This window comes from Pyrus communis, chromosome 13, assembly GCF_963583255.1.
Source record: "Pyrus communis chromosome 13, drPyrComm1.1, whole genome shotgun sequence".
Lineage (NCBI taxonomy): Eukaryota > Viridiplantae > Streptophyta > Magnoliopsida > Rosales > Rosaceae > Pyrus > Pyrus communis.
This window is the reverse complement of record NC_084815.1, coordinates 14,614,737-14,686,825: the sequence shown is the minus strand read 5'-3', so window position 1 is coordinate 14,686,825 and position 72,089 is coordinate 14,614,737. Positions and strand designations below refer to the sequence as shown.

The 72,089-nt window shown below is 37.7% G+C and overlaps 3 protein-coding genes and 1 pseudogene across 4 annotated transcripts; 1 reads left to right on the top strand and 3 right to left on the bottom strand.

Moving 5' to 3' along the window:
- Nucleotides 1-13,837: 13,837 nt before the first annotated feature.
- Nucleotides 13,838-19,428, bottom strand: LOC137712798 (signal peptide peptidase-like 2). Its single transcript, XM_068451960.1, has 14 exons — nucleotides 19,260-19,428; nucleotides 18,199-18,357; nucleotides 17,976-18,087; nucleotides 17,382-17,501; nucleotides 17,000-17,151; nucleotides 16,697-16,879; nucleotides 16,437-16,471; nucleotides 15,810-15,966; nucleotides 15,618-15,671; nucleotides 14,984-15,076; nucleotides 14,721-14,863; nucleotides 14,539-14,609; nucleotides 14,342-14,425; nucleotides 13,838-14,133 (listed from the first exon to the last, which is right to left on the bottom strand). Exons 1-14 carry the CDS (start codon nucleotides 19,407-19,409, stop codon nucleotides 14,009-14,011), a joined length of 1,638 nt encoding a protein of 545 aa, XP_068308061.1. The 5' UTR covers nucleotides 19,410-19,428; the 3' UTR covers nucleotides 13,838-14,008.
- Nucleotides 19,429-20,492: 1,064 nt separating this feature from the next.
- LOC137712228 (UDP-N-acetylmuramoyl-L-alanyl-D-glutamate--2,6-diaminopimelate ligase MurE homolog, chloroplastic-like) lies at nucleotides 20,493-51,085 on the bottom strand (annotated as a pseudogene).
- LOC137712227 (uncharacterized) lies at nucleotides 51,085-52,593 on the bottom strand. Its single transcript, XM_068451341.1, has 2 exons — nucleotides 51,662-52,593; nucleotides 51,085-51,502 (listed from the first exon to the last, which is right to left on the bottom strand). The coding sequence occupies exons 1-2, from the start codon at nucleotides 52,591-52,593 to the stop codon at nucleotides 51,085-51,087; spliced, it is 1,350 nt and encodes a 449-aa protein (XP_068307442.1).
- A 13,329-nt stretch (nucleotides 52,594-65,922) lies between these two features.
- On the top strand, nucleotides 65,923-71,451 carry LOC137713499 (uncharacterized). 2 transcript variants are annotated; one of them, XM_068452797.1, is made up of 6 exons: nucleotides 65,923-66,201; nucleotides 67,445-67,656; nucleotides 67,728-67,795; nucleotides 68,388-69,996; nucleotides 70,154-70,429; nucleotides 70,524-71,451. In XM_068452797.1, the coding sequence occupies exons 2-6, from the start codon at nucleotides 67,473-67,475 to the stop codon at nucleotides 71,063-71,065; spliced, it is 2,679 nt and encodes an 892-aa protein (XP_068308898.1). In that variant the 5' UTR covers nucleotides 65,923-66,201; nucleotides 67,445-67,472; the 3' UTR covers nucleotides 71,066-71,451. The 2 variants fall into 2 exon arrangements, with proteins under 2 accessions (XP_068308898.1, XP_068308899.1); XM_068452798.1 differs by having other exon boundaries at nucleotides 66,019-66,201; nucleotides 70,073-70,429; nucleotides 70,524-71,450.
- The last annotated feature ends 638 nt before the right edge of the window (nucleotides 71,452-72,089 follow it).

Sequence of the window (72,089 nt, the reverse complement as noted above, 5' to 3'; positions counted from 1 at the left end):
ATAAAGCAAGCTCCAAGGAGAATGCCAAAAGAAATAGAAGAAAAGGTTAAAGAAGAGATCGAGAGGCTGGTGAAGGCAGGATTTATTAAGCCTGCCAAATATGTCGAGTGGTTGGCCAACATTGTACCTGTATTAAAAGCTGTAACTAACACCATTAGATGTTGTGTTGACTATCGAAACATTAATGAAGCCATGCCTAAAGATTAATACCCCATGCATATGGATGTCCATAGATGCAGTTGCAAAACATAAAGTTCTATCCTTTATGAATGGTAATGCTAGGTATAACCAAATAAAAATGGCTAAAGAGGATACACATATGACAACATTTAGGAACCTGAGACATGTGGGAGCATATGAATATGTTGTCATGCCATTCAGGCTCAAAAATGCTGGTGTCACCTATTAGAGGGCAATGAACGCCATTTTTCTTGATTTAATTAGGTATAACATGGAGGTGTACATTGATGATATTATGGTCAAGTCTATAACTGAAAAGCAAAACATAGAAGACCTCAGACAAGCTTTAACCAGAATGAGGACCCATAAGTTGAAAATAAATCCTAAAAAAATGTGCTTTTGGAGTTAAATTGGGTAACGTTTTGGGATTCCTTGTTTATCAGAGAGGAGTAAAGGTAGACAAAAACAAGGCTCGAGCTATAATGGAGTCACCTTCTTCAATCAACAAAGTGCAGTTGCAAAGGCTACTCTTAAGATTGAAAAATCAAGAAGAGTTCGAGTGGGACCCACCACACCAGGAGGTTTCTGACAAAGTAAAGGCTTACCTAGCCTCTCCACCAGTGCTCATGCCCCTTCAAAAAGGGAAACCTTTAAAGCTCTATATTGCTACCTCTGAAAAGTCAATAGGAAGCTTACTGGCTCAAAACAATGAAGGAGGGAAAGGGCAAGCAATATATTACCTCAGTAGGATTCTTACTGAGGTAGAAATGAGATATTCCCAAATCAAGAATCTATGTTTGGCTCTGTACTTCACTGCCTGCAAGTTAAGGCATTACATGTTGCCTTGCCATATCCATATCATTGCCAAGATCGATGTGATCAAGTATATGTTGTCAAAACCAATGTTAACTGGAAGAATTGGGAAATGGATCCTAACACTTTTAGAGTTCAGTCTTCAATATGTGCCTCAAAGAGTAATAAAGGGGCAAGCCACTGTAGACTTCTTGGCCGAGCACCAAGAATTACAGGATGAACTTGTGAATGTCCCAGGAACTCTGGAAGTAGCCAATCTTTGGATCCCACCAAGTAAAGATCATTTGGGCAAGGAAGAATGGATTTAGCAAGAATAACCAGCTTATGGATCACTCATTGGAGGTTATATTTTGATGGATCTTGCACTCAACATCCTGCTGGAGTTGGGATTGTCATTATTAATCCCAAAGGAGTTCACCATTGCTACTCATTCCTTATAGATTATTAAGATACTACCAACAATCGGGTACAGTACGAGGCATTAATCATTGGCTTGGAAATCTTGATAGAGTTGGGGGCAACTAAAGTTGAGCTATTTGGTGATTCAGAGTTGGTGATTAATCAGTTAAATGGAGATAACAGGTGCAGACACATCACTATGGCTGGTTATTACTTGGCAGCTACTCAACTATTAAGTTATTGTGGTACTGAGATTTCAGTCAATCACATTCCTAAAGAAGAAAATTTAATTGCTAATGAGATGGCACAATTGGCTTCTGAAGTACAGATCCAAGAAAGAAGGTCCAAAGTGGATGTGGAAATACAAAGTTGAAATCTCTCTTCTATCTTTGAAAGAGGATTCAGTTTAGATGTAATGACTAAGGTGGCTGACATAGAATACTGGAGAACACCCATCATCCAGTACTTGGAAGACCTTTCTTTCCCCACAAGTAAGAAGATTAGGCAGCAAGCAACTAAGTTTGTCATGTGGGATAAAACTCTACTAAGAAAGACTCTATATGGACTTCTATTGAAGTGCTTAGGCCTAAAAGAATCAATGAGAGTGATGGCTGAAGTGCATGAAGGATTTTATGGAGCACATTAAGCCAGAACCAAGATGAGGTGCTTATTAAGAAGGTATAGCTACTTTTGTCCTGATATGGAGAATGATTGTAAGGCCTATGCCTAAGGTTATGAAGAATGTTGAAGGCATGGACCCCTCCAACACATACCCTCAGTACCCTTGAATCCAGTAGTGAAGCCTTGGCAGTACCCTTGAATCCAGTAGTGAAGCCTTGGCCTTTCAGAGGGTGGGCAATGGACTTCATTAGGAAAATTTACCCAGCTTCTAGTAAGAGGCATACCTTCATAATTGTGGCAACATACTATTTTACGAAGTGGGTAAAAGCTTCGGCTGTGAAGACTATCACTTCAGCTGCTATCAAGAAGTTCATTGAAACCAAATTCTACATAGATATGAGGTGCTCGAGACAATTGTTACAGACCAAGGGCCATCTTTTATCTCAAAAGAAGTGGAGGAATTTACAAACAAGTTCAACATAAAAATGATCCAATATAATCCTTATGAACCCTAATCAAATGGTTAAGCAGAAGCTAACAATAAGATCTTGGTCAATATTATTAAGAGAATGGTGTCCTATAGTCCAGAGATGTGGCATGAGAAGTTGGGAGAAACTCTGTGGGGTTACAGAACCTCAAAGAAGGTAGGAACTGGGACCACCCCTTATGCCTTAACCTTGGAACAAGATGTTGTACTCCCTATGGAAATCAATGTAAGTTCTGTGAGGCTCCAAAACCAGTTTGGTCTACATAGTGAATAATATATTCAGGTCATGTGTCAATGAATTGAAGATTTGGATGTAGCTCGAATTAAAGCCTTAAACAAAATTCAAGAAGGGAGAGAGTTGTTGCCCGAGCATACAACAAGAAAGTGAAATTGAAAACCTTCAAGGAAGGAGAGTTGGTATGGAAGGCAGTTCTACCCTTGGGAGCCCAACTTAGAGGTTTTGGAAAATGGAGTCCTACTTAGGAAGAACCTTTCAGCATCAATAGAGTGTTAGAAAAATGAGGATATTACTTAGCAGATTTAGAAGGAAATTTGCAAAGATATCCAATCAATGCCAAGTTTTTAAAGAGATATCACCCAACTTTGTGAGATATCAGAGATTGTTATATTGATGAACTTTGAACAATGGCAAAAATGTTGGATGCTTGTTATTTGAAACATGTAAAAGTGAATAGACAGGTCAAAGTGCAAAAAAATAATCTTTTATTTCATAATGGGAAAAGTTACAAAACTCCAGCTCAACAAATTCATATCCCTAGCTAATGCAGCTATCCTTGAATGATAAGTCTACATAATGGTAAAAATCCGGCCAGGCTCAAGGACTATGTTGTTGTTGGCTAAATGGGTCTCAAAATCCTCCACTTCTCGGTTGACCCTCTTCACCTCTTCGATCTTCTAATATAGTTTGCTCGAGAGGGTCATGTGCTTAGCTTTCAAAGTTGAGAGTTGCTCATTCAGTTTCTGAATCTTGGCAGCAACTACCATGATCCTATCTTCCATGTCCGAGCCCTCATCAACCAGTTGTTGTAGGGAAGTTGAAGTTTGAGCATGCTTCTCCTTATAGCACTTGATTCTATTTGATCCCCTCTCTGCCCGCTGGTGTTGATCCCTTAAAGCCCTTAGATTTTGAAAGAAGTTGAGGAAAGACTCGAATTGAACCATTGACAATTGCTGAGTATTATACAACTCAGTTAAGGCTTTCTTAACATCTTGAAGTCCCTTGAGACTGAAGGAAGCGTTGAAATCTTTTGCTACCCACACACTAAACACCTGACGTTGGTCTCAAAGTTATTGAGGCTTGGAGGAACGCCTTGGGGACCTTAGCTTGGTCTTGATTTACCCGAACTCTCTAACAAGTTCGGACAAGGAGGCTGTGGCTGAATGGATGCAAGAGGTTGGGGCATCACTCTGACTTCTCCAGAGGCAATAGCAGATAAGGCAGCTTCAGTTGAAAGTAGGGGAAGAGTACCAGAGGTGAAGGAAGCACCAACAATTATCTTCTTAGGCCGAAAGATGGGAATCATTGTGACCCCAAAAGCCTTGGGAAGCTTGGGAATAACCACTTTGTGTGCTACAAGCTGAGGTGACTTACCCGAACCCTCACCAAAAGCCTGTTTTATAAAGGAAAGAAGGAGTTAGAATTTTCGTTCATGCTTAAGCTAGAGAACTGACGAGAATGAAAATACTTGTATACCTGGGCTGAACCTGAAGCTTGTGGTGGAAGAACTTCTATTGCCACAACTGCCTTAGGAGAAGCGGGTAAGCTAGCTCGAGAAGTAGCCTGAGAAGCCCTCGGGCAAGTCACTTCGAAGACCACGGGATATCAGGGACTATTGGCTCCTCAAAGATTGTGGATGGATGCTTGGCGACCTTATGCACTAGAGAAGACTGAAAAGGACAAAACGAAGTATAAGTACTACTTAAGGAGGACTTCAAAAGGAATTTAAAATGACTAAGAAAGGGAGGAACTTGCTGAAGTACTATCATCTTCAGCAAATACAACATCTCCCTAGTCCTTAGGTTGAACTGGGAGGTAGGAATCACCACCATTGCTAGAGGAAGAGTTGAAGGAGTAGGAGCAGAGCTTTGCCCGACTGAAGACGCAAATTCCCCAACCTTTGCCTAGAAATGAATAAAGATGGTCATTAGCTTCAAAATTTGGAAAATCACAAACTTAACTAGGAGTGAAATGAAAGTATACCTTTGAAGGCTTGGCCTAAGAAGGAGAAAGTTGTGCCGCTCGGGGTGGAGGAGATGAAGGCTTGGGCTGGGTGGTCCACTCACCTCTGGTATTCTATTGCAAGCAAACAAGCAAAAAGTTAGCATAAAGATCAAAGAAATAGAACTTAGAAAGAAACTCAATATTCAAAAAGTGAAAGCTATACCTTCAACTCCTCGAGGATTGTGTTGAGGATTGCCTTATCCTCTGGCTGGACTTCTCATTCCGAATCCCCCTCCTTGGGAGTAGAGGCAAGTTTCTTAGTTACTGGAGGCCCCAGTTACAAGAAAGAAGAGGGTGTTAGTTCATGCCCTAAGATAAATTGAAAACTACAACTAAGAAAAGAAGTCTAAAGCTAAAATCACTTACTAGAAGACTTATGCTTCTTTTTGCCTGCTTCAACTGGGTGGTAGATGAGGATTTGGAGGCATTTGAGGTTTGAACTCCAGTTCTCTTCCTAGTAGGGGTTGCCCATGGGCCAGACAAAGTAAGACGAGGTTGAGACTGCTCCTCGGGCTCGAACTTTGATGACTCTACCATAGTTGCCCTTGCCCGCCGAGGTGCTTAGGTCTCCACTTCAGGCCCAGCTTCATCTTCTAAGTCATCGAAGAGCTTGAAGATGTCTCCAGTATCTCCAGCAGCTTGGCTGGACCTAACTTCTTGCCTCACTGCCTCAGTCATAGCCTCTTGAAGGACCAGTGCATCTGCAACTTCCTCTTCTGGCCTAACATCTACCTCTTCAGTGTTGCCTTGGGCTACAAGATCAAAATAACCAAAATGAGAGTTAATGGAGGAAAGATTATGAAAGCACACCAAAGCATTACAAAGAGAATGGTAATGAGATAAACCTATTAGAAGAAGCTGGTTCTTCTAGTTGATTGCTTTCTTCCAGTTCTCAAGCTTCTTTTTCTTCGGGTAAGACTTGAAAAAAAGTTGCCCAAAGAGGCGATTATGGTTCTATCTGATGTTTTCATCATATTTCTTCGACCACTTGGCCTCCTACCAAGTTGCAAAGGACGGAGTACATTCAAAGTTGACGGCCACGTGCTTATGGGCAATGCGGCTCATCACTTCCAAGCTACGCTGAGCTGCTTGGAAAGTCATGTCAGGGGGAGAATGGAGGCAATATAAGGTTCTGCAGTGCATAGAATCGAAGAAAAGCACTGGGATCGTCTGCTTGAAGCCTAGCTGCCTATCATAGAAATTTAGGTGGTAGACCTCTAGCCTGCGTTCATAGCCACGATCGTTCCAAACTCCCCAGGTCAAGTCTCACTGTTAGATGCAACTTACAAATTTCTCCTTGTAGCTCCTTGCACAAGCTGCTGGCATTTTCCCCAAATGTGTCTTGGAAGATTTGGTTTAAGAACCAGAGATACCTTCTCAACACAAAGGCACCTTACTCCAAGTCTGCCTCAGTTCGAAAAACTCTGAAGAAATATAGGCAGGCAAATGTTGAATGGTTAGTGGGAGACGCCTTGACCAAAATACGTGCTGGAGCCACTCCTTCTGGGAACTTCAGTTTGGGCGCTCGGAATTCAGGGAAATACCCCTGGAGCCATAATTGGACCATCCAGGTTGGCCCATTGAGATTGGTCATGAAGGGCTCACATCTGGTCATCTCGTACAACAAGTTGTATAGGTGTGTGAGAAGGAAAAGACCCATGGCCACGTCATTGAATGAGTGTAAGGCCTCCACCAATGGGATCCACTCTAGGTTCACTCATTTGGATTTGTTGAGGAACGCATGTTTGTTCAGCTAGTATAGGAGGAAATATATGTATTATTGATCCATATTTACAGTGGAGGAGGGCGGGCTGAAGGTCTTCTTGGTAAAGGGGATAAAACCTGTGAAGGACATCCTATAACTTTTGAAGGTTTAAGGGGTCTACTCCAACCGAGTAATAGAATCAAAAGCGCCTGAGCTTTCAGCAATTAGGTAAGAGGGGGAAGAGCAATCGTGGATCACGTTCATGTACCTGTTCGAGGGCCTTAGCCCGAAGACTTGAGCTGTGTCGAGGATAGTGGGAGATATGGGACCCATTCTAAAGTTGAATGTGTTGGTCCCAATGTTCCAAAAGAAGAGAGCTGTGGTCAAAAGCTTGGGCTTGGTAATGACAGTAACCTTGGAGAACATGATGAACTTGTAGATGCCATTGTACATTTACTTATTCTTCCAGATTGGCTCGAGCTAATTCACCCACTGCGGCCATGCTTCATCCTTCATTAGTGGGAAGCCTCTTCGATGATTGGACCATTTGGAGGCCGAGATGCCAGCCTTAGCGGAATAGGGCTTTTGGGTGAACCAGGTCGTAGAAGGCATGTTACTTTCCACTACAATTAGGACTTGGGCAGTCCAGGCCGATCCCAAAGAATGAACATCTGCTTCCTCAGAGAATATTAAGGAGTTTAAGCTAGCTTGAGGATCATGAAGGTCGTTGAGTCAGCGACGCATAGTGTTGATACCCTCACCAGACTCGCATGCAGGATGAGTTTTGGGTGCCATTGATTGATTGAGTTTGGAGAAGAAAAAAAGGAAGACTGAAGACAGAAAGCAAGAATGAACTACGAAGGCAAGAGAATTCTGGGAAATCTGGGAAGTTTGGAAGCTCAGAAAATAGGATTGCTAAAGGTATTTGGCCGAGAAATTTAAATGGAGATTATATAATGGGCAGTTAGTTAACGTTGGAAATCGTGGGTTAGTACAAGTGGTGTAAGTCCCAAGGTAAAGTGGGTGGCTGATGTTTAATCATTATTAATGTCTTAGTTGGCAGACTGAACAATGATTAAAGGGGGTACTAATTGGGTTGATATTTAAACATTGGGCTTTGCATTAAGGAAAGCCCAAAGGCGCCAAAATAAGTTGAACTTGCTTGAAGCCTAACATTGCAGCCTAAAGCAAACTAAAGCCTTTCCAACCAAGGCATAAGCCATGTGCCTTTGATTGAAGTGACAACTAACAGGGACCAACTCACTATCAGCCAAAAAGCACTTTCTAGTGGCATTACAAGTAAATAGATGATGACTCACTGCCCTCCGAGAGCCATCGGCTAAGAATAAAGCCAAGGTAGTCTGGCCAAACTTCCTATAAAAGGGGAAAGAGACAACAAAGATAAGGGAACTCAAACAACCAATCAATCAACATACAAACTCTGCTCTCAAGCCAATTTATACCCAGAAAAAGCTGAAACTCGCCCAGATATAGTCATTTTAGCATTAGTTCCTTTAGAAAAGCTATTTTTTGTCTAGTGTAAAAGCTTTACTACCTTCCCTTAGTGTTGTAGTATCGATTCTCTCATGTAAAGCCTATTTACCATCCATCATTTTTAGCATACAACCTCCGTAAACCCAAAGTGAAGTGGTTGCAAGAAGTTTAACCTTGCCCGACAAGGTTAAATCTTGCACGAGTCTCTTTATTTGTACTTTCATTTGGTAGATCTGTCACTTCATGTACTTTTTAGTATTGATTCAAGTCATTTCCAACTGTTTTCTATTTGAGAATCCCATTTGCATTCGAATATGGTTAAGTTAATCAATCTGCTTTCATTAAAATAAACTATGACCAAGGGAATGGTTTAAAGGGCCCTGAACTCTCTTTATTCTGGACGTACAAGATTATGAACTAAAATTCCTTGTTTACAAGGCAACAAAAAGAACTTAATGCAGACTAACCCATTTGTGGCAATCCTTTAATAACAAGAAATCTGAGTAATTTAGGGCACAAGTAATCAACTTAAACCACATCTGTTCAACATCTGTTATACTGAGATAACAGTGGCATGCCTAGCACTTTGTTAGTATTGATTGTGAGCCTCAAGGCCTACACCTAACGCCCCACAAAGGCACCTTTCTAACTAACTCTAAGCTTATATTGCAGCACACCAAGCAGCAAGTGCAAGCCCGACAACCAAGTGCCAATACCCCTGGGGAGCTATGCGAAGGGACAATCCATCTTTGCCTCGAATAGTTATATATTCCATGGTGGCGTAAATGAAAAAAAAAATTGTCACCTTCTTAAGTACAAATGATTGACAGAAGATATCTAATTGTGAGACTTTATTATATTGATGAGGCTTGATTGGATTGTTAGTCTCCGTGGTGATAGGGTAGTTCGAAGATAGCCCCTGTGATAAAATAAAATTACGATTTAAGCTCTTGTGGTGAAGTCTATTAGGATTTAGGCCCAAAATTGAAAATTTCGTTAACTCTCCGTTAATTGTTAGCACATAAAGCTCACATATGAGTCTAAAAAAATAAAGTTAGCCTCACTTGTAGCCTCGCATGCTAACAATTAATGAGGAGTTCCGTTTTAGTCTAATATGTGTGGCTCACTTGCTAATAATTAACAGAGAGTTGACGAAATTTTCGATTTTGGGTTTAAATCCTACAGACTTCACCATATGGACTTAAATCCTTTTTTTTTTTTTCCTACCACAAGAGCTATCTTCCAATTATCCTATCACCACGAAGACTAATAATCCAGTTAGGCCTATTGACGAAAATAATAGCACAAAAGGAATGGATATGATAAGACTTCGATTCATGCCTTTTGGTTTGAATGATCTGATTCAAACAAGGAGGTGTACCAAAAGCCTTTTTCGATGTCCTTGAAAATTTGACATTTCATGCCATAAGAGATACGTGCAGATTTGTCCATTAATTGTTAATTGACTTAGCATGCATATACACATGCCGCGAGGATCAGGCATTTTCCTATATAATTTGGCATTAAAAAGTTATAAATTATGCATTAATCTATATCAATGAAGTCTGCTTCTAGGATACATGCATGTTTCCATGAAATACATGTCGATCAATAAGGTCCTGGTTTGATGTTCCAAACTGATGAGTTTGCTTGATTGTGGTCACAAATAGGGTGAAATTTTCCTTAGCCTCTCCAAGCCCAAAAGGGGTGAATAATCGTGAATTGTCACCAGTTGTCCCCCTTTCTAAAAAAGAAACAAAAAGAAAATTATACATATATCCAATTACCATGACTATTGAATTAAATAAATAGAAGAGACTAGGGTCCAAAGAAGTGTTTCAAGGCCTAAGAAGATAAATTATATTCATAGGTTTTGATAACGTCAAAGCAACCACAATTATGAGAGATTTGTTGGGTGGCTTAAATATCATTAAGATATGGTGATATTTACTTAACAAGAAATAAAGGAATTTGCTACTTAAAAGTGATAATATGCATGCATAAAGCTTTAGAGATCTTTCTTGTAGATACGTTAAATGTGTGGGGAAGTCTACTTTTTAGTGTTAGTAAATTTTGAATAAGTTCTAATATGTGCATCGGGGACTTAACCTTCGAAAATATTTACTCTGGTATGAAATACAAATTTCATAAGATTCGATGTATACAACATAAGAGACAGTCAATTTAAGTGGTATCGATTATTAAAAGTTATACTGGAGAGTAAGTTGATCATTGAAGGGAAGGAGGCTAAAGCCAACATAACTAATAAATTAGCCAGGCTGAAACCAAACTTAGTTGATTGGAGATCCATGAACTTAGTTCAATAGGCAACTAAGTTCAATAGGCAAACTAGTTGAGCATGATTCAAAGAAGTTAACACACTATATACCTCATTCCTATCATAGAAGAAATGTGCTATCTGCAAAAGTGATAGGGTATATATTTATACTTAATGACACTGTTATCTTATAATAAATGAGAGGAATGAAGCAGACTATTAATCAGCATTTATCTATGTGAGAGTAGAAGTGTGGTCGATTATATGAGAATGAGATGGCTAAATTCTCTAAATCTTTCATGAATCCTAGATTTGCCAATATGAACGTAGTCGTATCAACTGCAATTTATTCAGAGAAGAGGCGTGTATTGCTTATTGTCTTGGTATACTATACATGGTGAATAGTTCAATGTCTCTTATACACATTGTATCACCAGTAAATTCGATAAGTATTCACTTGGGTAGGTTCAAGTTCAAAATACACATCTCCCGATACATCTCTTGTACGGCTGTACTCTCAAATTCATCCTCATTTTTCATGTGGGAGATTCTATTAAATTATAGGAAAATTTAGTATCCGGTCCCTAGTTATTAATGTCATTGACTTAGGCCTTATTAGTTTTCAAATTTTGATTGAAGTTCCTAGCATTAATGTGATATATAATAAATTTACATGTTTATTACATATTCTTTAAAATAAAAATTAGTAATTGATTTATGGTTTGAATACTCACACCTCTATTAAACTCCTAATTAATTTTCAATTCAAACGTTTCCAAAAAAAAAATTAGAATAAGTTTGTACCTATTAGTTATATATATATATATATATATATATATATATATATATATATATATATATATATATATATATAAAGATTCTCAATTTTTTTAATCTTAAATATACCAATTCATATATTTTATAGTTCTGATTGGGTTTATATATTTTTTACACTTCTACATTAATTAAAAAACTATTAAAACTTTACTTAAATAACATCCGTAAGATAAATGAGAGTAAATCTATACCATTGGATTCTATTTCATTTATATCATTAGAACTTTTTTGGACGAAAAAACCCCTTCTCTATTCCAATATTTTCCAATTTTATCATTTGATCAATTTAGGTAAGCGAAAATATACTTAAAAGAAAAATGCGTTTTTATGTGTTGGATGTGACAATATGGTGTGTGTATATACTTATTTAGTATTATGTTTTTCATTTGATTATTTATTGGTTTAAAATATATTTTCCTTAACGGGTAACGAGTCGGGTCATATTACCTGTTAATATTATCGGGTCGATTTAGGGTCGGGTCATTTTACCCGTTTATTTTAACTGGTGTTACACAACACGACTCGTTAAGATATCGGGTATGACACAAAAACGACACGAACACAAAAAACACGACACGAATGTCAGGTCTAATCTTGGCTGCTTGTAAATAAATCAAAGGATATAGGCCTAGAGGTGTTTTTGGGCGGATCAAACCGGATAACATTTTCAATTCTCGTTTCAAAATTTTGGAATATTTCTTTGGACTTTCTCATATGCAATTTGTTGTATGAACAATTTTTTTTAGAAAATGAAAGGGAGAGGGAGAGAGAGAGAACGTGGGGGGGGGGGAGTGGGAGATTTTTGTTTTTGTTTTTATTTTTATTTTTTTTAATATTAGATGTATTTTAACATCACCTATAGGTGAGGCTTCAATAAAAAAAAAGTAAAATTTAGACCTATGAAATTACATTATTGCCCATCATTGTTTTGTGTCATGGAAGACTAAATTATCTTTTCACCCTATTTTGGTTGACAAAGAGATGTTCATTAATTAGTAGAGATTATTATTATTATTATTATTATTATTAGCATTTGCCTACAAACTTTGTGTGTATGAACACATTTTTTTAGCAAATGAGAAGAAGAGAGGAGAGAGAGAGAGAGAGAGAGAGAGAGAGAGAGAGAGAGAGAGAGAGAGAGAGAGAGAGAAAGGGAGAGAGAACGTGGGGGGAGTGAGAGGTTTTTGTTTTTGTTTTTTTTTTATTGTTTTTTTTAATATTGGAGGTATTTTAACATCACATGTAGGTGGTATTTCAATAAAAAAAACAGTAAAATTTGGACCTGTGAAATTACATTATTGCCCATCATTTTTTTTGTGTGATAGAAGACTAAATAGTCCTTTCACCCTTTTTTAGTTGACAAAGAGGGTTTCATTAATTAATAGAGATATACCAATTCATATCATTTTCATTTTTTTAATCTTAAATGTACCCATTCTTAAATATACCAATTTGTTATATGTACCTTTTTTTTTTAATATAAAATGTGTAAATTTTTTTATATAAAATGTACTGATTTTTTTAATATAAAATCCATTAAAAAAATTTAATTCATTTTTAAGCTTATATGGGTACATTCTTTTTTTCGTTGATTTGAGAATGTATCTATGTCAAGTTTAATGAAAGAAATTTACTAATGTTATTAAGCCTAATATCTTCTTCTTTTTTCTGTGTTTTGAAGAGTGTATCCATGGTTTGGTACAATTTTTTTTTTTGTTGTTAATTTTGATGAATGTACCCATACACACACACACACACACACACAATATAACACAGAGTATAATTTATATTTTATTATTTTTAATCCCACAAATTATGGATTATATTTAAGATCTCATTAATATAGACAAATACAAATTTCAATTTTTAATTTTTAATTTAAAAAATATAGTAACTTACACTATTATATTATTATCAGGCCTTCAATAAAAAACTAAAAACAGACAAGGTTTATGTCAAAGAATATTGATAGCTAGGAACCGCATCCAAAGTGTCCCTAAATCATATTATGTAATTTAACATTTGAATGGAAAATTATAATCGTGAGTTACTTTGAATTCACTAGGTGCCATCCTTTTTGAAATGGCACTAGAGTTAGGACATGGATCTTTTCAATGAATATATAATTGTTAGCAAAATGGTGTCTATTTATAGATGAAAATTACATTTCTTTAATAAGTAGTACTTGAATTTTATATAAACTCATAAAATCTTGACATTTAGGAGTAGAAAATGTCAGTTAGTTCTTACTCTTGAAAAATAGGGTTTTCCCACTCTATTTCTCTCATTCTTCGTTTGTCAAATTCCAAATCGTGTCTTGAAAGTATGGAATATGTAAAGTTCGCTAGAGTCCGAGGTAACGGTGCTTCAACTTTGGAACATGTAAAGACATACCCTTAACACTACCAAATTCAACAATATATATCTATACAATAACATGTCAACAAGTTTTCATAACTGTACATCTTACTGCAATTTTTTTTTGAAAATGTTGGCTGAAGAGGGAGAGTTCTGGGCAAAGGAGACAACAACTTTAAGAATGGTAACGGTTGTCGAGGGGAGAGAGCTTAAGTTGAAAAAAAATAATAATAACGATTGCCAAGCACCATTTGGATTTAATCCTACAGTTTGTTTTGATGGATTTGTTTTGTACCGCTCAAACTTGATCCAACGGACCATATCAGGTCTGCACCTAAAGTCCGCAAACTGCGGTCCACACTTAAAGTCTGCAGACTCCGGCCCGCACCTTAAAACTCGTTTGAAGTTTCCATCTGCTCTTGCTTATGTCAATAAAATTCCGCAAAATTGATAGAGCGCCCTCCTTCAATTCAAAGGGCAAAAAGCTTACATACAAGATTACCAAATTAAGATAAAGCTCGTCGGTTCTTTGCCAGATTTCTACAAATTATACAATGCCAACACTAAAATATCATACAAGAAAATGCCTTCTAATTACTTTGATTCGTTCACTTCTTGACTGCCTTCAAGCTCGATATGTGGGCAGGGTCTTTCCGGTTCACCTCTCGACCACAGAATCTGTAAATCACCTCTCTTCTTACCTAATGTCAGCAAAGTGCCTGCGTTGGAGTGCAAATTTTGATCAGTTTAACTTAAAACTACACCAAGAATTATTCGAAAATAAACTATCCGGCCTGGTTCTTGATTGCTTGACAAGACAAATTATCGTATGTGCGGTGCCCTTGGGCTTTACTCACGTGTTTAAACGTTAAATGGCTGGGTAACGTTGGACTAGATTTATAGTGAACGAGAAAGAAGGGGATTTACCGAGTGTAAATGGAACAATGTAAAGAAGTGCTGGTTGGCCATGCCCATCCATCAAGTTTAATGCCACGTATGTGATGAGAAGACCTGCCAAAGAATTCGAAAAATCATGTTTTTTTTCTTTCCGGGAAACACGGCTAAAACCTTATACAGTAGTTGTTGAAAAACGCTCTCTTTATTATATCTTTATTATATCTTACCTAATCCATAAGCAATCATCACCCATAAGAAGTACCCAGCACGGAGACTCTTATTTGCCAACCAATCATACCTGGAAAAACAATTAAGAGTAATGCTAAATATCTACTCCATATAAACAGTGCCAGATTTTGACACATTGAGAAATGCTTTTGCAAATTGGGATAGGATGTGGAGACTAAACCTGAGTGAGAATGCAACAAGCAGGCCTGGTAATAGGATGTCACCAAATCCTATGATGCTGAAACCACCCCATGGGTCGAACATGCGTGGGATCTTTAGAAGCATTGGAATACCATCCTCTCCACTTTTGTCGCCACGGGCTACCTGTAAAAGCGACACCGAGCCATTAAATGACTCAAGCATTTAAAATCCCTCAAAAATGACATCTTTATATAATATGGGCCCTAAATGTAGCAAGTAGAGAAATGTGCAAGGATCACTTACCACAATCATCACGCTTTCATGGAACAACTTCTTAGAAACAAACACCCAAAAGATGTCATACAAGAAGGCACAACTAAGGAGGACCGTACCCACCTGATTAACAGAACCACTTTATAAGTTTCTAGGAACAATTATGCATATATACATATTACACATACATATACTTATCTAGTATCATTTTCATTAAAACTTCCGAGATGAACAACTACCATCCAATAACAAAAGACAAGTGATTTAAGAAGATCAACTTTTCGAATGACTAGACAATGTTGAGGAAGAAATACACATCTGAAATTTTTGATTGACATCATTAACAGTAGAGACACCATAAGGGGTGAACACATTTAGCAAATCAAAAAGTACAACAAGTGTAAATATTTGAAGTCAATCAAATTCCAGTAGAAATTTTCATACGCAGAGATATTCAACTGCACAGGTGGGACACCTTGCACTTTAACAGCTACAAACCCATAATTAGAGTCAATTACTACCATGAATGAGCAGTGGTTTAGAGTGTTTGGAAAACAAATTGCCTACTATGTTTTTACCAACTACTAACTAATTTCGGGCCAAAAAGAGGAATACCAGTAAAAGAATCATTAAAATGAAAGCCATCATTAGTTTGAAGTATTACCTTCAGATTAGGTATTCGAACAATTTGAAGAACTGTGATTATCAACGCGATTCCCTGATCAAAGAATCATTAAAATGAAAACCATCATTAGTTGAGACAATATCTATACTGCATTGCTTTCAGTTCAAGAAAGAAGAGACAAATCTGTAATACCATTGGGAAGAATTCTTTTGATAGGACAAGTTATCTTACAAGTATATCTTGACCAATCCAGGCAAAGGAAATGTTGCGATAAACTGCCCAAAGAACAGAAAATGTTATGCAGAATGGAGAAACAGCCAAAGTTAGGTGTGAAACTGCTCCCAAGATAGGTACTTTAATGTACGATTCTCCAGTACGTTTGAACCACCTGCGGAAATATATAACTAGTTTAAGACCTTAAAGGGAGTTATCACTGCATGACTCATTCAATCACCAGTTTTCTGGTCTGTCTTTAGTTTACTGAAATGATTCAGTGAAATTAACCTAGAACTCAAGATTGTCAAAGTTGCAGTTACAGCAGCTTAAAAGTTGTGTGAAATACTCAAAATTCTTGAATAATGTTCTAGAAAATATTCAGAGAATCAGAAGATATGAAGAATGACAATGTCCACATTGAAGACAACTGCCCCGTAATCTTATGATAAACCATCCCAAGATAAAGGGAAATATAGAAGTATTCACTTGAAATTTTGATTGGCCCATATGCATACAGGCACACACTGACACTGAAAAATAAATAAACAAAAATTGATAGCACACAGTCGCTAGTCAGGTGATTAAAAGGAGAATCATAATAAAGTGTCAGAAATTCTCAATAAGAGATGAAACAAATTGTACCTCAATAACAACGCAACCAAGCAAGTTTGCAATCCCTGGATATAAAGATTGATGAAGTTAGATATAACCATTGGATAAAGCAATAAGCACAAACTATATAATGTCAAATACGTTAACATTACAAAACAACAGCCTGCAGAATAACTTCAGAATGTAAATGTTTACTGTGCAGGGAACTTGAGATGAAAGCTTTGTGCGAGTATAAAAGTGAGTATAGAGAGGTATAATACGTTGATAATTAGAACTGGGAGGACTCATACCTCTACACCACCTATGCAGAAAAGAACCACCAAAAGCTCAACAAACCAGGATGACATAAGCTCGTACAGTACAACCAAGAAGCATGATGCAATAACAACAAACAAGACCGCTGATGTTGTGCTGATGTCTACTACACTAGAACCTAGAGGAGTTTTGGCACGTGGAATTTCATCAGCAGCATCCTACAAGACAAGATATTTGAAGTCAATACTTACAACAAACTGTCAGTAGAACAACACTCTGGGAGAGGAACATATAAATATAAACCTAAAACTATTTCGTTACGGTTGGGAAAAGGAGACCTTTAATAGCCTTTCATGTTCAATAGCTGCTTCTCTGGCACTCCATGCAGACCAAAAGGATGCACACAAGATGGTGCCGACTGCCATCAACCATAAAAATACTTCTGCGATGTCAACTACAGGTCGCTTTGGAGAGTACAGCTGCACAGACACTGCAGAGAACCTACAATTAGAAAGCTATCCAGTAAAGGTATAGGTATCCATGTATAGTATACCCAACAAGAGTTCTAAAATTATTTACAACCTGAAACGTGATTGAAAAGTACAACCAGTTAAGACAAATGAATAAGCCGAGTATAGAGTAAAAAACGAAAAAAGCATACCCATAGAACTGTTACAAACTTTTGTAGCTTAGAAATCACCTGAGTGTAAAGAACCTTACCCAATGAATTGCTCATTAGCATATTTTCCAAGGTCGAACCAGCATCATGTGGGAGCATGACTGCTGGTATGTGAATATCTAGAGCAGTTTCATCTGGCTCACACACCATCTTGTAAAGTTCTGCAACAAAAAGAGAAGTTTGATATGAAATGAAAACGGTTGCAATGCATTTTATTTCCGCTTGTTACATTTCTATGTTTCAACAATCATATATACCAAAAGAAACCTCGAAAATTAGTCTCTTAACTAGGAAAATGAGAACTAAGATGATAGTTTCCATCTCCCTAAGCAGTACAACAACAAAAATACATGCATACACACACGAAAATGAGAACTAAGATGATAGTTTCCATCTCCCTAAGCAGTACAACAACAAAAATACACGCACGCGCGCGTGCGTGCACACACACACACACTTGCAGATACACACACACACACACACACACACACTCGCAGATACATACACACACTCGCAGATACACACACACACACACACACACACTCGCAGATAAAATATTTAGATACTGAAGCTTCCTCAACGCACCATTGCTGCATAATGCTACACATCATATAGCACGGACATAAAATCTTTACCTTTCTGGTTATTTATAATAAGGACAGCAGAAGCATTGGCAGCTTGGGCAATATTTGCCTTAGTTGTGAATTTGCAGTGGCCTCGGTCCACCACGATGACATCTCCAGCAAGCTAAACAAGAGCGAAAAAGCAACATGTGAAATTGATGTTAACAAACATATAATTTATATGCTTGATATGTGTGACAACAAATGTCAAGAGAATATAGTTTATACATAAAACCTTCTTTTTTGGTTTGCTGCAACAATCGCGAGGATCAGAAAGTACAAGGCGAGTTTGTTGTGCATTTTTCTCCTTTGATGCAATGGTAGTTCCAAATCTAGCACCCACACCAACAAACTCACTTGCTTCAACTCCATCAACCCAAGTTTGAACTTTTACCTGCAAAACAGTTTGTGACAGAGCAGTAATCATATATACATAGAAACATAAATTCCAAAAGGTCGTCTATTTCACATGATCCATCCAGAAAAAGAACTTCACTAAAGCCGATTGAAACCAACTTTCCTCAAAACAAGATACGAACTATCAGGTTTTTTTTCAAAAAAAAAAAAAGAAATTTTATGGAAACATCGGTATATGTCCCAGCAAATAACAGCTGACCACAAGTCAACATATTTCACTATCAATTTAAAACAGGAAACGAAATATAATTTAAAAACAAAAAGAGAAGGAAACATCATTATGACTCAAAACCCAAAAGAGTGGAGAGTTTATCCATCCATAATGTCTCCGTCCCCGAAAACTTCATGGCTTAAATACCATTGCCACTACCAGTTCTCAATCCACAATCACGAGACAGTACAAAATATAAAGTATGACTTCAAATTAATTACTAAAGTTCAATGTAGTAGAGGAAAACGATAAACATCCAACCCAAACTCCTTTATCCACCCAAAAGGGAAACATTTCGAAGGCCAGGAGAAAAATAGAAGGAAATATATAAGTACGAGCAGGATGCCTACACAGGGAGGATATAGAAACTTACTGAGCAGTAACTTATGTTGTTCGTATCAATTTCAGTAAAACCAAACAACAACAACAACCCAATTCCAATCCAAAAAACAACCAAAACAAAGCAAACTCAATACTTTTAACTTCATGGGGGTAAATTAACAGCTCCAAATTACCCAAAAATGAAAATTTTAATCGGATAATATACAAATGAACCAATTTTACACAAAACCCATTATCCAAAACACAACCAAAAAACCAAAAAAAAAAAAAAAAAAAAAAAAAAAAAAACCGAAAAGGGTCGGAAAGAAAAAGTAGCATTAGATTACCAAAACGAAATTGTTCTCACACCCGGGCTTCTTCGGAGATGAATCGTCATCGTGCACTATATCTCCGGCAGTGACAGAGCTCGGACGACATACCAGTAGAATAATCAGAGCAGAAACAAAGAGTAACCTACAAAGCCTTTGCAAATCCATGAGTTCTTGAACCCCTTCCCCTTCCCCTTCCTATTGTTTCTTCCTTCTCTGCATCACAGATTTCCAGAGATTGTAGCTAGAAGAAGAAAGAAAGGGGCTTTTGTTTATGTATTTTAGGATGCTTACTGTTGAACCTTAATCATATTGTTCCTCGAATAAAAATATCTCTCAACTTAGGAAAATGTGTAATTAGAATTTTATTCGGAAAATTTTCATCAATTTCATTAGAATTTTATTAAAATAAGTTGTGTTTAAAGGATCATTACAACAATTGAGATGTTTCAACTCATCAAAACATGTAGTTATGATTCTTTTCGTCAACTTCGTCAGAATTTTGTCAAAATAAGTTATGTTGGAAGAACCATTAGTACAATTAGGTTAAAGTTGAGGAATCATTGTTCCAATTGGGTTAAAATTGAGGGACCAATGGTAATGAATTTTTAGTTAAGGGACAACTGATGCATGTTTTAATAAGTTGAATGATCAATGGTAATGAATTTTTAGTTAAAAGACTATTGCTCCAATTGAGTTAAAGTTAAGGAATCATTGCTAAAATATTGAATTAGAGTTAAGGAATGATTACTAAAATATTGAGTTAAAATTAAAGAATTATTGCTAAAATTTAGTCCAAAAAAAATAAAAAAAATTAAAAAGTAAAATATTAGCTCAGGCCATAATGGAAAGTGTATATGATTAACTAAAGGCTTTTTAACCAAAATGATCACTGAGATTTGCATAACACATCACTTTGATCGCTGAGATTGAAAATCAATAGAAATGGTCCCTAAGATTGTCCACCATTCATTATGTTGGTCATTCCGTTAAAAACTACGTTAAGTGTCCCGGAGGTCTTAGCTAAAAGTTTGGACAATTTTCAAAGCTTCGTAACTCAATTGTTTCTTAACCAAATTCGACCCATAATATATCAAAATGAAGATAGGAAAGTGTAGAACAAGATTATACCTATTTGGAAGCCCAATGGTTGCCAGGGATGGTTGGAAAATAGCCTGAAAGGTTTCTGATCTGCAAAAAAAATTGGAAAACTTGCTGGAATCTGGTAAGTATTAAACATTCATAACTTCTTCAATACTCAACGAATTGCTCGTCAACATACCGCAATGCCTTTCGGCACTCTTCCCGGTCATCGAAGAACTCTTTTTTGTCACCTTCTATCTGATATGCTTCATGCCCTTTGCCAGCAACCACCTGCAGTAATGTAACATAATCTTAAAAAAGCAACAAGGAAAGTCATGAGGATCAGAGAACAATTCCAGAGAGGGTAATGAACTACTGATCACGTAACTCATTCATCTAACACGAACTATCTATGTTATAGTTTTGGAGCCTAAAATAATCCCAAAAATTCTAGAGGCGACACGTGGACTTTTATTCAAGAAAGACAAGTTTGCCTTCAATAAATGAGTAGGCTTCTCAGATGCTCCCATGCGCAGCTCACATCCTTGGAGGTCTCAGCAGCTGAATATGACTGACCACAACTCACCTACCCTTGGCAAGGAATTAAAGATAAGGATTAATTACCCAAATCCTATCTTTAATACATTCCCATTTGAAGATTGACTTCAATCAAGTAGGTAATCCTAATTTAAATAAATTAAGGATAATTACACCATTATCTCAAGATATTGTTTCCTATTTAATATCTTGGGAATATTTAGAGAATATATCTCCATTAAACACTATGGCCGGCCCTTTCCCTATAAATACTTCATATTCTACCAAATTTGTAGAGCTTTTGCAACCCTAAAAAAGCCCTAAACGTTTTACTCTCTCAGAAAAACTAACTTAGGCATCATAGATTTGTTGACCTAACCACACCCCACCTTGAGGGCGTGTGAGGCTTAGGTCTTTGATCAAAGGTGTTGATTGTTTTGAAGATGCATTTTCCTCAAGACTGAAGATGGCGGAAATTTACCATTCATGCAGAAGGCCTCTCCTGACGACCTGAAGACCCTTAACGCTGGCTATTACCGGCCAACCATGCATTAAGATGCCAAAGAGTATGTACACAGGTGCAACAGCTACAAGCGCTTCAAGCCCGTGCCCGCACTACCTGCTAGTGAACTCCACCCATAAACCCTTGGCCATTCATGCAATGGGAGATCGACTTGGTGAGACCAATGCCGCCTACCACTGGGGGTAGAGGCATGATGATTATAGCGACTTACTACTTCACAAAATGGGTTGAAACCACACCCATGACTACAACTACCTAGATAGACATAGAACGCTTCATATAGAAGAACATCATATCTCGCTTCGGCATCCCACACTTCATCATCACCAACAATGGTCCGCAGTTCGTGGGCAAAGATCTGGCAAAGTTTTTAAAAAAATATGGCATCAAGCAGCACATGTCCACGCCCCGGTATCCGTAGGGCAACTGGTAGGCCAATGCGTCCAACAAGACCATTTTTTACTGCTTTACAAAAAGGGCAAGTGGCCAGATAAGCTCCTCAGTGTTTTATGAACAAACCGCACCACCAAAAGATGAGCAACCGGCGAAACTCCATTCTACTTCACGTATAGTTCTGAGGTGATCATTCCTACCAACGTCGTGGTGCCAAGCATCAGCACTGTACTGCCAAATTTAGAGCAAAACAAGAAGGAGATGGTCCTTAGAAAATCCGGCAGTTCCAGCCATGAGATTTAGTCCTTAGAAAAGCCTTCATCACTGCCCGAGGGGAATGCTTTAAAAAGATGGCTCCCATCTGGGAAGGTTCGTACAAAATCAGTCGAGTAGGTGGCAGGGACAGCTACACCCTCACCACTATGAACGATAAAGAAATCGACAAGTAGTGGAATGCCTATAACTTAAGAAAGTACTATGTGTGACCTCCTACCATTCCTTGAACCCTATTCAAGACGAAGAAAGTTCGAAGACTCAAGCAACTCGACAAACAATACCTCACATGCCGAGAATTATAAGTTGTTATGCCATTACTACCTACGAGCAAAGTGAATAAAAGCCTATATTTTCAGTAAAGATTGAAAGAATTATTCACAAGCTTGGGCCAAATGCATAAACAAGCTGACAAACCTTGTGACAAGCAGAAGACGCCCTCTACCTTGCAAACATGGCGTAAGCTCTCCAGTGTAAGAGGGTAAACGAATTCCACAACACTCATCCGAGTAAGCTTTCTAACGCGAGATGATAAACTAATTCCCCGACACCCATCCGGGTAAGCTCTCCAATATGGGGAGGGTAAACTGATCTGGAATATCCAGACGTGGATGGGTAGTATGACTGTTTAGTTCCCCCTAAATACAACGACTACCTGGGCCAGACGATTCCTAGAATTGGCCACGATAGTCCTTCCCTTGGAATAGACTTAGCCAATTGAAGGATTTAATTCCACGGGATCCCAGTTCTCTAACCGAAAGAGACACTAAGTGCAGGACCCCTACCCATGAAAAAGCTCGCGTGATAAGATGGTCTGTCTTCGACATGCAAGTCTTCATAAACGTGGCTTGGTTTTAAAGTGTTGCAATACTAGTTAAGAGACCTGCAAATCAAGTCATAGCTAAGAAGAATGTGGCCTCTGAAGTACGATTCTGCCTATACTTCAAGCCTAAAACGCCTTCGAGAGCCAGAGACGACTCCTGAAGTGGTTATGCAGGTCGTCTACTTTTGTAAGTAAGATGCCCGAGCAATGACCCAATGGCTAACAACCTAAGGCAATCCGTAAGCCGAGACTTACACCTGCTATAACTACGCGGATTCTCCTACTTGCTTAAAAGCAGCACTTCCGGCCGACGATATATAGTTTAAGTTTTGCTGGGACAAAGCCGAGTTATGGCTATAGTAGTTACGCGGACCTCTTCTACTTCCAACGAGAAGCATAAGTCCGGCCGAGAGCTCTATAAGTTAAAACTTTGCAACACGCCTCGGGATGGCCTAGGCTTAAAAAGCCACTCAAAAGCCAAAGGACGACGATAGTGGTCATGCGAACTCCTTTGTTTTCTACGAGAAGTACGTGTTTGGTCGCTGACCCTATATGTTAAACATTTCGCAATACGCCCTGGGAGGGCTAAAGTATGAAGCCATCCAAAGCAGAGATTCATAACTATAGTAGCTACACGAATTCACCTACTTCTTACGAAGGTTGATCGCCAGTTTTATAAGTTAGAAATCTCGCACTTTTTCCTCTTGCAGGTAAAACCTTGAAGACAAAGCTAAAACCTAAGTGACAACGTTGGATCGACTGCTTCACTGAGGCAGCTCACCCAGCCAACCGTCCTAGGATAAAGTTTTGTAAAAAACATGGCGAAACAAAAGGATAAAGCAAACCAAGGAAAGCTGTTTATTAAATTTCTAGCAAATTGATAAACCGGCTCGAAGGCCAGCAAAGTTCAAATAAAGAAAAACAAAAAGGAAAAGAAGAAAATTCCTAAGTCTAAGCAAAAAGACTACTTCTTGGCAGCCTGTGCAACCACTGGTTCCTCAACTGCCATGCCTTTAGTTGCTGCACCGCTTATAGTAACCAAAGCTTCTATCAGCTCATCCTCAGCCACCCTTGCTTGGATTGCCTGACCCTCAGCTGCTCCACCAAAGGCAGCCTCAAACGAGAAATTAAGCAGATCAACTGGAGAAATGAAAAAAGTCTCGAAGTCCTTCTCAGAAAACTCATAATCCGACAGCCTACCTTAGAGATGGTCTACATAGCCAAGCTTGTATAAATCGACCTGACAAGAAGCAAGTACCACTTCATGACCATCTTTCCCATTCTTTAGCTGCACATTCTCCTCAACAAGCCCAGTGTGAGCACCCTGTATCTTATCCAATTCCTTTTTCAGGTTCTCACTAGCAAACAACGCACCTTGTAGATCCACTTCCTTGGACTCAAGCTTACTGGCAACCTCTTTGAGACGAGACACTTCAACATGCATTAAGATAAGCTCCTCATCTTTGGTAAAACAAGTAGATCGTAGCTCTGAATTAACACACTCAAGGTTCTCGACCACTGGAGAAACGTTACTGACTTCTTTCTCTACAACTTCCAACATCGCTTGAGTCCCACTAAGCCTAATCTTCAAGTCAATGACCTCTTGATAAGCAATCTCTAGCTGCACAGAAGTGGGGATACATACATCAGACCCCTTCAAAACGACAAGTTCAGATTCGAGCTTCTCGATTTTTTCAGCAGCTGAGCATAGATGAGCCACCAACACCACTTCGACCTCCTTAGCATACTTGACAGCATCCTGATCAACATGCATAAACTCAGCTACCAGGATCAAAGTCTTATGCATTGTGGCAATTAGGGAGGACCTCTTCGAGTAGGCAGTATACTTCACAAAGAAGTCTGAGCGAACAATAACTTTCCCAACACTGTCAACAAACTTGGCACATGCATTGACGTCCTCAAGTAGGTCAGCTTTTAGCAGCGCACAAACCTCAGGAAACTCTCCAGCCTTAGACTTAGTGGATCTCTTACAACTACCCGTGCGAGCAGATTTCCCTTTTTCAGCAGACAAGTCAGTCATGACAGAATGAGGAACATGCCCATGAGCCACTTTAGCAACATAATCCACCTTCCTGCTCTTCATAGAGGTGAGCCTCTCAGAAGCCGAACCAGCCTTGGTTCTAGACGAACATTTCGATACAAACTCGGACATAAGGGGCACCACCGAACCCTTCCACTGAGCAAGCCTCTCAGCAATGGATGCGGTCACCTTTGGAGCAGCAGGTTTTATAGGCTCAAGCTCAATGGTCTTCTTCGCCACCTTGGGGGAAATTAGATCAATGACAAGCTTCTCAACTGCAGACGTGCTCCCATGAGCAGCAAAAGAAGTTCTTGGCTTCTTCTCCGCCGAAGGCTCATAAGCAGGTGAGGAAGATTTCTTTTTTCCACCCACATTGGCAACTGGCTCTACAGCAGCGATCGGATGAGCCAACGCCTCATCCTTTATCCACTTTATCTCTTCATTTAGAGGCAGCATGTCTTTCTCCCAATGAAGAGGACTGAGCATCTAGCGATACTCATGGTACTCAACAAGAATGCCTAAGGCAATGTGTATTTTCTTCATATCTGCCGAAGTCCTTGGAGTCGAGCCAAACTCCGAATCTACACAAAGTGAGAAGAACGATCAATAAATTGAAGTCATGAAGTAGCTGGACAAAAATTCAAGCAAGACAAGAATGAAGCAGTTCACTTACCACTGATAAAGGCAATCGGGACACACAGCTCAAGAGAAGAGTCAAACTCCCACTGTTCGTTCACCTCCAAGGTATCTCTCACCCACTCATGATCACCTTTTATAGAAGCATCGAGCAGCCTTTGGCGAGACCTCAGCTGCCCCACACCTTCCTTGTGCCCGATCTCAAAGAAGTACCAGAACTCATTTATGGTCAAGCCAAAATAAAAAAACCTACTAAAGTTCGAGAATCCCAGCAACGTAAAAATTGCATTTGGAGAGCACTAAGCAGGCACGCATTTCATAGAGCATATCACCTCCTAGAAAAGACGCATTTATGCTCATGTCCGTTTCATCCTTCACCTGCTTAACGCGAACCCCTAATGGAATCGCATGCTTGTACACCTTAAGAAAATCCTAAAATAGCTCGTTGGAATTGATCTTGACATGCACAACCTTAGAATAGCCCGCTTTGTCGGAAGAACCACCTTAACGGTACAAGGGTAGAGGATATTCGTCACTCTTACGATCGAATGAAGACATCTCAAAATCTGTGCAAAAAGTACGAGGAAAAATATTTATAAGGCAGCTCGCGAGGAGAAAATAAAAAATAGAAATAGAAGGACCGTGAGCCCAGCACCCTTGCGCCAAGCCTCACAACCTTCACATTTCTTTGCAAGCAGCTCGACCCAACTCGGGGGAAGGCCATCGCCTTCTCTCCCCTTTTTTCCTTCGCATGCCAGACGCTCCAAGCGAGCCCGTATAACCCTTCAGCCCAAACCAACAGAAAATGAGACGAGTGCCCCGCACCTCTTTCCTTCTCCTCTACACCACAACGCGGCCCGAATGCCTCATGCCTCTATGCATGCAGCCCATTCCGCTCAATCCGGCGAGTGGGGAGGTCTTTGCCTCATTCATTTCTTTTTCTTTCATGCCTAGTATGTCCCAAAGCGAGCCTAGGCCTCTCGGCCTAGATCGAAGACACTAGTGAGCTGGCCCACGCCGATTTCTCTCCCTCTCACCATCCACTGGCATGGGCCCCTGCCCAGCAGCCCTTAAGCCTGGCCCGAGCTGACCTTTCAGCGCCTTAAAGACGCCAACATCTCGGCCAAGCCGAGCCGATCCTCTTGCCGCACCATTTGCAGCCCCATGGCATCCTTGCCATGCCACTCATACATTCTCGGCCCCTGCCAAGCCAATTTTTCAAGTCCCAAGACTCCCAAAAAAATTCAAGAAAAAGAAAATTCAAAATTTTTTTTACCTTGGTGCAGCACTAAGAAGAACAACAACAACGAGAAACGACTCTTTGCAAGGGCAAGAAAAGAAGAACACTAAGGGAGGAGGAATACAAATTTCCTCTGGCTTATCTTCCTTGTTGGAATAATGATCGCACTCCAAATTTATTTAATCCTTTACTTAAGGAAGAATTAAATAGGTATTGGGGGCAATTGTTTTCCTTTTCTTAGAAGAAGTCTATCTCTAAATCAAGAAAGAAGATCAAGTTCAAATTGGGAAGCAATTTTACAAGCCTAAACAGCTTGAAATTCCTATACCTATTATCCTGCGTGCAACACAGTAGGTGTGGGGGCATTTGTGGAGCCTAAAATAATCCCAAAAATTCTGGAGGCGATACGTGAACTTTTATTCAAGAAAGACAAGATTGCCCTTTAAAAATGGGTAGGCTTCTCAGATACTCCGACACGCAGCTCGCATCCCTGGAGGTCTTAGCAGCTGAATACGACTGCACATAACTCATCAGCCCTTGGCAAGGAATTAAAGATAAGGATTAATTACCCAAATCTTATCTTTAATGCATTCCCATTTAAAGATTGACTCCAATCAAGTAGGTAATCCTAATTTAAATAAATTAGGGATAATTACACCATTATCTCTAGATATTGTTTCCTATTTAATATCTTGGGAATATTTAGAGAATATCTCTCCATTAAACACTATGGTTGGCCCTATCCCTATAAATACCTCATATTCTACCAAATTTTTAGAGCTTTTGCAACCCTAAAAAAACCTTAAACACTTTACTCTCTCAGAGAAACTAACTTAGGCATCGGAGATCCGTTAACCTAACCCCCCTACCTCGTGAGTGTGTGAGGCTTAGGTCTTTGATCAAAGGTGTTGATTGTTTTGCAGATGCATTTTCGTCAAGACTGAAGACGACGAAAATTTGCATTGACAATAGTGGCTAGAGTAATCATAATTTGTTTGCTTACATGCAAGCTTGTTTCATTTTCAAAACCTTTTTAAGTTTCTTTGTTATTTGCACCAACATTCTATCAGAATTTCAAAAAGAATACCACTTCTTCGTCTTGCAAAACCAAAAATACATACTAATTCTTTTGGGGTAGTGCGATCCATACACCCATTTTTACTTCTCAGACACCCCTTTCAAATTCCGGCCATCAAATCGAATGAATTGAAAAGATCAATGGCCAAAAACTACCAAGGGTGTGTGAGAGGTAAAAATGGGTGTGTGAATAGCACTACCCTTCTTTAATTTTTCCTAGAGGTGTATAAATGCCAAGTTTGAGGGGTTCTATCCTGTTTATACATAAATCATGGATATGGAGCGATTTGGGGATTCAGAAACTTACAACCATATCCCCTTCCTCGCCCATTGCAACGGCACAACGTACATATACTCATTTAATGTCATGAAGGAAAAGCCTATGACCATTTGCAAGAGGTGGGTACTAATCATTCTTCCCATGTTTCAAGTAATCCTGCATTGACCATCCTACACCAATCAACATATCATCCAAGATCTCCAACTATACAAATGCCAATTTTAAGCATTAAGACACCAATCACTTGATCGTACAAGAGAATACTAAACATTATACAACAGTAGTTCTGGAGATACACCAGTCATGCCTAAATTTAGAGTCACCTAAACATTATACAAATTACGCCATCTACGAATTTTTTTAAGTCGAGAAATTTTTTCAACGTCAATAATAGCATGTAACAAACAAAAACAATTGTACCAAAAAAACATTCACGTCTTGAGATTTGCTATACATACATTGATCTTCATTCTTTGGAGAGTCAGATGTCAGTATTGTCACGTTGCTTTTATCTGTTGCAATCTTCGTCATCGTGGGTCATTTCCCTCTGTCACTCTCCCCAGGACAACTAATTACTTCACATAAAGCACAAACAGTTGGTCAGCAAAGAAAGACAACTACATTTTTTGCAAACTTTTAAATTATTAGAGCTCCATAATTGGTGTAGCATTTCTGAGTATCAATAGTGATGCTAAAGAATAGGGAAAAAAATTATGATAAAAAGACACTTAGTCTCTTATAGACAAAACACAAAATAAGAATAGCCTTCTAATGATAGGATGCTGTTAGTAATTGTTGATTGTTAGTGCTAAGTATCCCGTCTGTTAGTAGTTGTTGATTGGTAGTGCCAATAATAATCTGTTAGTTAGAGATAAAATTAGGGAAATACCTTGTAACTGCCTTAGCTTGCAGTTTGGTATAAATACTGAACACTTGTGCAAATGCAGGGATATTGATAGGGATTTTTACCACCTACAAAAGTAGGGATAAAAACACTTAAAAATACTTGCAAGAGTACAAAGTCATCGTAGTATAGCAGCTTAAGCAAGGTCATTTTTCCACAGGGATTGAATGAATAATTTGTATTTAAACTAATCATTAGCTAATTGTTTAGAACAAATTTTCGAAAATGTTGATTTTGAAATTTAAAATAAAAATGAATTTAAAATAAAAGCAACTAAATAGATCAACAAAGTAAAGAAAGAAAAAGAAAACAGTTTTGGAAAACAATTTAAACACTAGGGTTCTGCCATCACCATTAACAATCCTATGCAATTTTACCAATTACTTATGAATTTCCACATACATGCTTTGAAGGTTAGACTTTCCTATCGCATATTTTCCTCATGATGTTCAAGCAAAAACCCTTTGAAAAACGATGCAACCCTTAAGAGCGTGAAGCCCTTCTTAAGTGAACTTAAATTACTAATCACAAGAAGCCCTCTTCAATTTCAAGGTGATGTTCCAACAGAAATTGCATCAAATTATTTGTCTAAAGGCCCTAATGGTCGCGAATCACTAAGACAATTAGATAGTTTAATATCGGTGATTAATAATTCAAAGCAAACATGCATCAATTCATAAGCAAATTAATAAAATCACATATTCATGCTAAGGTTTGTGACTTCGCCCTAGCAAAAGGACTAGTTACAAACAATCATAATAAAAACTAAAGAAAATATATTAACTAGAAAAAGGATTGAAAACACCTTGTAGCTAAAAACATCTGAAGTTCTCCAAAATAATGCTAAATTCTCTCAATGTTGCGTCCCAAACCCTAATAGCTAAAAAGCATTATTTATACTACTCCAAATTAAAACCCTCATAGAAAAGGTTTTCTAAAAATTAGGAAATAAAATAACAAAAGGATAACTAGGAATTACATTCCTATTCTGACTAGGAAATCTGCCCATCAAAGAGATAGCCAGGTTTCTAGACATTCAGGGCTCCAAAACAGGCCCAAAATGACTTGAATTAAAGATTAGGACCTCATCTTCAAGTTCTAAGAAGAGCCCAAGTCCAAAACCCATAATCTTCCAGCCCAAAAGTCACAAATAATCTCTGCAACCCAATCTGCCAGCACTACACGCTGAGCATAAATTAATTCACCATGATCAAATTCTTTGGGATAAAATTATAAAATTTTGATACAACCTTCTTGACAGATTCATGAACCCGCTGCAATTGGAATCACTAAAAAATTTCACCATTTGATTATTTTATGCTCAGAATAAGTTCACATGTCCTACATTACATAGCAAAACATCAAAATCTCACCAAAATAATAACCAAAATATACCAAGAATAGGGAATAATATATAGTATAAAATCGACTCATCAGATATCTTATAAAGAAAGTTGTTGAATAATACAGAAGAAATATTAATGTACAAGCGAAGGTTAGAACAGAGGTTTTATTATTGGTATTAGCCAGTAACAAACCTCCATGTTTCGCTTCTTGTATGTCGCGAGCAACGACGTGTGCCAAAACCATGGATACACGAGTAGCAGCTTTTGAACGTTTGGTTCAGGAAATCCAATCTTCCATTGTGATGATTGTGTCAATAATGCAGAATTTGTCCACTGTAATAGTATCAATGGAGTCTCAATTCGTAGCCTTGGAATTTCATTTTTCTGGCGCTGATCGTCCTCATCGTGCTCCTGTGGACTATGGCGTTTCTCCAAATCTAATGGGTAGTTCTAAAGAAACCTTGTCGGATCCAATTGATCATATGGGTCAACGTTTTTCCTGTCAACATTCGTCGTTTCAACCAAGGCCGCCTTTAATCAAGCTTGAGTTTCCTCGATTCTCAGACGGCGATGATCCCTTGGCATGGGTTTATCGAGCAGAGCATTATTTCAATTATTTATCGATCGACGATGCACAAAAGGTATAGATAGCTTCTTTTCATATGGACAATGAAACTTTACAATGGTTTCAATGGAGGAACTGCATCAAGAATCACCTAGCATGAGAAGATTTTTTTCATATCTTCTTTAAAGAATTTGGGCCCTCTGAATTCGAAGACTTTACCGAAGCCCTGGTTCAGTTGAAGCAGTTGGGTTCTCTCAAAGAGTACGTCTCTGAGTTTTGTTGATTGGCGAATCGGACTACGAAGATCGGTTCAATCATGCTACGAAGTTGTTTCATCGGAGGACTGAAATTGAAGTTACGTCATGACGTCAAATTGCTTTGCCCATCTGATGTACATGAATCAATTGCTCTGGCTTTCCAATTGGACATCAAACTATCAGATACCAAGGTTCGAAATTTCTCCATAAAGTCTACTTCTTCTTTCAGTAATGTTACAACCTCAAAATATGTGCCTCTGTTATCTGGTAATAATTCTTCTTCTAGCACATCTAGGGCTAGTAATGTGAGAAAATTGTCATTTGAAGAACTTCAAGATAGTAGGAAAAAGGGGTTGTGTTATTCTTGTCCAGAGAAATGGGTTCGGGGGCATGTTTGTGCTACTCAACAACTACTGTTATTAGATGTCTCTACTGATAGGATTGAAGATATCCATGGTGAGGATCATGATGACCAATAGGTAGAAATCACAGCTTGTGCAGTTTTTGGCACATCGACTCCTCAAGATATTCAGACTATGAAGGTCTTTGGGTTAATCAAGAATTGCCTAGTTATTGTGTTGTTGGATTCGGGTAGCTCACACAACTTCATTAGTTTGTTGATAGGAGCATATTTAGGCGACTTACTTAGCTTGTTTTCGTGCATTTATGTTGTTAATTCATAGTTGTTTTAGTATTTTAAGACATTTTCGTATGTTTTTAGGTTCTAATGGCAAAGGGAGCAAGAAAGTGCATTTTGAGGCTATTTGGAGCATTTTTGGGCATGGATTGGATAGCTTAACCATGGAGCAAAGAGGATGGACGAAATTGAAGACAAGAAGAGCTAGGAAAGGCTACAAATCTGGTGGAAGAAGTTCTATTCCAATGAAGATAAGGAAGAAGCAAGAAACAAGGAACCTTATCCAACCTTATCCAACCTTATCTTATCCTATCCTAGAAACCTTATCCTATCCTAACTCTAACATTATCCTATTCTATCCTATCCAAATCAGATTGGGACTTAAACCTAGCTAATTAGGGGGAATCAATTACACATCTAAACACCTATTTCAGTTTCTAGAAGACTTATCCATACCAATGCCGCAAGACACCATTCCTTGTAGGTTTAGGAATCACAATCCTTTTCCTACTCTTATATCACATGTCCTAGGCCCTTTAGGATTAGGAATCTGCCTTAAACACAGTTTCTAAAACACCTTATCCTATCCCTACATGTGTGCCGCACCTAGCCTTCTAGAACTCCCTAATTCCTAGCCGCACTACCTATTCCAAATCCCACTTGATTTCTGCCTTGAGTTAACCCTTTTTCAATGGGATTAGGCAATCTTTTTCCTTCACTAAGTGTGCCAAACTAGCCTATATAAACAGCCCTTGCCGCACCATTTAGACCACCACCCATTCACACAACATTCATACATTCCTTCAGAAATCAACCCTTTGCCGTGACCTTGAAACCACCCATCCATCATTCCCCTACTTCCACACCTCCATCCCAACCTCCATACACCACCATCATCCCTTGCCGCACCACCATACATACCTAAATCCATCCAAAACCCAGAAAATCGTCCACAACACCACCCTAGACCTTGTGCCGTGACTTAGCAAGGAGGAGGAGAAGGAAGACCAAGCCTTGGGCGTTTGTGCATTCAAGTTGGAGTGTTGGACGTTTTTAGGTGTAATCTATCTTTTATTTTCAATGTTTAAATCTATATTGCTTTGTTTTGTCATGAACATGAGAGGCTAAACTCGTTTTAGCCTAGGGATGCTTTGAAACCATGATTACATTTATAATATGAGTTGATTAAGTCCAGTTGTGATTTCATAAATTATGAACGCAATTTACTTAACCGTTTGATGGATAACTTATTCTTGTATGTTTATTAGGGAGGCCTACTTAATTTGCATGCTTGAATTTGGGGCTAGAATATAAGGGTGTTTCACATAATCGTCACAAACTTATATTCACAAGTAGTTAAGGCTGTTTTCACAATCATGTTAAGTAAATTCCTAGCATGCGTATCATGATGTCATAGTTACAAGTGCTTTGTCAATACTTATGATTTCCATTGAACGTAATGATCTTTGACCGTATCTCTATTATGATGTCATGTAAGGGACTTTTGAAGAATGCTTTGGGTTGTCGTATGATGTCATCCAATCCACTAACTTAAGGGAAATCTGAGGGTTAATTAGTGATGTCACGGTTAATCTGGGGTGTTGAGGTTCATGGTTTATCGAAAAAACAACTGGAAATCAATTTATGTTAGAAAGTATCATGTGTGGAGAAGTATCCCTTGGCTATCCCATCATCCATTACTTTTTCTGAAATTCGTCTAAAATCTGTTTTAAAGTTTTAAGTTACTTGTTTTCTTTTAAATTCGTCCAAAATCAAAACCCCCTTTCTTATTTGTTCCAAATATGTCCAAAAGAGTCTTTTTGAGTCTTTAGAGTCAAAACCAAGTGTATTTTCGTCCAAATTAAGTCCTAGAGTCTAAATTGAGTCTTTTTGGTTGTTTCAAGTTGGTTTGAGTCTTTAAAGTTTGTTTTTGGTCAGATAAGTTAGTAAGAGTCTTGTGAGGTCATTTAAAGTGTTTTAAAGCATATTTTCACATCTTTGAGTCAATTTTCATTAGATTAGCAATCCCTCCTAATCCCCGGCCTAGAACGATCCCTACTTATATCTATACTACAATTGTCAAAAAGAGGGTTTAATTTGAGTGCTATCTTATTTCACATCAAATTTTTGGCGCCGTTGCCGGGGATTAGCAATTTTGCTAATCCCCCGTTGTTTCTTTTTTGTTTCTTTTTGTTTTCTTTTTGTTTTAGCTACTGACCTAGTTTCTTTTCTTGTTTGTAGGTACTAGTTTATGACTCGTAGTTCTCAACCTATAAGTGCAAACATCTTGGATTTTGACGACGATTTTGAGCACACTTTGAGGAAGAAGAAGAAGAACCCCGAATTTAACCCAACAAGTTCTAGTTCGGCTACCAATCTTGAGGAGGAAGGAGAACCCACGACAAGGGAGGAAGAAGAGGTCCGCACCATGGCAGCGGACAATCGTACAATCAAGGAGCTTTCCGCTTCGGGAATGGACAATGCCGCACCCTTGTGCATCCAATACCCAAGGGCGGCTCAAGACAAGACCGACAAATTTGAATTGAAGTCAAGTTTGTTGCACCACATTCCAAAGTTCCATGGACTGTCCATGGAGGATCCCAACAAGCATTTGAAAGAGTTCGAGGTGGTATGTTCGAGCATGACTCCAATCAACGTTGATGGTAGTATTTTGAAGATGAAGGCTTTCCCGTTCTCACTATTGGAGAAGGCCAAAGATTGGTTATACGAGTTAGCACTCGGAACGGTCACTTCTTGGGAGAGCATGAAGAGGGCGTTTCTTGAAAAGTTCTTTCCTACTTCAAGAGTCATTCTCTTGAGAAAGAAGATTACATTGGGCAAAAAGCACTATTGTCTTTCTAGTTCTCCACCTCCTTCACTAATGTCCATTTCAACCTATCAGGTGGAGAAATTGCTTTCTCAAGGTCCCTTTGGTGTAGTTCTTTTCTTCATTGAACCCGAGACTCAGATTGCTACGGTTGAGGATTTCACGGTTCGTCAGAAATTGAAGTTAGATGGCTTATTATCTCAATTTGCTTCTGTTTTTCAGACACCAACCACACTACCTCTTTCCAGATTGCATGACCACAAAATCCCTATTTTGGAAGGCAGCAAGCCTCCAAGTGCAAGGCCTTATAGGTATAGCCCCTTACAAAAATTTGAAATCGGAAAGTGTGTTCAGGAATTATTGCATTCTGGTTTTATTCGAGCTAACAACAACCTATTTTCTTCACCGGTTTTGCTAGTTAAGAAGAAGGATAATAGTTGGCGGATGTGATAATGGATTTCTTAAGTATAAAGAGAGGATTGTTTTAAGTCCATCTAGTTATTGGTGGGACAAGATCTTCAATGAGCATCACTGTACTCCAGTAGCAGGTCATTCTGGTTTTCTTAAAACATATAAAAGAATTTCCAGATCCTTCTATTGGCAGGGTATGAAATCAGATGTTATGCAGTAGGTGGCATCTTGCTTAGTTTGTCAACAGAACAAGAATGAAACTTTAGCTTCCCCTGGCCTACTTAATCCATTTCCCATTCCATCTACTGTATGGACATATAGCAATGGATTTCATTGTTGGTCTTCCCCTTTGCAAAGGTAAAACCATTATTTTTGTGGTAGTTGATCGCCTTTCCAAGTATGCTCATTTCCTGCCAATGTCTCATCCATACACTGCCCATTCAGTAGCACAGATATTTGTTGACAATATATTCAAACTCCATGGTATGCCCTCCACAATAGTAAGTGATCAAGATCATGTTTTCTTGAGCTCTTTTTGGAAGGAATTTTTTGCATTGCAAGGCTCCAAATTGTGTCTCAGTTCAGGTTACCATCCTCAAACCGATGGTCAAACAGAGGTTACTAATAGAGGTTTGGAAACATATTTGAGATGGTTTTGCAGTCATCAACCAAAGAAGTGGGTTCACTGGCTTCTGTGGGCAAAATGGCATTACAATACTACTTTTCATACTTCATCAAAACTTACACCTTATGAAGTTGTGTATGGTTAGCCAAGACCAATCTGGAGCAACTAAGATTGATTTGGTTAATAGGAGCTTAGAGGAATGGGTAAGAATTTTGTCTTAGCTCAAGACTAATCTTGTCTTGGCTCAAGTACGGATGAAATAGTAAGCTGATAAACATCGAAGTGAAAGATCTTTTGAGGTTGAAGATATGGTTTTTTCTACGATTTGTATCTTATCAACACCAATCCCTCGCTAAACATCCCTTTCATAAGCTTGAGCCATGGTTTTATGGTCCATTTAAGGTGTTGCAGAAGATTGGTCAAGTAGCTTATAAAATTGAATTACCTGCCACATCAAAATTTCACCCAGTTTTTCATGTTTCTTGCTTGAAGAAAAAATTGGGCTCTGATATCATTCCTGAGGTTCCATTACCTGTAGCTATAGAGGACGGACTCTTGGAGGATGATCCATTGGCAATATTGCTGAGGAGGATAACAGGTCATGGCAGTTCATCTACGACAGAGGTTTTGGTGCAATGGAAACATCATCCTAAGGAGGATGCGACATGGGAAAACTATGCAAAATTTGTAAACAGGTTTCCTGCATTCCAACCTTGAGGACAAGGTTCATTTTTTAAGGTGGGGTAATGATAGGATGTTGTTAGTAATTGTTGATTGTTAGTGCTAAGTATCCCATCTGTTAGTAGTTGTTGATTATTAGTGCCAATAATAATCCGTTGGTTAGAGATAAGATTTGGGAAATATCTTGTAATGCCTTAGCTTGCAGTTCGGTATAAATACTGAACACTTGTGCACATGCAGAGATATCTTCTAAAGGAAGTTGTTGAATAATACAGAAGAAATATTAATGTTCAAGTGAAGGTTAGAATAAAGGTTTTATTATCTAACAAAGTGGTTTCAACCCTACTATTGACTCAACCTAGACACCATTACTTTCTATTAGCAAATATTGCAGTTTTGATGTGGGCCAAAAATTTGGATACATATCGCAAGTCTACAGTTAAACAGTTATTCCAACTTTAGAAATGAAAATATACAAAATGAAACATAAGAAGCATACCGTTAATAGTCCTTATTAAACCAAGCTCCCTTACAGAATCCAATAGTCTAGACAAGGCATCAGGGATATGAGCATAGTCCACAATCACTCCAAAGGTATGTTCCTCATCTATTAATTCACACCTCCCTGGAACTGCATCGACTTCTTCAATTCCTCTAACGATATCATCCAATGGTGCTCCAATTGCAATCCCAACAGACACAACAGCCAGTATATTATGTCTTCCAAGCAATGCTGATGATATCTTCAATATACCACTCGGAGTATTGACCAAAACTTGCGTCTCAAACAAGGAAAGTTCAAACTTTAAGGAGTGAACGTCTGCATTCTTATTCTCCATGGAAAAAGTCACAATTGGAACATCTGGGTTACCTTGTGCAAGGAAGAAGGTTGTATTCGGGTCATCAATGTTCATAACTTTCCTATGCAGTTCCAGATCCACCATCCTTGAAAATAACTTAGCCTTTGCATCCCTATACTCCTCCTCCGTCTATGGTCACTCGTTAAATTTGTTAAAACCGCTGTCAAAATCAACTTCATCACACCTGGATAAAGTTAGACCATGAGAAGAAGCCTCCATGACAACGGCTTTAGCCCCATTATGGAGCATCTTAGCCATTACATTTTGAAACAAAACAGCATCCAGGGTTGTGTTAGGTGACTCCAACTTATTATCCCCATGCACATAATAAGCAACCGTACTCAACATACCTGTCATCAATCCTATCGTTTCATACATCCCTTTTATAAAACGACGCAACCAATGACGGTAAATCCACATTGGTATCTTCCACAATGGCCAATGCCTTACACCCCAAATTTTCCTCCATGTATATCTCTTTACTAGCTACAATAGCCACCGCACTTCTCTTAATAGCCTCACTAAAAAACAAATGTCCGTCCGTCTTTCTCCCAACACAGCACACAAACAAATCACCGGCATTAACCGCCCATGAATCATGTTGAATTCCCATAATCTCAACCTCTAAATCAGCATAAACTGACTTTACTCTCATCCAAAAGCTCAACCCTCATTCTAAACCTAGGTTCCACAATCCTAGCCCTAGTTTTACCATAATTATCAAAGTCCAAATCAAACTTAGAATTCAAACACAAAATCTCATCTTTACCATCCAAATCACGAATCGTGGGATTGAATTTCTCCGGCCCGTCGTCATCTTCGTCCTTGTCGACAACCTTAATCCCCCGAAGCTCCTCAATCTCCTTCAAATCCACCAACTCCTCAGGGTCCAGCTCATCCACTACCACAATCTCCTTCTTAGGGTTTCGTTTCAGAAGCCCCTGCTTCACAAACTCATTGCATTTCAAGGTAATCACCTAGTCGACGTCGCCGAACAAATCGTCACCGGAGTTGTAAATTACGGAATTGGAATTCTCCGACGTGTCCTCCACGTTAGCAATATCGTTAAGGAAGGTGTCCTGGTGCTTCAACTAGTCTTCCTACTTGAGCTTTTGGTGGCGCGAGAACTGCTGCTGGATTTGCTGGAACTTGGACACTCCGTGACCCGAGTCTTCCGGGACTTCAGGCGGGTCGTCATCTGCCGGATCCGGGTAGTACTTGCCGTCCGGCCTGATTGCATGGTGGGTTTAATGGGCCAGGATGAAAGAGAGGGAATTGAATTTGAGGGTTTGAAGGAAGTGAATTTGGGTTTTAGACATAGAAAATGGGGCTGAGGAGAGAGAAAGTAAGGGCCTTGAGAGGGAGTGAGGTTGCATGGATTGATGAGAAAGGGAGGTTTCGATGACAGAGAAGGGGAGAAATTTTTCGTTGTGACTAAACACGAGTAGTAGAAAAATTTATTTTTTAAGTTATTAACTTTTTAACACACATATCACACTATTTTTATTGTAACACGTAGTGTACCACCCTGTATACTGGTCACACTGAAAAATTACTCAGAGAAGGGGATATGAGTTTATTGCTAACGTGGCGAGGGGTGGGTTTTCGCAGTTTTTGTTTTTGGGATTGGCAAAGTGTTTTTGAACATTTTGGGCTAAAACTTTTGTTTTTATGAAATCCCCCAAATGGGTTGTAGTATATTGTTCATTTTGTGTTTTCTAAGGTGCAAACCAAGTTTTGTGGACTGTGCGTGCCGACCAAATGTGGGTTGTTTGAAACCGAGTCATAAATGACCCGTTACTTAATTAAAATGATTAATTATACAGAACTACCTTAATTATTAGGTCATTAATAGCTTCATACCTCGTCTTTAAAAAGTTTCAATGTCATACCGCATCTTCGAATTTGTTGCAATGTCATACGTTCCGTCAGTTGTCTGTCAATTCCTCCATTAAATGCTGACGTGGCTTGTGATGTATCACACTTTCTATTAAAAAACTAAAAAAATATTATTAAAAACAAAAATAAATCATTTAATATTTTTAAATATTAAAATAATAATTAATTAAAGAAAATTTATTTAAAAAAAATGAAAAAAAAAAAAAAAACCATCTTCATCTTCCTCGACCCCTCTTTCCCTGCAACCCACCCCTTTCTTCCCCTTCCCGTCTTCCCCTTCCCTCCTCCTCCGCACCCACCCTCTTCCCTCCTCTACACACCTCACTCCTTAAATCCACACTCATTCCCCCCATTTTCTCTGTGCCCAATTTCTCCACCCACGGAATCGGCGAAAGATGGGATTTGGGTTGCAGGGAAAGGGGGGTCAGGGAAGATGAAGATGGTTTTTTTTTTTTTTTTTCTAGGTTGTAGGTAGTGGGTGCAAGGGTGGGTGCGGAGGAGGAAGGAAGGGGAAGATGAGAGGAGGAAGAAAAGGGTGGGTTGCAGGGAAGGAGGGGGCCGGGGAAGATGAAGATGGGGTTTTATTTATTTATTTATTTATTTCTTTCTTTGTTTCTTTCTTTCTTTTTGGGTTGCAGGGTGGGGGAAGACGAACTGGGGTTTTTTTTAATATTATTTTTTACCTTTTTTCTTTCTGGGTTGCAAGGGGTGGGGGGGAGACGAACTTGGGGTTTTTTTTATATTTTTTATTTTTATATATTTATAAATAACTTTTCTTTAATTAATTATTATTTTAATATATAAAAAATATTAAATGAATTTTTTTTTTAATAATATTTTATTAGTTTTTTAATAGAAAGTGTGCCACGTCACAAGTCACGTCAGCATTTAACAGAGAAATTGACAGACAACTGACGGAAGGTATGGCATTGCAACAAATTCGAAGATATGGTATGACATTGAAACTTTTTAAAGACGAGATATGAAACTGTTAATGACCCAATAGTTGAGGTAGTTTTGTGTAATTTACCCTAATTAAAATGATAGTTGGCACGAATTCAAAATTTCTTAGGATTTAAACTATCCCCCTCACATCAACACTTACCATTTTTAGTAAGTCTTGTCCTTTCCCAAAAACCCTCCATCTCTAGCATTTGCTCAAACATCGTTGTCGTAAAAAAAATCCTTCCTATTCGAAAACTTGTTTCCCGTTCTAAACCTAGTTATAGTTGGTATGTGCTTGTGTTCTCCAACCTCATAGAAATTCCAGATAACAGTGAAGAAAATTAGGGGAGTTTGGTTGAAGGTTGTGCAATCAGTTCCACGGAAATGACGTATTTTTCGCTTTATTCAAGCTAAGTTCATAGCGCTTTTGCAAAAATTGACGTCATATTTGATTCTCCTAGTGAATTTCAAATTTGGTGAGTTTTGAAAATGGAACCATAGAATTTAATTTAATTATTTCTGTAAACACGAAAATTCCTGAAATAAGAACACGTGTACAAAATATTATTTTGTATTAATTTTAGGGTTACAATCTCTTTTACAATTTGATCCTCTGATTCTATCTTTGTAAGGCGTAGATTTGTGAATGAGATGTTGATCCAAAGGGTCATCGAGGCTTGTCTAGGGATGAACAGTGGTGCAGATTTGTTGATGTTGTTGATCCAAAGGGCCGTCGAGGCTTGATCTTAGGATGAACGATGAACAGATCTTTAAGGGCCTTCGGGGCTTGATCTTGATGAACAATTTTGTGGATTTCTTCAAGGACCATTGGGTTTGATCTTGATGAACAATTGACGGATCTTCAAGGGCCTTCGGGGCTTGATCTTGATGAACGAGGATGAGCGGATCTTCAAGGGCCTTCGGGGCTTGATCTTAATGAACGATGAACGGATCTTCAAGGGCCTTTTGGGCTTGATCTTGAAGAATGGATGTGTGGATTTATTGATGTTGTTAATCTAAAGGGCCTTTAAGGCTTGATCTTAGGATGAACGGATGATGAACGATGAACACTTTCTTCAAGGGCCGTCAGGGCTTGATCTTGAATTGGTGGAAGTTCTTCAAGGGGGGTGTTGGGGTTTGATCTTAAAGGAGGATTTGGCGAAGAACGAAGAGAGTTTTCTTGATCCTTTGGGATTTGCTTGGGAGCTTTAGAGTTTCAAAGCTTCAAAGTTTTGGTGTGATGTGAATCGGTGAAGTGAAATGAATGAAATTGGCTTCCATTTATAGAATTTTTCAAGGCCTAATTTTGAATATAATATTCAGATCAAATAAATCATTTCTGCCAGGTGTTGACACATGTCCTATTTGATGACTTTTCTGATTTTGTTCGATTTTTTGTTGAGTTACATGATACGTGTAAAATTTATGTGATACGTGAACGTTGAAATTTTAATTATTGGTTAACATTTATTTCACCGAAATTTCGATGTCTACAATTTCTATTAATTAGTATAACTTAAGTTAGGTGTAAGGTTAATTATGCATGTTTGTTGATGTAATTAGCTGGAATTTGTGAATATGTGTGAAATTTTTGAGAAATCTGGGTGCGTTGTGAAGTTATGAAGCTATGTTAAAGGGTTATGTAAAGGTTGGGTCATTTTCTGTTATTTTGGTAAAGTTGTAGTTTTGAGTAGGGTTGATTTTTGTATATGAATAATTGTTATTTTTATGGTGGTAGGGATTGATTTTTATATCTGAATTATTGTTAATTTTACGGTGGGACTTGAAATTGCTTAAGTAATGATGCTCTGTTCACAGTAGATGTATAGCTATGAAGCTTTGGTGACAAGTTGTTGTAAGGTTATGTTTTATTGATTGTTGATGTGTGCGTATTGTTATGTGTACAAGATATGGCAACCCAGAATGTTCAACTAGCAACCAGAGAAGAAGAGTGTATAAGGGAAGGGGAAACAACCTATCCTAAGCCCCTTATATGTTAGGATTGATTAGGGAGAAGTTTATTAGGCACAACTTGGTGCCTTTAGGGCTTCTGCTTTGGCCACTTTCAGGGTGGGGATAAATTAGCCTTCAGTGGGCAATTAGTCCAGCTCCGTATAGTGGTAAATCAAGGGATGTAGACGCGGTTTGACGAGAGGTGAGCCAAATGGAGAGGTATCAAGCGGTTAATGTTCAATAGAATAAGGCGGCAGTTGCTGAATTACGAAATATGTACAAGGCAGCAATCGACCAAGAGTATAATCGGGGCTACCTTGCTGGTTACACTAGCTAGGGTCACTGCAATGAGTGGCACTTTGCTCGCTTGTTGGCGGAGATTCGGAAAGTTGATCTGCATATGCCTTCATCTATTATCGTTGAGGGGTAAACAAAGGAAACAAGGCTAGTTACTTTGGATATTACCCATGTTAACCATCGTCTAACTACTTCTGAGAAGATTATGGGCATATTAGCTAGGGATGTTTATGAATTTCTAAAGTCTTTGTAATTTCCTTGCCTTTTATCCTTATCTTTATTTGTTTAGCTAGGGTGGAAGCTTATTCTGGTTCTGAGAGGCCGACGAAGGAAACAAGGCCAGTTACTTCGGATATTGCCCATGTTGACCTTCCTCCGACTACTTCTAAAAAGATTATGGGCACATTGGTTGGGGTTGTTCAATGGATTTCTAGAGCCTTTGTAATTTCCTTGCTTTTTATCCTTATCTTTAATTGTTCGGCTAGGGTGGAAGCTTGTCCCTATATTGATTCAGATATTTTTTGTTAGTAGAATCATCTATGGTGGATGAATATATTTATCTCGCTTTCTTCGAATGTTCATGATTTAGCTTTGTTCTTGTAGACCTTAATTTCAATCCATCAATGTCTTCGAAATAGGTTAACCTCGGAGCAATAAATGTCAAGAGTGAAACAAGCAAACTTGTGAGCTCGGAACAAAGTTCAATAACTTCCCTTGGTGATGTTGATTCGAATAAACATCACATCCCAAGTTTGATGTTTATAGAGATATTCATTGCGATATCCGGAATACCACCTTACTCTAATACCAGGTATTGAAATATTAAACCCATGGACAAACTCTTGCTAAGCATTTACATTTATGCACTGACCAGATTAAAAGTGGAAAAGTGCCCTTTGATTTCTGGAAGGTCCTCTAGTTGTTCATCCTTTTAGCTTGTTGTAACATGATACTAAGGAAAATATTTTCTTAGATCATATTGCTTGTTCATCCCTAGTGAATCTTAAACAAAATTTTTTTCAGGACTTGGCTGCTTGCATATGGGTTTGAAACAGTTTTTGAATCCTTTTGTTAGACCCTATGCGTCGGGCCTGAGCATTTCCAATTAGACTACCCTGACTGACTTAGACAGAGTACTTGCGTTTATCAGAACTCTTTTGGAAAAGAATTCCTCTTTGGGGATTACCTAGTCTACATGCACTATCTGAACCTACTGACAAATGTTGCCGCAGAGCATACTTGTTTTAGTATAGTAGTCGTACAATCTTTTCGGCTAACAAATGGTGCACTGGACTTCCGACTCAGGGTGTCATTTGCCTGTGCCTATAGTCCACCAATCATAACTGTGCTTATTACACCTCGAGTATCCCAAGCTACTGACCATAATATACTGAATAGGCTAAAAAAGACTTATCTGGTAGTATTTCTATGAGTTTTCAAACTTTCTTTTGTGCTAAGTTTTCAAAACACATGCTTTGAATGGGTATTCCCTACATCTTTGAAAAAAACACAAGTATAGAAAGTAAGTTGAACACCACTTCTTTATTGATAACATAAATAAATTGATTGCTAGAGGGTGTGATTGAAACCAAGATGGATTACCTACATATCTCTGGGAAGGAAAATCAAATCATTGGTATAGTTATAAGGAAATATGATATAACTCAACGAGCTACATTAGGGTTACTTTATGATAATCTATGGTTATGCGAGAGGAGATGAGTTCTCCGTGGACTTGTCTTTATGCAGATGGTGGAATTGCTATGGAGTCTGGTGTATATTGCCTACATATCCCAGGTAAGGAATCAAACCATGTGCAGTTTTGTGGCTTCCTTTACTTAATTGATGTGGAGGTGTCGGCGAGAAGCCCATCTTAAGGTAATAGGCACCAGGTTTCTTGTTTTTAGGGTCTCATATTCTCCATCAATGCAGTTTATGTTGAACGTGGTTGATCTTCATCATTCGTATGCTTGTCAACTCGATCCTTATCTTTTGGTTCGGCAAAGCTTTTTGTCTTGCCTTATCTCTGACGAAATCCCAATAGTCCTTATTGTCGAGTAGCTCTTTGATGTGGTACCTCCGCATTCGACAACCTCTAAATTTGTTATAACATTCATAATGATCAACTTTACGAAGATCCCATTATATTCCAGGGCAAATGAGCAGATCAAGTTGTTTACTTACTTTTGTACTAGAGTGAGGCATTAAAGGAGTACTTTATTTGGGCTGCTAAGTAGAAGTAAAAGCTATAAGCAAAGGCTTTCGTGCCTTACTATTAAGCAAGGTGGAAGCTAGCTAGTTGCTTGTTAAAGGTTCTTACCTGCAGCTATTCGTAAATCTCCCTATAACCGATTGTGTTACTTTCATTCCTTAGTATTAGTAGTGGGTATTAGGTGAGAGGGCGCTTGGTAGCATGTCTAGTGATTTTGTGAAAAGAGTAGTACTTGTTCGGGTTTTTTTATTGAGGTGCTCCAGGAGTGGCTTTGGTAGTTTTAAGAATGGCTTGTCTTTGATGTTGTTGGTAGTAGTGTTTAGTGCGCTATACTATTTTGGCTTTGGTGGAGCTTGTTTATTTCGATGTCCTCTCTTGTTATCTGGCGTGGAGAAAGAGGATGGGTGTTATTGTTGTTTCTTTTTCTTTCCATCATCTGTGAATAATTTGGTTTGGCTATTGTTCTCCTAGTTTTGTCATCCCAATTCGTAAGGCCATCAACAATGTTGAAACACTCTGCCAATGTGGCCTCGTCATATTTTCTCTTGTTTAACTTTTGGAAGAGTGGCGAATTTCTCTAATGGAAAGGAATATGGGTCTAACTCTTAAAGAAAGCACCAATTGTTGAAACCTAATTTGCCCATCACTATAAGTGGAGGAGGCACAAACTTAAGTAACCTGCAAAACAAAAATAACTGTGAGTTAGCTACCCTAGACCGGAGAAGGGTTTGCCAGTCAAAGACTCTCCGACAGTCAAGTTAGTAAACAAATTTTGACTCAAGTAGTAGGCAAAAAAATTAGAATACTTAGGTTGCGATGCCTTAAATGGACCTTAGGTGGGTGTATTTATACTAACTGTGAGAGAGTCCTTTTTAGAATAGAATCTTTGTTCTAAACCAAAAGAATCCTTAAGGATATCTAGGATTATATATTGCATCCTTTTAGAAGTGTGATTACTTACGGTGCATGCCGATTCGTAGACTGTAGAAACTCTAAGACGTATAAAGATTTGATTGTGTCCATATCCGGATTAGATCGCGTGTCTTACGAAACAAGCATGGTCATTCTGGCGAAGTCGTTCGGACTTTGCCTATCCAGACCAGGGTGATGGTGACACCACTGTTGTGTCTAATACAACTCTACTTAGAGTTGTTGAGTCCATGACCGAACTTCTCAGGTAACGCTAGTTATCAGCAATACTCCAGCCCTGGAAAATCATGGTCCCACATCTCTCATTATGTTGCGTAATGTAAATATGGTCTATTTAAACACCTGCAAGTTGTACCCCTAATCCACATAAAGTTTGCCAATCTAATATAGCTAAAAATGATCCCCCATGCTTTCTTCATCATTCGGCTCTAGTTGCACCTCTTCTTGTTCCTCCTTCATTAGTCGGAAGACATGATCAAATGAATTGACCACCTCCTTCGTCAACTCTTGCTCCTCACTCATCTTACTACCTTAGACTGAACAGAGGTCATTTCACCGATCAAGTAAGGCAAAACCTTATGATTGTCCAGGAGAAAACCCCAGCCGCTGTAGAAAGGGAGAAAAACAAGAGAGTCTACTACAAAAGTGGCTTATTGTGTCGGAAACTAGTGTCAGTTTTATATAATATACTAGCGGTTAAGACATTTCCAACAACTTCTTTACATAGTGTTGGAAGTACTGTCCGTTATAACCGACATAGTTTTCAATTTTTAACGGACATAGACCATCTATGTTGTTTATAACCGACATAGACTGTTAATGTCGCTTATAACCAACCTAGTTTTTAATTTTTTTTTAAATGAAGGTGCCGTATAAAAAGAGAATAGTGTTGCTTTCAACCGACATAAAGTTAATGTTGGTTAAGGAGCCATTTCTTGCGCTTCTTGATGTGGTGAAAACTAATATACAAATTAAACCATTTTTAGACAATTGTAGTATATGTAAGTAGGGATCATTCTAGGCGGGGGATTAGAAATGATGCTAATCAACACAAATTAGACTTAAAAACACAAAACTAGACTTTAATGACTCAAAACAACGCAAAACAATCAAATTGACTCAAAACAGGAACTAAAGGGTGATTTGGACAAATTCTAGACTTAACTTGACTCAAAATACTAACGGGGGACAGGTTTGAACGAATTTTAAAACTAAACTAACACGACACAATGGCGGGGGGTTTGGTTTGGACGAAATTTAAAACTAAAACTAAGTAACTTGCAGAATACAAGCTAATTGATACTAAATTTGGGTGAATGAAGGGGGTGAAAAGCTAGCTAGAGGGTTCTTCCCCACACATGACACATATGCAACACAAATCGATCTCCAATTACTATTCCTATAAACCATGAATGACAATGCCCCAAGTTAACCGTGAATTGCACAAATTAACCATCAAATTTTCCTAAATTCATTGAATTAGACTCAGCGACGCAATCAAATTATTCTTATCAAGTTCCCTACATGAACTGCATGATAAAGATACATATCAAAGATCATTAAGTTCTATGAAAATCATAACCATTGGCATGGCATTCGTAACAATGAACTGCATGATTCTCCTGCCAAAAATTTACTTAACACAATCATGACTAGTGATTTCCACTACTTATAAATATAAGTTCATAAATATTAGGTGAAATTCCCTTAAATTTTAGCATCAAATTCATGCATGCAAACTAAGTAGGCCTCCTTAATCAACATACAAGAATAAGTTATCAATCAAACAGATAAGTAAATTGCATTCACGATTTATGAAACAATAACTGGATGTAATCAATTTATATCACACATATGTTCATGGCTTTGAATTCACCTCTAGCTAAAACGAAATTAGTTTCACATGTTTATCATAACTGAAAACCAAATTAAAGCAAACATTGAACTAAAAACTAAAGACAGAATATACCTAGAAATGCTCCAACAATCCAAAGGCCATGGATGGCAGGCACGGCTCCAAGCTCTCGTTCTTTGCAAGCTGCGGCACTATATGTTTATTCTCTGAAAATCAAGCTCCTATGTGTGGTGTGTTTTTTCATTATGTGATACCTTTGATTGTATTTATAGGCTGAGGGCACGACACAAAAGTTGTTTGGAAAAGGATTTGGCACTCCAATCCCACAAGGAAAAGGCTAATTATAAGGCAAAAACCAAGGAGGATAAGGACTAGAATATTCGGTAGGTTCCTAGCACAAAGGATAAGGGCCTATGCGGCACCTTTTTAGGAAAAAGGTGTGGCATCTAGAACCAAGTTTTTAGGTGTCCTAATCTGAAAATAATTCCCCCTTGCAGCTGGAATTTAGGTAGAATAGGATTAGAATGAGGTAAGAAAAGATAAAGTTAGTTTGGATAATGTTTGGATAAGGTTTTGGATAATGTTCCTTCCTTTTAGCTGATTGCTTATCTTCTATGTCTTGAATTAGTTTCTCCATCTCTTTGGCACATTCCTAGCCTCATTTGAAATTCAAAAACGTCCACCCACCATGCTCCATGCATGTGTTATCCATTCCAAGTCCAAAACTGCTCTAAAACACTCCAAAATGCCCTTTCTTGCCAACTTTGCCATTTGGACCTACAAACACATGAAAATGGCTTAAAACACTCTAATAAATAGAAACTAACTTACTAATTGCAAAGAAACAAGCTAACAAATTCGCATAAATATGCTCCTATCAAATTTCCCAACACTTAGCTTTGCTAGTCCCCAAGGAAAACAAAGAAAACAAAATAAAACCTAAACCTTCCAACAATTGCTTCAGGGATTTCCAATGAAACATGACATTTTAAAAATCACTACTCACATAGATTTTAGCCATCCTTACCCTCGAGCTCATACTCAATCACAGTAACCACTCACTAGCTCGCATTTAATCATTTAAAACAACATTTTGAATGTAGTAACATGCCTTAGAGAATCCCTCAATTCCGCACCAGATATACTCTCTATTTTCACACAGATTTTCTGACTACACTCCCTACACTAGGTATTTGTGAGAAGATTGATGTAAACATGTAGACTAGCACTCACATGTTATAACAAAGAATGCACTTTCTGAAATTATTAATACAACATGTATATGATCTCATGAATGGAATGCCACTACTTAGAAGTGAGAACTAGGGATCCATATGCTTGTACCAATTTCAAACTCCACATATTGAAACACATAACAATCAAGATAGAAGTCTAAGGGTTGTAACAGGGCTAAGGTATTGGCTAACAAAGAAAGGTAAAGATAAACAAAAGTTCTTAAAGTGATAGTAAGCAAAATAATGAAATCAACACTTAGAATTCAACTTTTAATTGCAAAAAATCAACTTTAAACACCCATGGGAGATTCACACAACACTTAGGGCCATATTTAACTTTTTGGACCCTTTCTTCAACAACCAATACTTGTGAGCTCATTTTCACTTATTTTGAATTCTTTTTCTTTCTTTTCTACACACTTTTCCTTTTTCTTTTTTTTCTTTTTTTTTCTTTTTTGTGCCCTTTCTCTTTGGCACACAAAACGTACAACCTAGATTTCCAACGAAAAACCTTCCTCCATACTTGTTTTTCTGCATATTGTAGATCAAAAGGAATTCCCGACAAGTCATGCTCCATCTTTAAGAAGAAGGGTATGGATAGTCCTATACTAGGCTAAGTAAGGATAATGTGGGCTAACAAAGAAAATTAGGCTAACTAAGGCTCAAAGGGGTTAAACCTACAATACATATGCAAAGGGTAAGGCTTTTTGGCTCTGGTTTAACTAAACAATTTCATCTTGTTATTTATTATGCACTCACTTTTATGCTTTGAATGAAACGGGCATGAGTTCTAGTATTTGGAACTAAAATAATGAAAACGCATTCTAAGTAGCAACCAAGCAAAGAAATAATGAGATCATGCAACGACTTTAGAAAACAAGAATATCAAGATTAATAACTCTCCAAACAAAGAATAAGCTCAAGTCTCTCAGGGTTGTAGCGTTAGTTTGAGTTTCTTCCTTCAAGCATGTTACAAAAACTGATTTTTCCTTTTTGTGATTACATGTGAATTCGTAAATGACAACTACAACTAAGCATAAACCAAAGAGCATATCAAACTTCCACCCATGTTTGTAACTTTCTTTAATAGTCATGCAATTAAAAACCAGATCCTCATCATTGTGTTGGAAGGTACCCTAAGACACAAACAAGCAACAAAAACGACTCTTTTTGGTTTTTTTTTTTCCTCAAACTTTTTTTCAAATTTTTGTAATATGACACACACTAAAACACATTAAAATAGTGAATAACAACATTAGTAGTGATAGGTGGTGAATTTCAAAAATACGTCATGAAAAACATTTATTTACCCCTTTCACAAACCAAACATTGTCCTCAATGTTGCAAGCACAGATGCACACGTAAGAAATCAAACAACTAACACACATGACAATAATGGCAAAGTAAAAGCAATAAAGAGTAGGGTTAAGGAATGCAAATCTGGTTTTGGAGCCGAAGATTCCTAGGTCTTCTTTATTTAAACGCATGGGTTGCCTCCCAAGAAGCGCTTGCTTTAACATGCGGTTGCTTGTCCTTCCTTTGTCCCAAAACAGCCCCTATTGCATAATTTGAGGCATCGCACATAAGTTCAAAAGGAAGACTCCAATCTGGTGGAACTATGATGAGGGCTGAAGTTAGCATTTCCTTGAGATGATTGAATGCCTTCTCACATTCATCATTGAACACAAATGGCACATCCTTCTGTAGGAGTCAGCACAGGGGTGTTGCAATCTTCGAGAAATCTTTGATAAAATGTCTACAGAATCCTACATGTCCAAGGAAAGAACGAATATCTCTTACCGAAGTGGGAAAAGGTAAGTAGCGTACAAGATCTATTTTTGATTTATCAACTTCAATTCCCTTTTCTGAAACTATATGACCTAAAACTATGCCTTGTTTTACCATAAAGTGACATTTTTTCCAATTTAAAACAAGGTTAGTTTCAATGCATCGTTTCAAGATCAAAGTGAGATTAGCTAAACAATTATCAAACGAATCACCAAAAACACTAAAATCGTCCATGAAGACTTCAATAATCTTCTCAACATAATCTGAAAAGATACTTACCATGCATCTTTGAAACGTGTTTGGTGCATTACATAAACCGAATGGCATTCGACGATAAGCAAAGGTACCAAATGGACAAGTAAAAGTGGTCTTTTCTTGATCGTCCGAAGCTATGACAATCTGATTATATCCCGAATACCCATCAAGAAAGTAATAAAACGAATGACCAACTAACCTTTCAAGCATCTGATCAATGAACGGCAGAGGAAAGTGATCCATCCTTATGGTGGCGTTGAGCTTCCTGTAATCGATGCAAACTCTCCAACCTGTTCAGATACGGGTGGGCACAAGTTCATTCTCTTCATTCTTCACCACAATGACTCCCGATTTCTTTGGAACAACTTGAACCGGTAAGACCCACCGACTGTCAGAAATTGGGTAAATCACTCCACAATCAAGAAGCTTGATAATCTCCTTCTTCACAACTTCCATCATTGGAGGGTTGAGTCGGCGTTGAGCCTCTTGAGATGGTTTAGCCCCTCCTCTAAAAGTATGCGATGCATGCATGTTGTAGGACTTATCCCCTTGATATCGGCCAAGGTCCATCCAATGGCTATTTTGTATTCCTTCAACACCCTTACCAATTTCTCCTCCTCTTCTGCCATGAGTGTGGAAGAGACTATGACTGGCAAAGTCTCTTGGTCTCCCAAGAAAACGTACTTCAAATGATTTAGTAACGATTTAAGCTCGAGGGAGGGTGCCTGAATCACTGAGGGTAACAACTTATTAGAAGAAACAGGAATTGAATTTGGGTTTGGAGGCTTACCAACATGTTGTGGTAACGATTCAAAGGCGGCCATCATCTCGGCAACTTCTTCACAAAGAGGCACGGCAAGGGCATCCTCATTCCTGTCATGAGTGTGCACAATTTATGCCCCTTGGTTTTTAAGTCCCATTCCTTTTGCAATGGTAGTTTCAAAGGCATCCCCATTTAGGTCTTAAAGATATTCCTATGCCAACGAATCGAGTATATCAATAGAAAAACAAGAATGATCATCAATAGGATACCTTATGGCTTCAGAAATATTGAAATCAATAATGTCGCCATCAAATTCCATTGTCAACGTCCCTTTGAACACATATATCTTGGTGTGGGCTGTTTTCATGAAAGGTCTTCTAAGTAGGATCGGCAATGGAGTAGAATGGGTTGAATCTTCCATCTCAAGCACATAGAAATCGGCTGAGAAGATTAAATGATTAACCTGCACCAAAACTCCTTTCGGATATGCATTAGAACGATCGGCTAATTGAATAATAACTTCATCGTTTTTCAGCTCTCCTAGGTTCATAGATGCATAAATAGAGTAAGGCATGACATTAATGGATGCACCTAAGTCTAACATGGCATGCTCGAATTTAGTATTGCCAATAACACAAGGGACTATAAAACTACCTAGATCCTTGCATTTAGGGGGCAGTTTTCTTTGTAAAACTGTTGAAACATTCTCACTTACCCGTACCACTTCCTTGTTCAAGATTCGTTTCCTCGTTGTGTAAAGCTCTTTCAAAAACTTGGCATACTTTGGAACTTGCTTGATTGCATCAAGGAGCGGGATATTGACTTGCACTTTCCTAAAAGTTTCTAGAATGTCTTTCTTATTCTCTTCTTTCTTAGATTGCATAAATCTACGAGGGAAAGGCACATTTGGTGGAATATTGTTAAGATTAACTGAATTTGAACCTAACTTACCTGTATTGGACGTCTTAGAACCTTTAAGGGGCTGCAACAAGGGTTGTTCTACCCTTGTCGTGGCCTTGTCTTCTTCCTCCTCCTCGAGCAGCAGCTTCTTGTCTTCCTTTTGGCTTGATTTAGATGTTTGTGGGTCGGTTCCAACCTCCTTGCCACTTCTTAATGTGATTGCCTTAGCAGTTTCAAATCCTCCCTTTGGATTTACAACGGTTGAACTAGGTAGTTTGCCTTGATCTCTAAACTGTCTCATGAATTCCGCCACTTACCCCATTTGAGATTCACCCACCTCTTTGGCTTGATTTTGTAATCCCTGCGTTAACGAAGTTAGTATTTGAAGAATTTTATCGTTATCCATTGACGAACCTGAATTTGGTTAGGTAGATTGTGGTTGAGGTTGTGTTGGTGCGAATGGCCTTAGAAATATCCCGGGGGGTGGTTGTCTAAATCCCCTTGTTGTTGAGTTTGTTGATGCTCCCTCCACTTCATATTTGGGTGATCTCTCTGGCCCAGATTGTAAGTGTTAGAGTATGGATCATACTTTGGCTGATTGTGGCCTTGATACCCAATGACGTTGGCACTTTCCCATCCCTCATTCTCTATCAATTGAGGGCATTGATCAGAGGGGTGTCCTTGCATAGAGCACACACCACAAGTACTATTTCCTTGCACTTTTGATCCTTCCACAACCTGTGACAAAAGAATAGAGAGATTAGCTATTTGAGATTAAAGTTCTGAAATTAAACTTACCTCATTAACTTGTTGTTGCCGTGGGGGGTCTCTTTGTCCAATTCCTTCATATTATTGTGCATTCAAGGCTATATTTGCAATTAAGATCTTTGCATCAATTGGTGTTTGGTTAACCAAGGCACCTCATGCCGAGGCATCCAGCATTTGTCTCTCAATTGGAAGAAGTCATTCGTAGAAATATTGAATTAGAAGCTCTTCTTTCATTTAATGTTGAGGGCACGATGCAATAAGAGTCTTGAAACGCTCATAATACGCTGGAAAAAATTCACCTTGGCCTTGTTGAATTTCACTAATCCTCTTCCTCAAAAGAATGACTCTCGAAGTTGGGAAGAATTTCTCTAAGAACGCTATCTTCATATTTTCCCAAGAAGTGACGGTTCCAGGTGCCAATTCAAAGAGCCAACCCTTAGCATTTTCCAAAAAAGAGAATGGAAAGGCTTTCATCTTCAAAATATTTCCATCCACGTTGATTGGTGTCATACTCGAGCATACTACTTCAAATTCCTTAAGATGCTTGTTTGGATCTTCCATAGACAACCCATGGTATTTGGGAATGTGATGTAGCAAACTAGACTTCAATTCAAACTCATCGATCTTGCCTTGAGCTGCCCTAGGATATTGAAAGCAGATAGGCACGGCATTGTCCAATCCCGAGGCTGAAAGTTCCGTGATTGTTCAATTGTCCACAACCTTGTCTTGTTCCTCTTCCAATTCCTCTTCAATTTCAACTTCAGATTCATATTCGGAACTAGAACTAGGTGAATTGAATTCTGGCTGCTTCCTCTTCCTTCTCAAAGTTCGTTCAAAATCGTCATCAAACTCCAATATATGCTCACAAACAGGTTGAGAACTTCAAGTCATAAACTAATACCTAAAACAAACAAAACAAAATAAAAAACACAAGAAAAACGAAAACAGAAACAAAGGGGAAGATTAACAATTTTGCTAATCCCCGGCAACAGCGACAAATTTTGATATGGTAAAAACTAACACAAAAATTAAACCCCTTTTAGACAATTGTAGTATATGTACGTAGGGATCGTTCTAGGCCGAGGATTAGAAAGGATGCTAATCAACACAAAACTAGACTCTAATGACTCAAAACAGCGCAAAACAAACAAATTGACTCAAAACAAGAACTAAAGGGTGATTTGGACGAATTCTAGACTTAACTTGACTCAAAATACTAACGGGGGACAGGTTTGAACAAATTTTAAAACTAAACTAACATGACACAATGGCGGGGGGTTTGGTTTGGACAAAATTTAAAACTAAAACTAAGTAACTTGCAGAAAACAAACTAATTGATACTAAATTTGGGTGAGTGAAGGGGGTGAAAGGTTAGCAAAAGGGTCATTCTCCACACATGACACATATGCAACACAAATCGATCTCCAATTACTATTCCTATAAACCATGAATGACAATGCCCCAAGTTAACCGTGAACTACACAAATTAACCATCAAATTTTCCTAAATTCATTGAATTGGACTCAGCGACGCAATCAAATTATTCTTATCAAGTTCCCTCTATGAACTGCATGATAGAGATACATATCAAAGATCATTAAGTTCTATGAAAATCATAAGCATTGACATGGCATTCGTAACTATGAATTGCATGATTCTCCTGCCAAGAATTTACTTAACACAATCATGACTAGTGATTTCCACTACTTATAAATATAAGTTCATAACTATTAGGTGAAATTCCCTTATATTTTAGCATCAAATTCATGGATGCAAACTAAGTAGGCCTCCTTAATCAACATACAAGAATAAGTTATCAATCAAATAGATAAGTAAATTGCATTTACGATTTATGAAACAATAACTGGATGTAATCAATTCATATCACACATATGTTCATGGCTTTGAATTCACCTCTAGCTAATATGAAATTAGTTCCACATGTCTATCATAACTAAAAACCAAACTAAAACAAACATTGAACTAAAAACTAAAGACATAATACACCTAGAAATACTCCAGCAATCCAAAGGCCACGGATGGTAGGCACAGCTCCAAGCTTTCCTTCCTTGCAAGCTACGGCACTATGTGTTTATTCTTCGAAAATCATGCTCCTGTGTGTGGTGTGTTTTTTCATTATGCAGCAGCTTTGATTGTATTTATAGGCTGAGGGCACGGCACAAAAGTTGTTTTGGAGAAGGATTTGGCACTCTAATCCCACAAGGAAAAGGCTAATTATAAGGCAGAAACCAGGGAGGATAAGGACTAGAATATTCGGCAGGTTCCTAGCAGAAAGGATAAGGGCCTATGCGGCACCTTTTTTAGGAAAAGGGTGTGGCATCTAGAACCAAGTTTTTAGGTGTCCTAATTAGAAAATAATTCCCTCTTGCAGCTGTAATTTAGGTAGAATAAGATTAGGATGAGGTAAGAAAAGATAAAGTTAGTTTGGATAATGTTTGGATAAGATTTTGGATAATATTCCTTCCTTTTAGCTGATTCCTTATCTTTTATGTCTTGAATTAGTTTCTCCATCTCTTTAGCACATTCCTAGCCTTATTTGAACTTCAAAAACGTCCATCCACCTCGCTTCATGCATGTGCTATCCATTCCAAGTCCAAAATTGCTCTAAAACGCTCCAAAATACCCTTTCTTGCCAACTTTGCCACTTGGACCTAAAAACACACGAAAATGGCTTAAAACACTCTAATAAATAGAAACTAACTTACTAAATGCAAAGAAACAAGCTAACAAAGTCACATAAATATGCTCCTATCACTTCTACCCGACAGTATATTTTTATTTTTAAATATTTTCAAACTTCTTGAACATTGTAGCCGACAAGCTAGTGTTATTATTTTTTAAATACGTATCTCGCGTAACAAAATTTTGGGCGGGAATATTAGACAGGATATTTCCCGCCATTTTTTTAGATGAAAAAGAGGATGTCAATTCTATCGGACATATTTTAGTTATATTCTTTACATGTAAAAGAGTGCTCTCTATTTGAGCTACAGGAAATATTTCAACCCTACATAAAACCCCTTTTTCTCTTCCTTGTGCCACTGCCTTCTCACTTCCCTAGTTTCTTCTCCTTCCCATTGCATTCATTTGCCATTTCCTTCTCTTGTTCTTCTCCCTTTCTCCTTCTCCCTTCATCTCTCCCAAAATCACAACGAACAATCCCAAATTCATAGTTGCTCCACGGTTTTCCGTATATGAATTGTAGTCTCAGGGCACCTTAATAGCACCACAGTAGCACCACCGTGTAGCTATCTCTGCAAATTTCATCACTCCGTTACTGCCATACAACTCACAGTCGCATCACCGGGTGTGTTGCTCTTTGGCTCAGGTTCCTTCTTCTTCTTCATTGCACTTTCCCCTTATTTACCATTTCTACGATTAGGGCTGCTAATTGGTTTAAAATTAGGGGTTTAAGATTCTACCTAAATTTTGTTATTGAATTGGCACAAAAATGATTTTTTTTTTTTTTTTTTTTTTCAAAGATTAGTGGCCTCCTTGCTGTTTTCTCGGTCGATTTGAGTTGTGGGATTTTTTTTTCCCATAACCTGTTTTCTAATGAAAATTATATATTGTAATTTATTTTTCCTTCTGAAACTGTTGCAGAAATTCAGGAAATAGGAAATCAGAGGCATTTATGCGGCTAAGTGGAGTGAAAAAATCTGCACCGTATAAAACTATGGATTCGTATTATAACTTCAAATTGATCTCATATAAGTGTGTATCAAATGTGAGGGCAAAATAGGAAAAATGGGGATATGATTGTTATTTTGTCAAACGGTATAAAATTACTATTTTGCCCTTCTCATGTTAACATTGTGTATTAAAAAGTGATGGTAAAATTGGAAAAAAAAAAGGGACAAAAAGTTGACAAGCCCTCTTATCTTAATAGAATAGATTAATAAAAAACTGAGACAGACTTTTATATTTTTTTATTAATGGTTTGTGGTGTCGGTTATGGGCAACAGTGTGGTTGTTTATTTTATTTATCAAATAGTTAGGTGGTGTCAGTTAGGACCAACACTAATTTGCTCTATCTGACTGTCTTTCTTAGTATTTAATGTCATCTATATCCAACATGAGTTTCAATGTCACTTTTATCCAACACTACTATTCTTTTTTTATTTTATATAGCTTTCCTTCTTCTTGGCGGATTAAGGGTGTGATATCCCACATCGCCCAAGGGAGTGATTCTTATATGTATATTCTCATCCCTACCTAGCACGAGGCTTTTTGGGAGTTCACTGGCTTCGGGTTCAGTAGGAACTCTGAAGTTAAGCGAGAAGAGGGTTAGAGCAATCCCATGATGGGTGACCCACTGGGAAGTTGCTCGTAAGTTCCCAAAAACAAAATTGTGAGGGAATGGTAAGCCCAAAACGGATAATATCGTGCTATGGTGGTGGAGCGGGCCCGGAAAGTGGTCCCGCCCGGGCCAAAATGTGACAATTTTATTGTAAGATCCCACATCGCCCAGGGGAGTGATCCTTATATGTATATTCTCATCTCTACCTAGCACGAGGCCTTTTGGGAGCTCACTGGCTTCGGGTTCCGTAGGAACTTCGAAGTTAAGCGAGAAGGGGGCTAGAGCAATCCCATGATGGGTGACCCTCTGGGAAGTTGCTCGTGAGTTCCCAAAAACAAAACCGTGAAGGAATGGTAAGCCCAAAGCGGACAATATCATGCTACGGTGGTGGAGCGGGCCCGGGAAGTGGTCCCGCTCGGGCCGGGATGTGACAATTTTATTGTAAGTTCCCACATCGCCCAGGGAAGTGATCCTTATATGTATATTCTCATCTCTACCTAGCATGAGGCCTTTTGGGAGCTCATTGGCTTCGGGTTCCGTAGGAACTCCGAAGTTAAGCGAGAAGGGGGCTAGAGCAATCCCATGATGGGTGACCCACTGGGAAGTTGCTCGTGAGTTCCCAAAAACAAAACCGTGAGGGAATGGTAAGCCCAAATCGAACAATATCTTGCTATGGTGGTGGAGCGGGCTCAGGAAGTGATCCGCCCTGAGCCGGGATGTGACAAAGGGGACTAACCGACATCAAAAGTCTTTCGTGATGCTAGCAATTAATGTCGGATCTTTTATCTGACATTACATGAGTTTATGTTGGATTTTTATCTAATATCCGACATAAATTAGGTTTTCTTGTCAATTTTAGGACTACCACTTATAGGTAATTTTGTAGTAGTGAGAGAGAGAAAAAACGTATCTAAATAAATACAAAATTAACTCCTCTGTCTTAATGATTTGGTTCTTCTCATACAATGTCTTGGTTTTAATATATGTACAAATCAACAATAAGTAGGTTGATAGGTATCGTTTTAAATTTTCAACTTTGTCGTATGTTGCATGGTATAAGAGGGGCATGGCCCATTTGGATAAAACACGCAGAACCATATTCAATTGCAGGAAGTAGACCCACAATATCAGTATACAAAAAGTAATAACTGGGTGCTTGATTATATCATCATGATTATTATACAGTATTATTACCAAATAATAATATTGTTGTAATATGACTTATAATTGTTATATAGACATTGACCAAGTCATAGTTTTGGCCCTCAATATTACACAATCACAAAGGCCAAAAATCCTGAACTGTAGAAGCGCTTCTAATTAACAGCATTTTGCGAAAAAAAAAAAAAAAAAAACTAATGAAAAGGGCTTGAAAACTTTGAGTTTTAACGATAAAGACAAAATAAAGAGTAAAGTGAATAGTACCAGAATTGACTTTTTAGTATAAAAATATAGTTTTTCGTTAAAGTGAATAGTACCGCGGGTTTTTCATTAAAACTCCCAAAAAAAAAGTTAAAAGTGTTTTATGCAGATATGTTTTTAGGAGCATTTCCAAATTTTCTTTTTAGAGGAAACTTTAATAAAAGTATTTATATTTATGAGCATAGGTGCTTTCTAGAGAAGCAATTGCATACAAGCAAGTCAAAAATGTATTTCTTAATAAATATATTATTTAGTTGCAAAAAATAACAAATTCTTTCATCTGATGCCTTCCCTCATGTGCAGTCTCACTTTTATGTAAAATTGATAATATGTACAAATGAGAGTTGGAGGCTTTGAACCCATGATGACTTAATTGAACCAAACCTCTAATAAACGGCTCCAAAAACCTAAATTGTAAGAAACGAATCAACGATGTATATAAAGCTAAATTAGCTAATAAACCTTTTGGTGCAATCGTAGGAGCATTAATTTGCTCAAAATTTTAAGGCTTCTTGTTGGCAAACTTGCAAATTGCAGTAGTTATCTGGCTGTTGGTGCTTGCTTGTCCCAACTGGAATCTTGAGACTGACGCAACGCGTGCGACGCCAAAAGTAGTTACACGCAAAAGCATGCATATATATATATATATATATATATATATATATATATATATTTGCATACGCATTGTAAGAATCATTGCATTGACTCAACTTAATCATGGAGTTATTGTAACATATATGCATTGTAAGAATCATTGCATTGACTCAACTTAATCATGGAGTTATTGTAACATATATGCATTGTAAGAATCATTGCATTGACTCAACTAAATCAGGGAGTTATTGTAACATATATATATATATATATATATATATATATATATATATATATATATGTATGTATGTATCATATAATAAGGTTCAATATAATCTATGGTTTTCATAATACATGCTTGGCCTAAATTTTAACACAACTTTGCTTGGATGCAATTATCTTCTTTGCTTGGCCAAATTGTTTTTGTGTGGCTTAATATTCATCTCAAGCATAATTATTAAAAACTCTGAAGGTTTGCTGTGAATAGTATGATTAGTATCGTTGGGAAGTCAACAGCAGCTTCACCACTTGGTATGAAATTTTTGAACACTTGTTGGTCAAATTTAGAGTCCCCTTCCTTATTAATTTAAATAAAAATAGGAGAAGTTAATGGCTGGCTTGATAACCTTTTTTTTTTATTTTATTTTTTAAGTTAAGGAGAAAGTATATGAGAGCTAGAAATGAGAAACTGAGACGGAAGAGGGAAGGTGGTGGCAAGGAATAGGGAGAAATGAAGGAGCTGAAATTAAAAAGTTGATATTGAAAACAACTTTAAATTGTTTTCTGTTTTTGTCCACTATCATTTTTTAAGTAAATTGTAACTATGATCCCTTAACTTTAATTCAATTGGAGTAATGGTCCCTCAACTAAAAATTCATTACCATTGGTCCCTCAACTCATCAAAACGTCTAGCTATGGTTCCTTAACTAAAAATACATTACCATTGGTCCCTCAACTTTAGTTCAACTAGAGAAATGGTCCCTTAACTTTAACCTAATTGTAGCAATGGTCATTCCAACATAACTCGTTTTGACATAGTTGATGAAAATGACCATAATTACACATTTTGATGAGTTGAGGGACCCTAATTATATAAATGGTTATTCCAACGTAACTTATTTTGACAAAATTTTGACGAAATTGGTGAAAAAGACTACAGCTACACATTTTGATAAGTTAAGGGACCAGTGGTAATGGATTTTTAGTTGAGGAATCATTACTCCAATTTAATTAAAGTTAAGGGACCATTGCTACAATTTACTCTCATTTTTTTCATCACTTTCATTCCTCATTTCTCTTGTAAGCTTTTCTAAACTACAAAAGTTAAAGCTATAACTTAAAATTGAAATGGTTGTTAAAAGATTTAACATCTTAATGTTGCTAATATATAAGATTTGGTGCGAAAAGAACATGCACTACAAAAAAAAAAAAAACCACTTGCGAGATGAAAACAATTCGTCTCCTACAACAGACGTTCATCACCCAGGCTCCAAGGCAATGGAAATTTGTCACGCAAAACTCGTTACAAAAAACCCGTTGCAGGACATTTTAATCAAGGAAAATTATATTCCGTCGGGCAACTTTACCTTTCCCGGCGAATGGGCCGACAAACTTTCATCGGTTAAGTCTGCACTGACCACAAAAAACTTTGACACGACAAAATAACTTCCTCGGGCCAAATTTAGTATTTTTATAAAAAAAAAAAAAAAAATATTTCAAATTTCAGTAAGCTTTATTAAAAGCATATATTAAAATATGTGTAAATTTAATTCATAATTTTATTATAATAATATCTTAATATTAAACAAATTTATTTTATTAATATAACGATAAGGTTCATACAATCATATTGAAAATAAAAAACAAATTTATTCTCGATGTGAAATGTTTCACCTTGGAAGATGTCCATTTTCAGAATTTATAAATTCTGAAAAGATCCGCAGAGCCAATGCCATTTGTCCATCCTATACTCAAATTCAGGGGGCGGATGGGTTAGAGCTTCTTCATGACTTTCAAAAGTCCTGTAGTGGTTGCACAGCTCGTACGTGCTATTCCTAAACTAATCATTTCACAGTCGGGTTATGTAGGACCGCCGTATCCTGGTCTTGCATGTTGATCTCGAAATTGATTTGAAATAGACAAAAAACAAGTATTAGGTATAAAAATACATTAAGTAATTATCTAGAATAACTAAAATTAGTAAAATTATTAAATAAAAATCATTTACCAAAAGCTCTGCCGTCAGCACCTGCTTCACTTCGAGGGAGATATTCCTCCATCTATCGGTAGCCATGGAGAACCTATTCTGGATGAGGATTACTATTGAGTGATTGAATATTGAATGAACTCATAGGTCTGCCGCACGTATATGTTCTGAGTTATATTCTTCTATCATTCTCTTATGAGGTTTCTACCTATACTAATGCGGCGACTATTGCACAATTTAGGCATATCTCGAAAAAAATTGTAAACCTTTCCTAAAACTTAATAAATTGTCTAACATATTTATTTCACCACTACTTCCATTGCTTTAAATCTGAATTTCATAAAAATTTATAATACACATAATTTATTATATTTCCTAAAAACTATAATATAATAATTTTTTGCAACAGTTAAACGATCATCGAATTTGATGATCAAGTGTGTTAATGTGGGTTTGAACCCTCAAATAGCATATTTGGAAGAAAAAAAAAATCACCCAAATCTAAGGTGATATAGCCGTTGAATCATGATGCTAAGTTTGTAACCGTCCAACCTTTGGTCCCATTCTTTACTCCCTCAAAGTTTTATTTTTGGTGATTTTGATGTATGCGATCTCGTACTATATTCAAACAAGTTTAACGGTTTGAGAAGTGTAGTTGTAAAAATAATTAAATTTAGAGCTAAAATAACCGTTAAATATTCATTTTTTGTTTCTAACTGTCGAAGGATTTCGTCTCGTTATCTAATCTCTGAATGTTTGTTTTTTGATGATTTTTGACGTATACAATCTCATAGTATATGCCAACTATATTGACAGTTGGGCTGTGGAAATTAATTTCCTTGACTGCGAAAATCCTCGACGGAATTGAAAAATTCCATAGTCTAAGTAGAATTTATCAATTTCTTTCCATTTGTTGCGAATTCCAATTTTAGTAAGAAAATTCTTATTCCTTTGTTCATACGTATTTCATACATTTCATATATGCGAAATTTGCCAATACACTTGCCTGATGGATTATGGGCACTTTGCCTGATGAATACCCTAAGCCCTAAACCCTAAATACTTTAACCTACGAATGTTTCGATTCTGTCGGGCAAGAGTTCTGTACTCGACGAATATTTTCTATTCCGTCAGGCAAAGCATAAGTTATTTTTCAAAACAATAAGATAAATGGGCCTTTGTACTTAGATAAAATTAATAGAATATTTTATTTGGTACACATTAACATTGCATCACTGAACACTTAATCACTGTCAAATATGCTCGTCTACTTTCATATTATCCATTTTAATATCGCCTTCATTGCTTGAGTCATCGCTGCTATTTTCAAACAATGAATTCACTGAATCGGTGGTAGGCGCCCGAGGTCAATAAATATTGCATCTATTCCAGTGTGGGGACACCCGAAATCTCAAATGGTTTAACAATGTGGTTGCTTCGTACTCCGGGAAGGTTTCGAGTGGTTGTAGATGAATCTTCCTTGTAAACATTTTGGTCATCAGTAGTATGTTCATCGTCATCTTGCTATTTTGTCTGGCAAGTTCCAAATATTTCTATGTAATAAGAATTGTACTCCTTTCCAACCACCATTGAGCTTTCAATCACCCAAGTAGAATACTTGTTTTGCCATATTGGCAAGGATGTACGGATCAACCTCAACCACTGGTGTTTGTGTTAACCGATAACAAATATATATATATATATATATATATATATATATATATATTGAATGAGACTATTTGCTTTGTTAGAGTTCGTATCAACCAATGACACTTGAATAGCATGACTTCCTTGCAGTTTGTGTATAACAATTGAACCATACTTAAAAGTTTGCCCAAAAAATAAGTGTTTCATTTACCCCCAGGACAAAAATCCACAATTTTAAGTGCACTTATCGTCTCGTTCAGCTGTTAAGAATTTAACTCCGTTCACGTGACAACCAACATACGTTTCGGCTCTAATGTGACAACATGCTAGTTGGAATAATTCTTCATCAAACAAGGGTCATTTGTTTTCTCTTAACTGTTGCGTCTAGTAAAGTCCAATTACCACTGAATGTGCAAGTTTTTTCAAAAGACAATCAATTTAAATTTTTTAAAAATAAAAATACTTACATGCTCGACAAACCAATGCAGAAATAATTGTCTGTAGATCTTTTATCACGTCATGGTGGGCCTTTGCCAAACGTCGCCAAAGCTTGGGCCGACGAAGTGGCCCATTGGGTAAATAGGACCTAGCCGACGAACACAAGTTTCATCGCGCAAACCTTAAGGTATTATGCACCATTTTATTTCTCTTGGCGTCAAAAATTTGCCTGACGATTATAGCATTGCCGTACAATTCTTTTTTGTCTCGTAAAAATTTTGAGTAAACCCTCAATATTGACTAGTTTTGCCTTACTAACTAAAAAAATCATCGGATAAGGTACTTTTACCCGAGAAAATATAGTTTGTCGGGCATGATTATGTAGGGCAAGCCTTATTTTCTGGCAGTGCTGATATATGCATCGAGCAATTTCATTTTTCAATATGGTACAATAAAAGTTGATGGCTATCTACAATTGAGCGTGTTGATTAGTCTCATAATAATTATTTTGCATGACTATTGTAGATGGAATTTAGAGCTACGTAACACATGTCCGAACCATTAGTTTTGGTTGAGCCAAACAACATGCATGTTCTACTTGTCTTTAATTTGAACAGTTCATTGTTCAAACCATTATTTTTGGTTGAGCCAAACAACATGCATGCATGTTCTACTAGACTACTAGTCTTTAATTTGAACAGTTCATTGTTTGTGTTCATAAATTAGAACTTAATTCAATAAATACATTAACAAATTTTGGGACCATTCTGAATTAAGAACTCCATATAATGCCATATTCAAGGGTATGGCTCCAATGCTCCGTGGTATTAAACGTCCTGAATTTGTCACTATATAAGGTATATTTATTTTAGCAGTTCAATCTCAATGTTCAACTCTCGTCGTTTATTTTTCGGAATACATTTTCGCTCCTTTACATTTTAGAAAAATTGGCCATTCAATTAGGACGAGACTATTTGGAGAAATTATTTCTGACATCAAATTGGACTGGACAAAATTTGCATGCATGAGATATGATTTCTCTTCTGATATCTTAACACAGCAAAAGTACAGGAGGCAAATGTAAGAGAGAGTCCAGTCCTCTGCTGTCCAGCCAGCCAGCCAGAATCCATGGCGGTGAGGTGAAATCATGGAGGTCAAAATTTGAAAAGATGAGACAAGAATTTCAAACTTTGGGAGTAAGGACAGACAAATTTAAAATTTTTTTTTTTCTGATCAACCAATCAGCCATAGATTGTGGCTGCCTCATGGATGGATTGGCTGCTTCCCTCCCGATCACATTATTAACTTTTGGCAAAATACGAGTGTTTTGTCGCCAACGACAACAACTCTCCCACTAAATCCGAAAACGCGCCCAATTTCATGATCCCCCAAACCCCACAAGTCTCCATCGCCATAATGTAAAATGCAGCTTTTCATTTTGTTCATATGTTTCTACTTCAGGGGCTGATCAACAATCCTTTTTTTTTTTTCTTTTTTCTTTTCGGTTTTTGGTTTTTTTTTTTAACTAAAATTGTTTGATAATTATTTTCAGATTTAATTTATTCCGAAAACATTGGTTTGATTTTGATTTTGAAAACTGAAATAATTTAAAAAACCATAGTTGTTGAAATGTGAAAGAAAACGATATGAAAATCCAAGGGCCGCCTATTTTCAAGGAGTATGATTCTCTCTCTTTTTTTTATCCTTTTTTTCCTTTCTTTTTTATTTGAACGATCACGATTAAATAACGTCAAAATTTTATATTAATTTTTTTTTATAGAAAAAGAAAGATAAAATAAAGAATGTGAAAAGAGAGGATGGAAGGAGGTGAAAAAAAGAATGAAGAGAATCCTAGTCCTATTTTCGATGGGAGAATTGAATATTATTGTTTTTTTAATACTAATCTCATGTTAAAAAATCATTATATAATAGCAGCTGAGAACAATCTTGTTATAAGATTCACACACGTAACAGACAATATCTTTTATCTTCAGCTTAGCGTGCAGAGAGAGAGTACTCTTGAAAAAAAAAAAAATAGGAGGAGGTGACGAGTCTGTCTCATGACCGTTAAAAGTTGGAAATGCAGAAAGCCACAGAGAGAGAGAGAGAGAGAGAGAGAGAAGTTGGAAAGCAACCCAACTTAATATTTTCTTCATTTGAAAGCTTTCCTCCCCGAGTCCTCATCCCCGTTGTCACTGCAAATTGCAATTTACCAGTCACATTCACCATAAAATCTCTAACATCCTTTGCTTTTATTTATATATATATATCTCTCTCTCTCTTTCTTTCCCTTTCCCTTTTCTTATTTTTCTCATTAATTTTCCATAACTTCTCCTCCTCCTTGTTCAACTCTCTCCAGTCTCCATCTCCCATTTGAGATTATGCTTTCTGGGTTTCTTTCTACACATTCAGTTTGACATTGAAGTTCCAAGATTTGTATATATACTGCAAGAAATCCAGGGGAATCTGCATATTCAGAGCAAAAGGCTTCCATTTTTTCTCAAGTTTTCCAGGTACCTCTTTCTCTCTGTTTCTTATGTTTCATTGTAAAAATCTCTTGAATTAGTTGATATTTGTGAAATTTTAAATCTTGGGTATGCATGTTTTTATTAGAATAGTTCGCGTTTTTGGTTTGGTTGTCAGACAAGATTTTTCACTTTCTATAGAAACAAACAGAAAATGTCTCTTTATACAAAATTTGATTAGTACTAGCTAATTAAGAGCTAATCACACTTGTAGGTGCAACTAGCTTGTAGCTTTTGAGCTGCTAAAATTGAGTTAACACAGGCCCAGTAAAAGATATTTTGGCTTGAATCTCCTCTTTTTCCTGTTTGTGTTCCTTGATCTCCAATGAACCGCTGGAAAAGTGAAAATTTATTTACTTGTTTCAACTTTTAAGGTGGAAATTTGTTGGGGAGATGAATTGATGGCCATAACCTGTCTATTATGCTACATCTTCAAAAGGTAGTTGAGATTTTTTATTTATCTACGTCAACAACAACAAAGTTTTATCCCACAAAGTATGATCGGTTATATAAATCCTAAAACGCCACTGCACTCGATTTTATGTCATGTCTTCCAATAAATCTAAGTACTCCAAGTCTTTTCTCAAGGTCTCTTTCTAAGCCTTCCTAGGTCTTCCTCTACTCCTTTGGTCCTGAGCTGTCTCTTAATCACATTTTCTAACCGGAGTGCCTGTAGGTATTCGTTTCACATGTCCAAACTATGTTAACCGATTTTCTCTCATCTTATCTTCAATTTCAGCTACTCATAATTTACTTCGGATATCTTCTTTTCTAATTTTGTCCTTTCTCTGAATAAATTAATCTCTATAGCTATGCATCGTTGAAAAAAGCTCACATGGTGGGACACGCAAACGAAGACTATGGTACATCACAATCATCTATATTTATCTAAAACCAGAATCCGCAATTGTCGACTTTGAACATACATATACGCACACACACGAAGACTATGGTACATCACAATCATCTATATTTATATAAAACCAGAATCCGCAATTGTCGACTTTGAACATACATACATACATATATATTTACGTTTCTATGGTATTTCTTCTTGGTTAAGTTCATGTCATTCTGTGTGTGTTTATATGCAACCCGGGAGAAAAACAACTGCATTCTTATTGGGGTCATTGGGTTTGAAATTACGAAAACTTGTATGCTACTTCGTTGTCCATCCTCGCACCTTCTCTAGTTTGGTGATTTAAATTTGGTGTTATTTTCTTTTGCCAAGCTCTCCCAATTCACTCATCGTGGCAAGGATGACACCACCGAGAAGCCCTATGCCGAGAAGCCCTATGCCGAAAAGCCCTATGCCAAAGAGCCCTATGATATGCGAAAAGTACGAGACAGGATGTATGTGGCATTTATATGGCCTCTTCAACTTTCGTCAAGGTCGTTCGAATAAGAAGCTGCTTTCGCACCAGAGCCATTTAAAGAGAACTGGTAAGGCACAATTGTGAATTGAATGCTTTTTTGCTGTACTGAAAAGGTTCATAATTCTTCTTTGTATGCAGATGACAGAAATTTTAAGACCAAGCTTGATTTGCTTAACAAAATGGATGAGAAGAGCGAAAACATGGGTGTAAGTTCCAAGTTCCACGGGCCTACTTTTACAATCGAACATGGTGCATATTTTCACGTACCTGAATGTTTGTTCAAAAACCGATTCTTCTGATTCATGATGCCTGCTAGCTTTTTTGTTTTGACTTATAGAAGACGAAGGAAATATATATGTCCACTGATTTTCTCTATTGTTTCGAGTCTTCTGAGTTCTGTGCGTGTATAAACATTGCCAAAATACTATTTGATCAATTACTGGAGTACTTTGATAAGCATTTTCAATTGTTCGATTTTACGAGGGAGGGAGTGCCAGTGCTTATGTTTTTTTTTTTTTTTTTTTTTTTTTTTTTTTTTTTTTTTTCCCACAAACGATATTACGAGGAGAGTTTTAGTTAGGGTTTAAAGTTTAAATACATTGCCAAGAAAAACGAATGGAACTGATATATTAATAGGCTCTTCAAACCATCTGGGAGAAATATTAGTGGTAGACAAAATTTTCTTCGTTTTTTGCTTTGGTTTCTCTGATATACTCTCACACAACTGAAAGCTGACATGGTTACTTGATTGAGTAAACACTAAAACAAAATATTTGATAAGCATTTTCAATTGTTCAGGATGCAATGAAGAACAAAACTCAAACAGTTGACTCAAATATGACAAAAACAAGAAAGCTTAAGGGGGAAGAGTTGTCAACCGAGCTGCAGATAAATAAGAAGATTGCTACTGATGAAGTGAAACATGTGCAATCTGATTCTAAATTCATTTGTTCGTTACCAAAGAATAATGGAAAGACTAGCAATAATCATCAGAGATCTAATGAGATACCACTTCACGGTCTGAAGAATGAAACTAAGCATCGAAAACCTCCTAGTTCAACTTCAGTGGAAAAACCCCACTCAGCAGCATTGCCGGAAGTATTAAGCAAAGAAGTGCATAGAAAAAAGAGAACAGGATGTGGCTGTAAAAGCATTGATTATGTAAAGTATGACCAGCTTAATGAGAATAATCTTCCACCTGGACAAATGAATGCAGCGGAGGCCATTGTTAGTCAAAAATTCATTAACGGGGTGAACTACCAGTCTAAACAGTTCTCAGATGCGTTGCAGATTTTGAATTCGAATAAAGAATTGTTTATAAAACTCCTACAAGACCCCAATTCTCTGCTAGTCAAACACATCGAAGACCTCCGAGAATCTCAGGCAAGAAAACATCAGAGTAAATCTGTCTGTGAAGAGAACATTTCAGAGCAAAGGACAAGTAAAGCAAGGCAATCTGAAGGTCCTTCCGGCATTCACAAGTTAAATTCCTGTGATATTTACCCGTCTCAGGCAAGTGGCGATTGTGGATTTTCAGAGAGAATAGTAGTTTTAACACCTACCCCACCAAGATTGCAAAATTCTTCAGACGGTTTCGATTCTTGCTCCTCCATTCAATCTTATTACAGCTTGAGAAGTAATGGGGAAAGTGAGAGGCCTGCAAATTTTTCCCTCAGCCATATAAAGAGGAAACTGAAACGTGCTATAGGGGTAAGCAGCAAAGAGCAGGACTTGAAGACAATCAATGGTACACTTCAAATATCTCCTTGCCAAGGCTCTGAAGACGATTCTAAAGGAAAAGGTGTGGAGATCATTAGAAGAAATTCACCTGGCTCCAATAATGCTGCTGACAGTGGAGTAGTGAGCAAGTCTTCTCTTGATATCGAGAATAGAGTCAACATAAGCAAGGTGAATGAAGGTGAATCAAACATTGGATGTGAAGCTGCATCAACCAGTGGATGTGGCCTTCAAAACTCAAACATTTCGCTTGCTAGCCAACCAAAGCGAAAAGAATCTGAAACTTTTGCGGAGGCTATGGAACATCTGTCAGAATTGTTAACGAATGGAAAAAAGGACAAGAACAACTTTGAAAGACAGGCACAGAAAACCTGGGAAAAGGTGGCATCATTTCCTGAGTATGACTTCTTGCCTACACAGAGTCCGGCGAGGGACTGGGAAAATACATTTGTTGATGAACCAATGCGATTTTCACCCTACAGCAATTACCAACTGGTATATGAGAACAAGTCTAGGCTTCAGAAAGGAAAGAAAACCTGCTACTCGAGTCCACTGAGGCAGGACGTAGAGGCCATGCCTGAGAATAAGAAACTTGATGATCAATTGCAAGTTATTGATATACAGCGAAATATTGACACCAGAGGGCTGGGAGATAATTCGAGGCTTAAAGGTATGGAGTTACTTTCATTGTTTACTTATGTTCTATTTAGTTTAGCTTTGTTTAGTTAATAATCAATCTTCTGCAGGCTGTGTCCAAATTGTAAAGAATAATTCCACTGCGCACCGAGGAGAAACTAATTCCATAGAAGTGTCCTCTATGCGCCCAGGAGAACCTAGTTCTTTGGAAGTTCTAACCAAACCAGATAGCATGGAGAAGACCAACACTACAGAGACTAGTGATGCTACATGCCAAGGAGAAACTGATCTTTTTGAGGATCAGCCACTAACATCTTCACCAGATGTTTTCTCAGCAACTCCAATTATTCAGAGGGTGGAGAGTTCTGATAACATTGAAGATAAACGAGAGCAGCCAAGTCCAGTTTCTGTACTTGAGCACTATTATTTAGACATCACCAGTCCCGCAAGCACCATATCTGAACCTGGTAAGCCTTCATAAGGACCTACCATTTTTTCTTTCTTTTCATTTCCCCTATCCACTTCATGTGACTGAGTTAAACCATGCATCCATTTCTGCAGCCGAAGAGCTCCAATCTCAACCTCTTACAAGGTCCCCTCTGTACATTGAAACTTCTTCTTTGAGTGAACACCAAGTTATCTCAGAGTACGTGAGGGCAGTGCTGCAAGCTTCCAGCTTAAATTGGGATGAGCTTTCACTGATGTGGCATTCATCAGATCAACTGCTTGACCCATTCTTGTTTGATGCAGTCAAGTTGCAGGCTAACCAATTCAGTGATGATTGTATGCTGCTCTTTGACTGTATAAATGAAGTCCTTGTCGAGGTATATCATACTCAGCTTCCATACTCCCCGTGGGTGTCATTTATCAAGCCAATTGCCTCAAGACCACTTTCCATTGAGAAAACTGTGATTCATGAGGTGATGAAGTCTGTTGATTGGTACCTCTTACCGCATTCATCACCACGGAAGTTGCAGAAAATTGTTGAAAAGGACATAACAAGCTCTGGAACATGGCTAGATCTCCGGAATGATTCTGAGGAGGTTGTTTTTGAGATGGTAGAAGATGTTTTAGAAGAACTGATCATGGAAACCATATTTTAGCAGCCCTTCTGAAAAATTATACTACCTATAGATTTGGTCTGCATTGGACAGTGGAAATTAGGCACTTGGGTAGGTTAGAAGAACTGGTTTTAAGTCACTTGAGAAATGTCTTATGACTCCTTGAACAAGCATGCAAAAATCAGTATTGGGCACGCTTGGATCTCATTTTGTGTACACTGTGTATAGTTTACTGTATGGGGAGGTCAACGTATATATCAAGCTAGATAATAAGCCTTGTGTCTATGGTCTAGTGTCGACGGAATAAGTCAACAATGTATTTCAATCTAGCTAACAAAACGAAGTAAAGAAAATAAATAATATGAAAGGTTGACTGTTCCAAGTACTTGTTGCTTTCGTTCAAATTGTGTTGTTTACATTTCTTAGATTGATACCCATTTGGATATTTTTTAATCCATAAGAAACTCAACCTGTTCATGAATACCTGCTTGTTTGGGTGCAAGTACAAACTGTACAATGCTATGTATTAGAGCTTAATTACTAAATGCGTGTTTTCTAATTGGAACCCCTTTTTTGGGTAAATGAATAAGAACTGTTAAGCAAACTCGGAACCTTTCTATGTTTCCATGTACAGGTGCAGTTACTGCTGACAACGATGCTACGAATTTCAGTACATTTAACTTGGGCTAAAATTTATGTTCATTTTGAATAGGAAATTAAATTAGGTAATCTGAACTCTAATTGTTAAGGCTCTGTTATATAATTGCCTGGTTTCATAGTATACAGAAACTCGGAACTACATAAACTGGTTCTATGAGAACGGCTGCCAAAAACTTCAACGAAGTGATGGTTATGCTTCTGGCAGCGTTTGCTATCCTCTTGTTGCAGGTGTAGTCCAAGACCGGGGAACATTATCTAAAGAAGACGACTGGAGCTGGATAGACAGCTCAAACTTGTCAATAAACCTGCAATGAAGAGCTTCCGGGTAATGAAATTGTTTTACTTAGATGCCGACAGTTTACAGTTTCTACAGAAGATATGTTGAATTCACTGGTTTATAGAATTA

Excerpts from the sequence above, each read along its gene's own strand:
- LOC137712798 (XM_068451960.1), bottom strand. The coding sequence starts at position 19,409 with ATGGATTTGCAAAGGCTTTGTAGGTTACTCTTTGTTTCTGCTCTGATT. Across the intron at positions 18,088-18,198 it reads GCAGCAAACCAAAAAAGAAG|CTTGCTGGAGATGTCATCGT; the intron begins GTTTTATGTATA and ends GCTCTTGTTTAG. Across the intron at positions 15,967-16,436 it reads TTGGTTGCGTTGTTATTGAG|GTGGTTCAAACGTACTGGAG; the intron begins GTACAATTTGTT and ends ATATTTCCGCAG.
- LOC137712227 (XM_068451341.1), bottom strand. The coding sequence starts at position 52,593 with ATGAGACAGTTTAGAGATCAAGGCAAACTACCTAGTTCAACCGTTGTA. Across the intron at positions 51,503-51,661 it reads AATATTTCTGAAGCCATAAG|GAATGAGGATGCCCTTGCCG; the intron begins GTATCCTATTGA and ends CACTCATGACAG.
- LOC137713499 (XM_068452798.1), top strand. The coding sequence starts at position 67,473 with ATGACACCACCGAGAAGCCCTATGCCGAGAAGCCCTATGCCGAAAAGC. Across the intron at positions 69,997-70,072 it reads AGATAATTCGAGGCTTAAAG|GCTGTGTCCAAATTGTAAAG; the intron begins GTATGGAGTTAC and ends AATCTTCTGCAG. Across the intron at positions 70,430-70,523 it reads AAGCACCATATCTGAACCTG|CCGAAGAGCTCCAATCTCAA; the intron begins GTAAGCCTTCAT and ends CCATTTCTGCAG.